The sequence below is a fragment of the Uranotaenia lowii genome, chromosome 3, assembly GCF_029784155.1.
Source record: "Uranotaenia lowii strain MFRU-FL chromosome 3, ASM2978415v1, whole genome shotgun sequence".
NCBI lineage: Eukaryota > Metazoa > Arthropoda > Insecta > Diptera > Culicidae > Uranotaenia > Uranotaenia lowii.
The window spans coordinates 233,062,479-233,134,567 of record NC_073693.1 but is presented as its reverse complement, the minus strand read 5'-3'; the positions used below and the strand labels follow the sequence as shown (position 1 = coordinate 233,134,567).

The 72,089-nt window shown below is 35.0% G+C and overlaps 1 protein-coding gene across 3 annotated transcripts; it reads right to left on the bottom strand.

The window, feature by feature from the left end:
* Positions 1-13,407: 13,407 nt before the first annotated feature.
* LOC129755147 (FMRFamide receptor-like) lies at positions 13,408-70,729 on the bottom strand. 3 transcript variants are annotated; one of them, XM_055751497.1, is made up of 4 exons: positions 29,273-29,423; positions 29,060-29,212; positions 28,788-28,996; positions 13,408-16,225 (listed from the first exon to the last, which is right to left on the bottom strand). In XM_055751497.1, exon 4 carries the CDS (start codon positions 15,542-15,544, stop codon positions 14,138-14,140), a length of 1,407 nt encoding a protein of 468 aa, XP_055607472.1. In that variant the 5' UTR covers positions 15,545-16,225; positions 28,788-28,996; positions 29,060-29,212; positions 29,273-29,423; the 3' UTR covers positions 13,408-14,137. The 3 variants fall into 3 exon arrangements, 2 of the variants coding, with proteins under 2 accessions (XP_055607472.1, XP_055607473.1); XR_008739197.1 differs by lacking the exon at positions 13,408-16,225 and adding an exon at positions 28,099-28,442; XM_055751498.1 differs by lacking the exons at positions 28,788-28,996; positions 29,060-29,212; positions 29,273-29,423 and adding an exon at positions 70,608-70,729.
* Between the last annotated feature and the right edge of the window lie 1,360 nt (positions 70,730-72,089).

Genomic DNA, 72,089 nt, shown 5'->3' with positions numbered 1-72,089 from the left:
TTCGAGGACATGCCGTAGAACTATTTTCGATACGTAAATTGATTGATCTACACCTCTTCAGGGTGTTCGGTTGATCTTCACCAGGAAAGTACGGGCGATTCCGACCCAGACCTTAAATAAGACAGATTTCTGTCGTATTGTGGCCTTTAATACGTTTGCATAGGTTCGTGATCTTTCTGGCAACCAAAATCTGTAGTTTTCTATTTTTCACGAACCGCTGAACGGCGATGAATTCATCGATAGAAAACACGATATTCTCCAAATTTTTCATGCGCGGACCTCGTAAGATGCGCCTTCGCCTTTTCTACCCGCTCTTGCTTCTGTTCAAACGAGAAGTCTTGAAATCTTAGGAATCTTGTAAGGCTGGGTCTAAAGGTCATCTTCCAAGATCCGACGGTGATTTTGATCCGGTGTATTAAAATCATTGCCAATTTAGTGTTACTAGGCCAAGAAATTCTCTCAGGGTGCATCTTTATGATCTTCACCATGGTAGGTATCGCCACTGTAGCTTGACGATCCCCAACATACTATACTTGGGTACTTCTGATCTCCAGGTATCTTCCAAGTGCGAGCCAAAATAAAAAAAAAATACATACACTCATTGGACAACTCACGAAATATGTCTTTCAACTGTTCACAGCCTGGAACTAGGCAATCAAAGCACTACGTTAAGGTTCGAGGACTATTTTTACAAAAAACACTCGATTACAAAATTAACAAAAATCTTCTCTGACATCTTAGACATAATGTTAACAAGGTGACAAGGTGTCATCTAACTCGGTTTTGTATACTTCGTAATAATCACTCCTTAAGTTTTGTAGCAGTTCAATTGCCGGACCCTGTATTTCAGGATCCGTGTTCGCCGTTCAAGCACTTTGAAACGGAAGACCAAATTCTTTCCGCTGATTTTTGACGTATTTCCAGAAAGATCTCGGGTTGGTCTTAAAATTGCGCTGTAGCCGGTGAAGATAGTTCTGGTAGCAACGTCTGCTGCTTTTTTTGTATACCGTGTTTAGCTTGCGGTATTCTTCTTTTTTGCTGAGGGACTTGTGATTGCTGTTGTAACAAAGAGCACGGTTTTGAGCCGTCTTCAGTTGTCGCAGTTGATTAATGACCCAGGGAGGTCGTGGGTTGAAAGGTAAAATGACGATCGATTATGTAGTTCAGTATATTTTAAAAAGTCGCGGCGGCAACATTGGGGTTAGAAAGCTCGAACTCGTTCTCCCATTCGATGGAACCTAGGACGAGGGAGATAGCTTCGTAATCGACGTTTTTGAAGTCCTGATAGAAGGAAGCAGTTTTCTCTATGGGAGCTGGGTGATGAGAAATAACTTTAACAAGAGGAGCAGGAGCTAAATCAATAGTCGGATTCCTGAAGCCTTCGTTTACGAAACAGAGGTTTAGAATACGGTCGTATTCGTTTTCAAAACTGTTGATCTGGCGAAGAGTCGCGGTGTTCAATGAGTCCTGGGAGATGTTGGAAGGAGCCAAGAAATAGGAGCGCATAAGATCTGGGAACAAATTGTGGATAATGTGCAACACGAGGCGCCATATTGGTCATATCACCTCTTATTCACAACTCCTATCTCAACCTCCCCGTGGTGCCGGTTGGGATGCGAGTATCCTAAGTGGAAATCGGGTATCCAGCTCCGGTGGATGCTTTAGTTGCATGCAGACTGAGAAGGTGACTGCACGCGTCTGTTCTCCAGATCAGGGGCGGCCCAAACAGCGTTTGTCTCGCAGCAAGCGGCTGAATCTATGCAATGTGGCTCCCGCAGGCTAAGTCCAAGATGGCAGCCCAATCGCGGGATAGGGACCTTAGGCTAACAACCTACTGCTCCCGACTAATACAATTGTTACAGAATCCGAAAGAAATGACCGACTTGGAACTTTGCATAAAAACAGCATAAAAACACGGATTCGAATTGGAACTTGGAGTGTTTTTACCCTTGCCCAACAAAGTAAGCTGTCTCAACATGCTAGAAAAGCTAGCTACCTGAAGCTAGAGATATTGGAACTGAGCGAAGTCCGTTGGCCTTACACTGGAGAACACAAGACACAGTCCGGGCAAGTCCTGCTTTACTCTGACATATGAGGAGAACATGATACTCGGGAACGAGGAGTTGGTTTCTTGTTTAGTCCGCAGGCCCATGCGGCCCTCATGAGATGGGAACCGATAAACGAAAGAATAGTTGTAGCCTGATTTAGATCACGGGTTAGAAACCTTACTTTGGTCCATTGTTATGCGCCAACTGACGTTGCCGATTTGTAGGAGAAAGAGCAGTTTTAGAGTCAACTGAACAGCGTGGTTGAGAAAATCCACTTAGGTGACTTCAACGCAAAGATTGGCTCCGACAATCAGCACCTTGAGCGCATCATGGGGCGCCATGGTCTAGGACAGATGAGTGAAAACGAAGAGCTGTTTGTAGAATTTTGTGGCAACAACAACATGGTGATCGGTGGATCGCTCTTCCCCCATCGACCAGCACATAAGGTCACTTGGGTATCCCGAGATGGCCGAACAGAAAATCAAATTGACCACATCTGCATCAGCCGAAAATGGAGAAGGAGCCTTCTTGATGTCCGCAACAAACAAAGAGCAGACATTGCATCTGACCATCACCTCGTCCTTGGCGCGATACGACTGAGAGTTGCGCGTGTCCAACGGTGCGAGGAGAAAGTCGGGTGTCGATACGACGTCAGCCGGTTGGAGAATCCAGAGGTGAAAAGGGCATACGTTGAACAGTTAGAATCCCGAGCCTCGGAACTGCCGACAGACGGAACAGTCGAAGAATAGTGGTGTGGAATCAAGAATGCCTTTATCACGACGAGCCATGGTACTCTCGGTAAAGTTCGTGTAAGAAGAAGAAGTGAATGGATGTCGGATGAAACTTGGAGGATGATCGATGATCGGAGAAAGGCGGAAGTCGGAATTGAGCAGGCATGTACCGGGTCAGCCAAAGCATCCGCCCTCTTACGATATGCGGAGATGGAAAAGGCAGTTAAACGAGCTTGTAGACGAGACAAGAGAGCCTGGACAAACTCCCTAGCCGAAGAGGGAGAAAGAGCCGCCGCCATTGGAGATATCCGATTATTATATGATATATCTCGCCACCATAGTGGTGCAAGAATGCCGCCGAAAGACCAAGCAGGTCAGTTATTGACCGATCGAACAGATCAGCTCAAACGATTGACTGAGCACTTCGAACAACTCTTCCGAGTCACGAATAGCGATGGCTAACAGAACCCGCAGCTCGATGCGCCAACAGTAAGTCGCATAAACGGCGTCAACTCGGAAGCGCCATCGCTGGCTGAAATAGAAGCAGCAATCAAAAACATGAAATCCAACAAAGCACCTGGGATCGATTGCATCCCTTCTGAAATGCTGAAAGCCGACCCTACCCTGCCGACGCTACACTCCGACGGCAACTAGCTGGATTCCGATCCGGACGATCATGTGTGGACCACATCACAACGCTACGAATAATACTGGAACAAATCAACGAATCGCTGTGGAATCCTTCAACAATGAAGCATCTGAACGACCTTGACCTGGCTGACGATATTGTTTTGCTCGCCCAAACACAACCGGATATGCAGGGCAAACTCGACGACCTCACCGAAAGTTCCAAGGCAGCAGGTCTCAAATTCAATGTCGGAAAGACCAAGTCGATGGAGATCAACACAGCAAATCCCTCTTGTTTCAAGGTATCTTGGTAGCCAGATAACGCCTGATGGTGGTACCAGGAAAGACATCGAAACCCGGATCAGAAAAGCCCGTTTTGCATTTGCGGGCTCCAAAACATCTGGCGAATCCGAATCTTCAACTCAAACGTCAAATCCGTATTGCTGGACGGGTGCGAAACTTGGTGGACATATGCGGTGACGACGCGAAAACTGCAAGTATTTGTGAACCGCTGCCTGCGGAATCAAATGGGGAACTACATCGCCGGTGTCATCCGAAAGCACTAGAAACACTAGAAATCGAGATTCGAGAACGCAAGTGGAGATGGATTGAGCACATGCTGCGAAGAGATGAGAACGAGATTTGCAGACGGGCGCTTGACTGGAATCCAGAAGGAAATTAAAGAAGATGCAGGTCCACAAACTCGTGGCGGCGTAGTCTAGCCGCTGAAATCTGCACAGTTGACGAAAACCATGGCTGGCAGCAAGTGAAGACGCTGGCTCCGGATCGCCAGCTGTGGAGCTCTTTTATCTCAACCCTTTGCGTCGAGCAATCGGCGCCGGACCCTTACATAGGTAGGTAGGTCTACAAATTGTGATATATCTTTTGAAATCCTCATCCCTTGAGATTGTTTTGATTTGAGAGATATTTTTTAAGTAGATAAGTAGTTTACTTGATTAATATTTAAGTAGTTTTATTGTTTTTCAGTGTTGCCAAAACGGCTTTGGCTGATTTATTACAACAGATAATATTACGATCTGCTTGAGATGCATCGAGTTCCAAGTCAATTTAAGGAGAATATGATTCCTGATTCCAACGTTACATTGAGGCTTGATCTTAACTGATTTTAAACAACTTTAAAAGAAATATGAAAAGATTGTGAATCATAACAAACTTCAACTTTTTTTCGAATCCATCAGTTTTCTAATCTTTACGATATTTCAGAATGTAAAAAGGTACATACATTTTTACCCACCTCATTTATCCCCTCTTACATAACTGTGATATTGCAATAGAAAAGCCGGGCAAACGTTTGATTGTGGACATATATTTTCATCTTTATTACATTTCCTTTCATTTTTGTGATTCGATTGTTACACCTTATTTTCTCTCTTCTGATAACTGCCTGCAACCTGTGTGCTGGAATTTAGCGTTTTATTTACAGCTGAATGTACAAAGTTTTCGATTTCGATAAATGTTTTTTAAATGTTTAACAACAGGATTCATTTCGCACTTATGTATGTAACTGTCACTAATAAACACACGCTTTCATTCCCTGTCTGCCTGAAAATGAAAATGAGATATGGTATCGCATCTGAACATGGAAGTGCTCCCAGCAATTGGTGTGAAATTAATATTAATCTGATTCGTGTATTATTGACTCAATAACCGTGCCTCGATTCGTGTCATTATGTCGTTTCGATAAATGTTTGGAGAGCAGCAGATTATGTATTAACGAATTAACTACTCCGATTGGTTTCTGTTTGTTTGCTTGTTTTTTTTCTTAAATAGGGAATTCAATGACTTGTCCTTTGCACCGGAAAACGGGTGGATTGAGTGAATTTAATTTTGAAATAAAATATTTTGTTTTGATTATTGTTTCAATTAAATTATTAAAAAAAAATGTTTATTGAGTTTAGATTCATTTTAAGTTACAGTTTTTAAGCTGTGTGTGCTTGCTCATCCAAAATTAAATTTCCATCTGCAAATTCCAAGCGCATCATTAAAAAAGTCCAATCAATTTCTGAACTGAGCTCTGTGTAAGCTTTCCCAGTGAATAATTTGATTGACCTATGTCTGTCGTTTTTGTAAAGGTCCAGTGGGCGACGAAGAGCAAAAGAAAAGATTCACATTGACAGCTTATCAATAGAATAAATAACACAAAGCTGTTTTGAATATGAATGGATCAGTGTGTTTCTGCCAATCGGGATGCCCATTGACAGCGTTGAGCTTTGGCGTTGTGCCCTAAATAGAAAAAATTGGAACGTTTTGAGAATATTATAGCAGTTTAAGTTTTAGCAAATCAAATCAACAGCTCAGCCATTTAATTCAATTAGGGACCTCTAATTTCAGTCTGATTTCACAGTCCTTGGTTCAAGAAATTCTCACAAAGTTAGTCCCTAGAATTAATTTTCTAAATCAAAGCCGATATTGTCCAGGCAATTTGTTTAAGTAACACTCAATGACTTCCTGTTTCGCGAAGCTCGCAAAAATCATTGTTTTTAATGTCCCAATCCATTCAGGCCGGAAGCCGGGAGCCATTTCCGTAATCCGCTTTATGACACCACTCTAGATGAAAGAGTCCAAGGTTGAGCTGGAAGTGGGTAAGTGAAAAAAAGAAAAAAAGACGAGCAACAACAAAATGGTGCGAAACTTCCGCCCCCGTCGAGTTGCGGTGCTGGCTCAAAATGCCATTTTAAACCGCAACTGTCAATTAGAAAAATCGGAAAAACGCCCACGCCACCCTTCAGAGAGTAGGTTACTAGTGGACGCAGGCAGCTGATGGTTGTTGACCGAAAGAGCTAAAGCTTTTGGCATCTTTACTTGCTAGGAATATTATGAAATTGGCACCCGTCCTTTCCTGCTCGTTGATAGGGAAAACTGGTGAAGATTTAATAATTAATCAAAATATTTACTTTCTTCTCGAGGTGGATTCTGATGGGGTTGGATGGTTTTCTTGCAGAAAATCCTAGAAACTTGGCCGTGAAAGTAGCTTTTGAGTAATGCGAGGGAGCTAGCTAGTAGTTTCCTAGAATGACTTTGATCGATGCTAGTTTGGTTTATATTGCGTTGAGGTATGATGCTTTGCTTAGTTTACAACCAGAAGTATCCAGTCAAGTTTTTGAAACTAAAATTTAAAGCAATATTGGGTTTTCCATTTTGTTCAACAGCTTTTAAAATGAGTTAAGATAAAAAAAATTGAGTCATTTAATTCAAATGGAAATTTGGCAAAATTAATGATGACGTGATTTCTGCTTTGTGCCAAGAAAAAGGGTCGTCCATATCATCTGATCTTGCGATTTTGTTTATTTGTTTGTTTAGATTTAAGTCGTTTCACCATCTTATCTTTACTCCATTCGCAACTTTATACCATAATTGCAGTCGGCGGAGAGTTATTGAAAAACTTATCCGGTACAACTGTGTTCGATGTCTACTATTGGGTTCGAACTCGCGGGCATCCGCTCAGGAGGCAACTGACTGGCCACCTGAACTATATCACTATCGCCTTTTGTGATTTTGTGGTTAATGTGGTTAATGATTTACTGTATCTTCCCACAAATACTTTACAGGATGGTTAACTGATCGTTGAAATTGAATTATAAGTTCTAGGGCACCAAAAAGAAGTCATCCATCGCATATTAGTCCGCTAACTTATGATTAATGAATTAATGTGCAGCTGCCGCCCGTGGTTTAGAGGATAGCGTTCAAGTCTTCTAAGCCAATGGTTATGAGATCGATTCCTTGTCACGGCATACATAGTACACATTCTATGGCTTGGTAGTTTTAGCGTTTGTAAGATTCTAGCCATCATATCCTCGACAGATGTACGTTTAGTCGGATATACTAGAACCGATATACACCACTTAACGAGAAATTGGGAGACGCGAATAGCGCTATCTGGCGACAGAAATGGAAGTATTACACTGTGAATTTTTTCGGAGCTTTGATCAGAGATGCCAGGTGTCCTGATTTTTCAATTGACAATCGTAAAAAGTGTAGCGTAGCATATAAAAAAGGCGGAAGTAAAATGAGTACTTTTTGAAAAAATATCCATTATAAACAGCGCATATTCTTACAATTCTTAAAACGTTATATAAACCCTTAAAGCATCGGCAGCGGTAAGTGCTATCCCAGGTGTTAACCCGGGACACATACTATAGGTGCTTTTTTAGCTTTAACAGCTCATTTGCGCACCGGTAAGTGCTAAACTGGTTTCCATTTTTGCCACTGGTGACGCTCCGATAGGTGTTGTTGTTGTAATTTTTTCCTAGACACTTTAGCGCCAGTCATATCAGGAGCTGGTCGGTATTCTAATATGGCTCCTGGCTTGCTTTTTCAATACCAAGGAGAAAGTGTCAAAATTGAGTGTTATTATAGGGCTTTTGCTACACACACATGCAAGAGGTCTGTTGGGCACACATCAATGGTTTTTATATGCGGAAAAAGAAAAATTCAGCAAAAAATTTGTTTTAAACTTAAATGAATGCGCCTTTTCTCTAAAAAAGTGCCAATAAGTATATTTCGAATCATTGGCTAACAAGTGGAACAATTTGGTGAACATTTGATTGAGTAGCAGTGCAGAAACTAGCAGAACAAAATGGAAAAATATGACTATTATGTTTGAAAGGTACATTCAACGGTTCCCCCAAATCTTTTGTTGAAGTATTTGGGCATATCTTTTAGAATTTTGAACCTGGAGGATGACATTAATTGTTTTCTTTGCGAAATTTATAAAGATCGTTAGCAATATTCCCTGTGCATCCTCAGGAAACGGTCGTATCCTGTACAAAATCTTATTTTTTTCAAAGAACCTCACTCGGAATCAGAAAAAAATTCGCAAACAAATAAACCAATGCACTGGCTTCTCAAAAATGTGCTGTTTATTGAGAAACTTGCGATAGTTTTCAAAAATAAATTCGAAAACTAATTTTCTTTCTTCGAATCGTATTCAATTTGCATTAAGCTGTCACTTTTGTTTGCCCAACGGCTTACTAATACTAATGCACTGTGCAAAAGCCCTATAGCTTTGACACCTGACCGCTGCTGATACTCTTAAACATCGTGATTGTATTATTACTATCGATTTAACGCAAAGTTTAAAAAATGGAAAAATGAAAAGGGAATGTTATTAGACTCAAAAACTTTGAGGTCAAGCATTCGTAATAAATGACTAATTTATTATGACTTCATAAATAACTTAAAATATATTGATTTACGACATTCGCGATAAAATCTGCCAGCATAGATTGTAGATTTATGCATTGCAAATTTCCGCCAGCACTTTACGAGTAAACAAACAAACTACGTATTCTTAATCAAACATTTGCGCTTTTTAGTTTCTTTAAATCGGATTCCAAAAAAAATATTTCATCTTTGTCTTCATTTCGAGTTTTTAACAACGATCCGTTACCTAGAATATGTTATACAAAACGGCAAATCAAAATAAGTGGAAGCTTAATACAATTTTTAAAAGCTTAGCTAAGAGACGGAAATTAAATATAGGTAAAGAAATAAAAAATGAAATTCAAAAATTCAAATTATAATTATTTTTTTCTAGTTATATTTAAAAAGTTTTTTTTGTGTTTTGGATTATCCATTGCTTTGTAATAGTATCCACACATTTGTCTCAATTAATACAAAAAAAAAAAATCAATTTGTGCCCTTTCAAAATGTTAATCTGGAGCTGTCAAGCTGATCAGGGAGGCCGTCCGAACATATTTTCATCACTTTTTTGTTTAGTTTAGGAACACATTAAAAAAAATTCCGCTCAAATAAGAAATGAATTCAATATTCGCACCAGGAGATTATTGGCATGTTATTGCTTGATAAAAGCTCGGTATACCCTTTGACCTAAGATCTAAATTTGATAAATTATCTAACAAACTTTATAGTTTGATAATGATAAACCAATTTGTTTGAAAATGTTCAAATATTAACAAAAAACATCTAGCACGAGACAATAACAATTCCATCTTTTAATAAAAATCGTTTACACATCCATTTTTGCCAAATTGAAAAACGACACCCGACATCTAGTAAAGAGAAAATAACGATATTTCTACGTAAATATTTTTTTCCTCAACTATTAGTTAGCACAATTTTTATAAACAGTTCAGCAGTTTTTTCTATTCTGACCGATTGAATTTAAAATCTGTTTCTTAAAAAACGCTTTTTGCGCATCCAAATCTATGTATCATTTGAAACAATCAAATAAGGAAGGTAATTGAAAGTAATTACTCCGCTCCATATTTTGTTCAGAAATATTTACAAGTATGAAATGAAGATATTTTCTTAGACCCCTTTTTGTTTGTTTGTTGATTCAATAAATTTTTATGGTGCAAGAATAGAAACAAACAATTCCATTTATTATAACTGGCATCCCTGATCAAGTAGAGTCGGAATACACGCTATTCACAAATTAGACGAATTTCTCGAATTAGTGCTTCCATTTTGTCCATTTTGATGGTGTCGCCTTCTCATTATATGAAGAAAATAAGTGTGGTGAATATTGGTTTCAATTATATTTGTTCTTACACAATCATCCAACTAATCAGCTGTTTGCTAGACCTACTAGCACTGCTACTAAGTTGGCTGATAATTCTGCTGATGCCCAACAAAAACTTCCATAAGTGGCGATGCAAAAATCGGCCATTAGTAAGAACTAGAATTTAATGAAAAGTAGAGTATATTTCTTATCGGGCAATGAGATATTAGCTGTTCGTTTGAACCCCGTAAATAATGATGTGATACCTGAAGTCAAAGTCTGTCTATTAGGCTCCGGCTTACTAGATCTGAAAAATATAAATCAAGTTTTTAAATCTTAATTTGATATTTTGAAGGAAAAAATAAGCATCAAGAACTCAGAATGTGTGATTATGGCCCCCTCTTACTAACCCAAAGTTAGGAAAAATTCTCCCGACACTTAAAAACTTTATAAGTAAAATGCTTTAAAACCATTTTTAAATAAAATAACTCAGAATAAGTTTATTCCAATTTTAAAATTAGATCTTCGTTCTTCAGAAAATACAGTGATGAACTCGTGGTTAAATACAGATTGCCCCATTATGTCTAGAAACGATTTAAAATGAACAGTATAAACGCAATAAAGGAGTAGAAAATTAATTCTTTTTACAGTGATTCAATACAAAATTACATTCCAGTCAATCGTAGACCAATGATCGAAACTTCGATCGAAGACTGCTCATTAGCTTCAGCACAGACTGATTAGCGATGATTTTGGCCATTTTTTCCAGTCTTTTGCGAAGTTTTCGATAGAATCTGCAGGCTTCACATGTTTTCTCAGATAAGATTCAATCGGTTACCCAAGAGCCCAAAAAGTTTCAATCGGTCTCGCTTGAGGACAATTTTGCAGATTTTTCTCCTTTGGTACGATTGGATTTCTACCAAGCCATCGTGTTTTGACTAGTTTTGAGTAGTGAATTGATGCCAAAACAGTGCTGGGTGATTATTTGACCCAATTTTCCCGGGCTTCACGTTGAAAATTTTTAAACCAAATGCCCGGATTTTGCCAGGTTTTCAGACTAAATTGCCTAGATTTGCTTGGTATGATGGACGGTGCTACGAGGGGATCCCGTTTTTTGGCCACATCCCGAACTGCGGCAACCTTCTAACTGGCGTAAGCACGAATGACTTTTCGGTCCAAAGTTTTGTCCACCGTACCCGGTTTCCGGCCAGATTTATTCTGTCCTCTAAGTTGACTTGCTCTCCATACTTTTGAATCGTATTTCAGACCGTACCAATGTTTACTGCTTCCATTTTCGTCAACAGACTCAGGGAAATGTTGGGGATAGTATACCATTTGTGCACGATATTTTAGTGCTTTTCCGGGGAAATGCTTCCCATTTTTATGAAAATTATGAAAACTGGACCACACGATACACAGAGTTTTAAGCTGAACTGTGAGCAACAACACACAGCGTAAATGAAGTGTGTAAATGTCAATCAGAATGAGCAAGGTTATATCAAAATGGTGCTTAGAAATAATGGGACACCCTACTGTACGTAATAGTTTACCGGCTATTTAGGACCTCTAAGCTTGAGATAAGCAATTTTAAAGAAAACCCATAAGCATTGAAGAAATAAAGATCATTGGATTTAGATATACCTAAGGCAATTCAGTTGAACTGTAAAATTAGAAATCCACATCAGAGCAATGAATGTACAATGAATTTATAATCCAGATTTTTAAATAAAAGCCTCTGAATTTGGAATTAAATATTTTCTTTTAAAACGTTTATGCAAAATTCATTATTTAATTATTTTAAAATTAGATGTGAGAAACTTTATTAAATATATCAAATCAAAAACGAAATTGAGGATTCAATATTTAGGGCAAAGAACATAAGAGTTTTGAAAACCTAAGATCTTCAATCAAGCTATCTACTTGTTCCTCGTTTTAAGTTTGAATCAAACAAGATTAAAATTTTAAATTCTTGACATCTGCTTTCGGATTTGTTAATTTGAATTCAGTACTGAAATATTTGTTTAGGATTTTGGGAAGTTATATATCGAATAGGACTGAAGGTTCAAGAAATGGATTCAGAATTTTATCATGGTTGAGTTAAAAGTGCACCTTTTTCTATTTTCTTCATTAGGTTTTTCAATTATTTATTCAAATTAAATTAAAAAAAAAATTTATTTCGTGTTTGTTATTTAGAAACCATAATACGAACATAATTGTTGAAGTTTAGAAAAAAACCTCTTTACGAAATATTTATTCTGATAGTTCCGTATTTTCAAATAAAGATACAATGCAAAGGTAGAATTCAAGACACAATATTTACCATCTAAAACAATTTTAATCAATGTCATTTGTTTAGTTGGATGAAGCGATCAGACTTATAGAAACACAATCAAGAATTTAGAAACATTTTATGCATAATTTTGATCCTTTTTTCTTTGTTTGACTTGAACAGTAGATTTTTTCACAGCTTTTCAAATAACAGTTTGTGTGTTAATACAACTGAACTCAAATTTTTTTTAAATTTTTTTTAAGTCTGAAGAATAATGAAATTTCAATTTGCTTAGTAAGTTTTTAAATTTCCAGAACAAAAAAGGAAGGCCTTCGCGTTATTGTTTGGGATAGGATAAAACACATTGTGTTCAGAATATTTGGATTGTAAAATTAGGATATTTTGAAGTATTTGGCTCGAAATAAAGTAAGTAAAAATAAATAACTGTCTTTGGTTTCATGCCGCTTTTAGTAAACCCCGTCTTGAGGTGGGGTAGTACACTAGAGGGATAATAGTTAGTCTGGTTAGTCAATCAAATTTTTCAACGAGTTGCATTTGAAATATTAGTCGTATTTGAAACATATCTACCCATAACAATCCATTGATCAACCAACAAGTAGTATATTTCAAAAATTGACCGCATGTGGAAGACCATGCTTATGTCAGAAAACTTCTGATCTTGAAGGTCGTGGACAGTGCATTTCCAAATAAACAAAAACAGTGTCGAAAAGTAGCACTTTTTGATACTGTTTTCAGTGTTGTTATTTGACTTTTCAGCCCTGCATTGTACGTAACTATTCAACTCGGCAAGTCTTGTAGGATACATTTACGAGTCATTTTGACAAAAATATTCTTTTTTGTTCTCACCCTTAATTTTTTTTGCATAAATGACTATTTTAATTATACCAGCTTTGATGTATAGAAAGTTTAGAATAGATGAATCATAAATAATAAAAAATCGCAAAAGCTGAGCATGAGTAAAGGAGATACAACGTTTCTTTTTATTATTTTCTATATATTTTCAAACTGTGCAGACCTTATTTAAAAAAAGTTTTGGAACGCAAGGATTGAAAGGGACAGTTAAGAAAAATATTTAAAAATAAATAATGAAGCAAAGACAAAAAATAATTGGAGTTTTGTCAACCAAATGCATGTCGAATGACAATTTTTTTTATGATTGCCAGAACTAATTTTTAGTTTTATTGAATGTCTATTCAAACTTGCTAGCTTTTATCAGCACTTGCACATCTTCCCTACTATGACATCTGTCATTTCGTACCAGTTCAATTTTTTTTACCAAATTCTATAACAAACAGGTAAGTACTGAATAATACACTCCCGTTGAACGTTTGAGAGTTATCAACGAGTCCTAACGAAAAATTGACAATTTAACTAAAACGAGTCATATAATTCTTCTCCTCGTTATATTCCTTTCGATACATTTTAAAACTTGAATGATACGGGTACGTAATGACAACAAGTCAAAGTTAGAATGTAGGTAGGAATTTTAGTGATTTTATGCTTTATTTTACGTTACTGCACATGTCATATGAACAAAGTTTGCTCAATCTACCCATTGTCGAATCAGTGGTTTCTTGATTTCAAAGTTTGCGCCAAGTTTTCCTTTCATTTCTCTAGTTTGAGCTAATATTTTTGAATTTTAATTAGATTTTTTTTGTAGAAAAAACAACTGGTAAATATAGAATCTTTCCTATGCATCTCGCGCTTAAATCGTACCTATACATTAGGAATTCCCTAGCATTTTCTGCTCAGAGCAAGTAGCATCTAGGGCTCAACCGTTTATCCTCCTCGATTGGCGAAGCGAGGACCTAGAACGGAATTATCAGGTATCGTTATCTTTAGCTTACTTAACCACAACTTAACCGTGAGTACTGAAATTTACACTACTTATGCGCTAGAATGGCTAGAATTTGGCCTCCTCCTCCTGGTAGGTTTCCGGGGAGCCCTTGAGCAATGGCTAGAAGCCGGAAGTGGCCATCATGATACCGTTGCCGTTCTCCCGATCCCAGCACGGTTGGAACATGGAGGTGCTCCGGGCGATGCCAGCGGCCGGCGCTCGAGGAAGCGTTTCCCGGGCTGGGTAGTACACTATTGGGCCTGGGGAGGGAGCCCGGGTGCTCCGGATCGTGGTCCGAGTCGTGCGTATACTACCGAGGGTGCTGTTGCTGATCTTGGTGGTGCTGCTGCGGGTCGTTCCGACTCGCTGGAATCGGCCTGAATTGCGATTGCTACCGTCGCCATTGGAAAAGGAACTATCCTCATGGAGGAAACCGTCGGGAGATTCGCGCCCTAGACGCGACTTACAAAATAACAGAAGAAAAATCCGTTTGAACTTTTCCCCGAAGATGACGTAGATGATGAAATTGACGGACGAGTTGATGGTCACTAGGAGGTTGGACGTTTTGACTAGATAATCGTTGATGTCATCGTAGACGGCTTCCATGATGTTGGTCACCATGGCCGGAAGGTTGCACATTAGGAACACGATCACCACGCAGATCAGCATGGTTGCGAGACCGATTTCACGCTTTTCGGAGCGAGAGAGTCGTTGCCGTTCGCGGTTGGCTTTCCGTACTTGGCGGTAGATCATGATGTTGAAGAAAGAAATGGCGCTGAAGGGCAGCAGATATATGAATACGGTGTACATCCAGTGGACGTAGACCTTGATGTACAGCGAGTGAGTGCGGAGTGAAGATGCGCTCACACAGTACGCGCCGGCATAGTCCGGATGATCTATGGGTGATACCGTAACTTCCCAGAACCGGGGCATGTTGTATAGGAGAGAGAATATGAGTATCACTATCACATATATCCGAGCTCGGCCATAGGTGCAGAGAGCTCGTGCTCGCAGCGGATGACAAACGGCTACGTACCGTTCGAGAGTTACCGTTAGCGTTAGATAGACACTAGCAGTTTGAGCTGTCATGGCCAGTGGAAAGACGACCGGCGATATCACCGGATGAATGACGTAGTAGTAGTAGAACAGATATCCCGTGTAAGGGTAGATAGCTGGTAGGCCGAAAAGCAGCATCGAGGTCAAGATCACGATGGTATCACAACGAGCTAGTCCTATCAGCAAATAGTTGATGCTTGAACGCATCTGAGGCCTTGATAGGATGACCATCGACAGAATGTTTCCGAGTATCCCTAGCAAGGCTATGATGTTCATCACGACCCCGCCGATCCAAAACTCGAACACCGTCGTATCGTAATCCCACTCCAGCGCATAGTAGCAGATCTGCACGCTCTCATTGTAAATTGTGTCATTGCTAAAGTTTCCCGCCGAATACTGCGACTCGTAGGGCTGCTTCTCGATGACTATACCAAACTCGTAATCACTATTTGTCGCATTCATTGTATACATACTCTAGCTATCCTAAGTTATTCAGTTTCCTAGCACTCTCTCGAAACTGTTATTTCTCGCATCGGAGCCAAACAGAAAAAAAACGCAACTCTCATTCAAACACCCTATTCCTATGCACCCTAGTGACCTAGCGAAGCTCTTCCTAAAATCGATACTCTTAAAGCGAACAAGCGTCTTTTAGTTTCCTGTGCTGGTTTATATTTGCGTGTAGATATATGTTTCTGTACTCGAGCAAAGCGACGAGTAAATAGTACACCAGAACTCTTTATAATCTCTTGGGTAAATCTTGCAATGCAAAGTCATCTATCTTGCACCGGGCTCTCGGATGCTTATTTGCTTCCCACCCACGTACTCTCTCTGGAGGCAACGGCAGCTTAGCGACCCAAGTTCAAGCAGCAGCAGCCGCTTCGAGGGCAACAGGCAAAAAAATGGCGGAAGTTGGACACGTTGCTAACGCCACGCTCCGGCGGATCATTGCTGGTGCCGGTCCAGTTTATCGGTATCATCATCATCACCAGCATCAGCATCAACATTGGCATTGGCGGCGGCAGAGGCGTTGACGTGAAGGATGCTGCTGCAGGAAGTTCCGGAAATGGCATCTTGGTGCACGACGGACCAGCACAGCGCGGCACATTCGATGATGGCGATGGCTATGGCGATGTTTGTGCACATTCACACAGTCTGTGGGAGAACAGAACAGAAAGAAGGAAAAAAGAATTATTAGCAATGTGCCAGCTTTCTTCCCAAGCGACCAGCGACGGGACGTGATCTTATTTAATTAGCGAATTTAACCACCCCGCTAAAATATTTGCTAAAGTATTTATCAGTCTTTTAACTGACCATTCACTCCCACTGTCAGGAAAGAACTCTTGTTTCATGGGATACCAGTAGTTTTGTTAATAAACTAAGGATGGGGTTCACAAGGATGAAAATACATTAAAGATTAGAGATTATGTTTTTTGAGATAACTACCTCATTCTACCATCTATAGATAAGAGTTTTAAAACTTTATCAACTAAGATAATTCTGCCTAGCTCATCAGCCAAAAAGTGTCTTGAACAATTTTCTTAAGCTAATTTAAATATATACACAATAGAATAAACCCATCACGGTGGAATTCTCTGGAAGAAAAATAACCAATTTTGCGAAACTTTCAACCCGCTACCCACCTAATGTTAAACGGCAAACTTTGGTTCGTTTGTTTAGTTGCATCAACTAGCGCAGCGAAACCAAGCGTGTAATTAAAACGGCTCGAAGGGGGGGACCGGTAATAACGTCGTTGTGAAATTTGTAAAATTTAAAACTTGTTTGTCGTTTTTGTCATGATTTTTAAGAAAAATTGAAAAAATAAGGGCGCCCTAGCTTAAAAGGATTTTGGATGAAGATGCTTTTGAACTGTATTAACTTAGTAATAGCAATCATTTTAATAACGACCTGAAAAATGCCCCAAACATACTATTTTTGAAATTCTAATTTCTTACAGAAATGTGGAGTAGCTCTACTTGGTAGCAGTAAAGGGACCCAGCAGTAACCCCAATCCACTCTTGAGTGTCAAAATGACGCTATTGGAAGTTTGGCGGCTTGTAACTTTCTTCGGGTGCATCCTAATAAAAAAATTTCCCCGAGGACCCTCAATGAATTCTGGAAATCTATTATTTTGCATCATAACTTTTTTTATGGACGCACCCTGAAAGCCCAAGAAAAGACTCTCTTATCAGACCTTAACCCTTTAATGCATGACTTTTTTTAAATGAGGGTAGCAGTTATTTATTTAGTGAAAAAATAACATTTTAACTCGAATAACAAAACTGAACAGGTTTGAAGTCGTTATTTTGAGTATAATAAAAGTTATAGCCCTATAAAATTGAAAAATAATTTTTGAAATTCTTAATAAATTACAAAACATTTTTGCAAATTTCTTCCAAACCAAAATGGAGAATAGAGTGTATAAACCAGGAAGAAATTCAATATCTTTCCTCTTATACAAAAAAAAATCTATGAAAAATACTTTCCTTTAGTAAATATCTCCGGAAATTCGATTGGACGTTGTTTCAGATGCCGCACGAGCTTACCAAGGGAGTTATAGTGCCTTCTTAACCCCTTATTCCCCTATATTTTGTTAACAATCCAGAAAAAACACTAATTTAGACTTAGGAGGCTGTTTGAGCCACCGCACGCTTCGGAAAATGGAGTTATGGCTGTTTTTACCCTCAATTCCCCTATATTTTTCAGTTATTTCAGATAAAAAGCATGTTCTGACTTAAAAATTTGGAACCAAATTGAACGTGTCTTGAGTGATTTTTTCCAAGGAATCGAATGGAGGCTGTTTGAGCCACCACATGCTTCGGAAAATGGAGTTATGGCTGTTTCATCCTCAATTCCCTTACATTTTTCAAATAGTTTAGAAAATGCTTGTTCGGACTTGAAAATTTTGAACCAAATGGAACGTACCCATTGTTTTTTTTAGGAATCCATAAAAGCCTATTTGAGCTATGGCTGTTTTACTCTCAATTCCCCAACATTTTTCAATTACTTAAAAAAAGCTTGTTCGGACTTGAAAATATTGTACCAAATGGTACATATCTTGTGTGTTTTTTTTCAAGGAATTCAACGAAGCCTACTCGAGTCACCGCACGCATTGTAAACAGGAGTTATGGCTGTTTTACCCACAATTCCCTTACATTTTTGAAATAGTTTAAAAAAATCATGTTCGGACATGTAAATTTTAAACTAATTTTCTTCCGAGAATTCGAATGAAGGCTTTTGGAGCTACCGCAGGCTATTGAATAAATTTTCAAGTCCGAACAAAATATCTGAAATAATGTTGGGGAATTGAGGGCAAAATAAATTGGTTTATTTCCTGAATTGTTTACAAAAATAGGGGAATTAGGGGTTTAAAAGGCACTTTAACTTCGTTCGTAAGCTTGTGCGGCGTCTGCAACTACGTCCAATCGATTTTCCGAAGATATTCAATACAAGAAAGTTTTTTTTCATGGGTTTGTTTCGTGTAGGAGGGAAGATATTGAATTTCTTCGTTGTTTATACACTTTTTCCCCATTGTGCAATCCTTGTTAATTGGGTGCAGGAAGGTGTTTGTGATTGTGTGAGATTAAAAAACTTGTTAGAATATGCAAATCTGAAGAAATCACCGCGATCATTTCTTTCTAAGCTATTGGAAGTTTAAAATCACTTGCCCTTCTCGTATTGTAACTGTTAATATCGTTTCCAAACTGTAGATCACGAGCAAAATATGAAGGTAAAAATCCAAATTTCATTTTATGGACAAACATTAGGCTATTATAAGCAATTCGTTGTTTCACAGACAACCATTTAAGCATGTCAAGTATAAGAGCACTAGGCATGTACTAGTTGCAACGTGTCACAACTTTCATAATTTTATTTTGGATTTTCTGCAATCGCTTTATTTCTGGTGAAGATAAAATTATTGCGGAAATCTTGCGTTAATATATTAAAAATCTAGTGCAAAGTTGAGTTTAAGTCTAAGAAAATCTGAGAAATTGCAAATTGACAAAAAGTTCGAAAAACAGCAATCTTTGAAAGTTCTTCAAAAATGCTGTGTTTCATATTTTGACAATCTAAAAGTGCAAAACCGTGTCAAAATACATCAACTTTCCAAAACTCTTCTAAAAATATATGTTGACTGGTTTTAACAACTCTGACGGTTCTTTACATTTTTTGTGGTAATGATCTTAGAAAATTTCAAAAAATTAAAATACTTATATGCTACGTAGCTCCACCTTTTTTAACACAAAACAAAATTATTTTTGAGCATTCCGTAGCTAATCTTTAGCCTTTTTCCGAACCGTTTTATTATGGAATTTCATAATATCGGAAAACTGAAGTGTTGTGGCTGAATATTGTTTGAGAAACATATTTTAGTTACATCACGAGGTTTCCAAAACTATAAATTTTGTATAAATCAGTTGAAGAGCAAGAGATATATTTTGGTTCTGTCAGGATTGTCAAATTGACACTCCAGGGACTGTGACGAGTAAAAATTTCTGGGACGGATTAGGGTTGATCTGTACCACTTCACTGATGTTATCAGACACTCAACGGGTTCATGTTTTTTTTGGCTGAAAATTTACATAGAAACTTTGAAAAATTATTATATCAAAAGGAGCAAACTCTGAAGCATAAAGAACATTCTCAACAATATAAACTTATGAGTTGTTTAGAAGCTTAAGAAAAGTTCACCTAAATACACAGTGCACGCACATACACACATAATTCAAGAATCTATTCACACATACAAATTTACTCAAACAAAATTTTTCCTGGTGCTTGTGGTTACACCGCAATGAACGTGCAAAATTGGCTCTAGGATGCGACTAGTATAAGGGTATATACGGGCGATAGTATTGGCTAAAGTTGGCCTCAGCCATAACCTCAAACTTTTAAGAGCTGACGGCCTCACCAGTGATGCTAGGTGCGTTACTAAAATCAGTATTTGTTTGTTTTAAACTAATTATAATATTTCTGAAAGGATTGAATTTTTCAACTATAAACAGATAACGTTTGAATTCATAATAACGTCTCTTAATGGATGAAGATAAGCCATCTTTTGCTAATGAATTTTGAAGGTGAAGTTAAAACATCTGAAACATATTTTCATGAACTGCTCCACTGCTCGGTTAATTGAAAAGAGTTGTTTCTAACTTCTAAACGAATGCAAAATCAATCAATGTTACAAAAAAAGTAAATTAATGAAAGCCACGTCTATGTTGACTATGCAAATAAAAGCCTGCAGGCTGTGATAATTTTAAATACCGTAAACTGGAGGAACTTCGATCAGCGGGGTAACTTTGATCAACATGAATTTTTTTCATATAATCATCATTAACTATGTATAAAGTTAAAATATCTGAAAACTTTTTACTACGTTTGAAAGCCTGTAAATTGAGTTACCATTAACCTAAATTTGGTTTTTATTAGGCGATTTTTTATATTACTTAAAATATCATTTTAAAATCTTGAAAAATCTGGTTTTTTGAAGGCTTACAAACAAACATCTCTCCTGATCAAATTTAAGCATTTAGGAACAAATGGGTTGTTTTATGTGAAAGTTCAACTTTTTTCTTGGTTTAGGTTTAGTTTAAGTGGTATTTTTATGGTCATTTGATGATAATTTTTGGATAATGAAAACGAACGGTCATTTTCCATGAGAAAGCCCGAATAGAAAAATGGCTAAAACCCCTATCAAATGGTTCATTTTGAAGAAACAAAGAACATGAGAATAGTACGAGGACTTGGGGAATTGCATGAAGGTAAAATTTCATTTGTTTTTGAAGCCAAAAAATATTAGGAAAGGTTTATAATTTTTGCCCTTAAATGTATGCAGCAACATTGTCCATCTTTCGAGTATATTTGTATTTGAAAGAAAACGTTGAAAAATTCAATTGAGTCCAAACAAAAAAATACAGTTATCGATGTTTTGAGCCTTGTGTGCTTAATGGCATCAAAACAATAAATTTGATGATGTTGAGATACGTAAAAACCAGAGTGATCAAAATCACCCCGAAACTCGAAATCTGGTTTTGTAACAAACGTTTAATTATAATCACCAATGTCATTTCAATTTACTGCAATCAATGATCATGTTTAATACTCCTCACCTCAGTAAGGGTTTTAAAGCTTTGAGGTATTACGATAGAGCAACCCCTTCCAAAATATTCGAAAATGAATGAAAAAGTGATCAAAGTTCCCCCAGTTTACGGTATATCCACAAAATTCGCTCCATCGTTTAAGTGTGCGATACAGACAGTTGTTATTCAGTTCAGATAAATTTCATATTCTAATAGAAATCTAACGGAAAGTTGTAAATTCTCAGTACTAATGAAAACGTTTTTCAATAAAAATGCAATTAAAAAAATATAATCATTTTCCAAATATCAATGCACCTGGCAGCCCTGAACACCCAAAAAATCAAAACACGAGCATCTGGATGTCGATATAAGTAACGAAAAATCGTGTTTATCATGCGCCCTTCTCAAAAACTGATTCTGTTCTCCCATGGTTTGAGGTTAGGGCTGAGGCCTCCTGCTAAGGTGGTGTTCGTGTAAAACTGTCAATATATCCTAATAGCGACTGCTGGATCTTCTATCGATATATGTACTATATCTATGTATATGTACTTTATCTATCGATAAATGTATATCTAGCATTTATTTTTTGCCTACTAGTCCACAGCCAGAATGGACGCAAATGTATGTATGTATGTTGATAATCCACCATGGGTGCACGGATTCACCGCAGTTTGACCAAAGTATGGATTCATTTGTTTTATTTAAATAACTCCTAACTCCATACCCGGCACCATGGCTTCGTGTGAACTGTTATGAAGTGAATGTGTATCGTGTAAATGTTAGTATACATTTGGAAGAACAATTCAAACAGATACACAACCAGTTCAAATAGAATAACATTTTATATGCTTTACATTTTCTACAGGTATTCCGGCATCCGTGTATATACCTGGCCAGTTGGCACCTGATTGAACGTTCAAATAATCGTTAAACAACAATATGAAATAAAATAAAGCATAAACAGGAACAATCTCACCAAAGTGGGCATCATCTCCTTCTTCTTCTGAACTAGTAATGCGATAATCAATCCGAAACAGGTATCCGCAATGTCAAGAAGCCAGCAGTCCTATCACTTCCCCTCCTCAGCTCAATTTTCACTAATCCCAAAACGATTTTACACCTTGTTCGACCCTCATTTTCTGTTTGGCCAACTTCACTGGCACAACGTACTAAACAAACGCCTTTTATCTCTTTTTAGGCACATCCAACTCTCCTCGCATTTTTTTCCTTATAATTCCTTCGCCGAATCGGCTTTAACCATCATATGCTGGTTGTTTTCGAAGCAACTTATTCGAAACCGCATCACTCTCGATGGCATCAAGTTTGGTTGTTGTATTTAAAATCACTTTTAAAATTCTCAAAAATTCATTTCAGTGCATTTCTCCTATTTCCCACACTATTACGTGCTCACGTAATTTCCTTCAAAACACAACTTCGATCCTTTTTCAAAACAAGATAGGGGAAAGTGTTCCTAAATGCGCATGTTGGGTAATATGCGCATACAGCCGATTGACGATATGGCTGGAGATTCAACGTATCTAATCAGTGCAGTTTGAGGGTAATACGCTATTAAAACATGGCATGAAGAAATTTGATTGTTATATAAAGCCAAAAAAATTTAAAAATTCAAACAAGATTTTTGTCAGTTTTGTTATAATATATTGAACTTTAATTATCGTGCGTACAGATTCTGTGAACAAAAATTTTAATGGTTTTTCTTTCTTATTCATCTGGAAATCGGAAATTCAACAAATTGAAGCTTTTAACAAGGTTGTAAATGAATAAAAGACAGGTTCTGAATGCCCATATCAATGCAGGTTAAATGCCTATATCAAGAAAAATAGATTAGTCTTATAATTTTTTTACTTTTTATCATTTAAACATTAAATCTACGCTCATATCACGATCATACAGCGAAAAAAGAAGAACTTCATACTGATCCGATAAAAATACGATATGAACAAAATATTACCATGAAATATGGCCATATGGCATACTTAACTATGTTTCAAGCAAAAGAACTAGTGATGTAAAAAATTTCACCAAAATTCCAGCCTTGACGTATGCTTAACATCCGTTTCTACCATTTTCAATTAAATAGTATCAAAACATTGCGAGTGTTAACGAAATATAGCTCAAAACATAAATATGCGCATTTAGCCCGCCAGTTTCGGAAATCGGCTATTTTGACTTCTTTTATTATAAAATTATTTTCACAAAAACTGTAAGAGATTTTAACAGAAAAATTGCTCTAACGTATATAAAACAGATGTCCGCTTATATGTATATAGTTTTCAGACTCCTATCTATTGTAATATGGGAGAAAATCAATGCTTTCCTTAATATGCGCATTAGACCGCTGCAAGCTTTGTATGAAAATTTCAAATCCTTAAATTTTAACACCTCCCATAACTTTTTTTGGTTGTTTTTGCTGCCAGAAATAGCAATAAAATTTTTGTAAGCGATCCATCCAGTCCTGAATTAGCGCAACGATTTATAATTTTGTATGGAAATTTGTATAGGAAAACAAAATTTTTCATTCAAAAATCGCCAGAGATGTTCTGAAAGTTCCAAAAAATAAAACTTTGGATGAAAAATGTTCCTTGATTCTTGCAGTACATTTCATGTGAACAAAGCACAAACCTAAATTGTACCCCAGGAAAGATATTCAATATTTTATAAAATTTTTGTTTTCAAAATTCATTTTTTTTAATTATATCGTTTTTCACTGCTTGTTTGAAAGCTGTATAACAGTATGACGGAAATAAAAAATCTCAAAAAACTGCTTTGCATTGCCAGAGAATTTATTGACATATAAGCCTTTTGCAAAAACATTTCATGCAATTATTAACAGCTCTAGCAAGCAAAGTCTGCCATTTTTTAATACTTTTCAATGGATTCAGATTTTTAATTTTGAAATGGTTATAACTCTTTTCATGAAATTCTTAGCTGCTTGTCATGTAAGCAAAAAATGAAGCTTAAGAATAGTCAAAACTAAAAATTAAAGACCGACTTCATTTCAAGCTTTTTTGAATTTTCTGGATGATTTAATGTGCAAAAATTTCTTCTTCCATACAAATTTCCATACAAAATTGAATCGCGTTGCGCTAACTCAACCATCAACCAAATCATCTAAAATTTTACACTGATGCTTGGTGACCCAAAAGGCATCGAAAAAACATATGGGAGCAAAAAGTCATTTTTTGCAGCGGTCTAATGCGCATATAGCCCGCCTCTCCCCTACGCAGATTTTCATCGGAATTTATTTAATTATTCGGCGTCTTCGTTTTAACCGAGACTTTTCACTAGCGCGTGTGATTTCAATTAATCACAGCTAGCGGCGCATGAAAAAAAGGATTATTTGCACAACACTCTATCATTTGAAAAAAAAAAAACTTCCCCCACGCATACTCCCCAAGTTCAACATAAGAATCACTAAATTTTTCATCATCATCTTTCGCGCTCCAAGTGCGACTAGCCTGCAATTCCCGACAGCTTGTTTAACACGTTCGGACATGTTCGAAAACCGGGGACGCTCTGCCTCCAGTTTTATTAAAAATAGGATTCCCGTCATAATCCAACCGGACCAAAGCTACATCATTTCGAACAAAACACTCAAATTCGTCACCAACTCTTCCACGTATTTCCACTGTTACATGCCATTAAACTGTACCCACAATCGCGGAACCAATCAATCACAGCCAGAATGGAAACAAATAGCTTAAAAATGCACACTCTGTGCGTTTGTTCCCAAGCTCTATTTCAGTTTTGCCTGATAATATTCTCAGAACTAGAACTGATTTGAACTTATTTAGAGCGAGTTATCTTGATCGTCATTGGAAACGGATGAGAAAATCAGTAGTCTTCGCGTTCTCATATTTATAGCTAAGTGTTAAACAAGTGATAAACTAGTTATCATTATCGGTTCTGCTGGATTTGCTTCCCTGCAGCAAACACAATCGGCTGCAGGAATGCCAGATAGTTTTATAAAAAACCAGGACTCCACGAAGAAAAAAACTGAATTTTTCAGGACACCACTAATTCAGCTTGTATTGCACAAATAGAGGTGAAATGTAGGTATTGCAGACGCCTTTTCTATGCTACTGAGGCGAACAGAATCTTGGCTGGCCTGCAGTTTATTGGAAAACACAATTTTAATATCATCTGAACCGAAGATTATCAACGTTTAAACTGTTTTTTTTACAGATTTGTTCAATATTCAGATTTCCATCTTGTAAAGAAAAAACAGCATTGTATTTTCAATCTTGAATTAGTTGTATTTAAGGTACCCCCCCCCCCCCAGATTTCACAAACTTTGAACTTTCAGGTTTACGGATTTCGATTACTATTTTAAGCAAATACCTTAATTCTTTCTCCTCGGGGTCTCTTTGAAACAAAAGGGGGGGGGGTCAGGTCATGTGCCTACCATTGCCCCCCCCTTCTTGAATCTGAGCTTGAAAATCAACATCTTAAATTTAATTGTTCTAGTCATCGAGAATGTGGTTCTCAACTACACAATCCATTTACGTAACTTTTTTTTCTACATTTTTTCATATTATTGAAATTTAAATATATGTGTATTGAAAAAACTTTTAGAAACTAATGAGAAAAAGAAAAGTCTTTTTGAACAAAAATAAAAATTCATTTCTAAGAATTTTCCTAAGTTCTTTTAAGGAATTCCAACACTTTTTTAAAATGTATATGAACATACCTGTATGGAATCAAAAAATATATAAGGCTATGATCGTTTAGTATCCGGGCACTTTTTTCAGACGATAACTACTTTCCTAGGATTTGGATTTGTAAAATTTTGGCAGCGTCGTGTTAGTCTTGAAAAGGGCTATCTTTTCTATTTTTTTCAGATTTTTGAATTTACGTGGTTTTGAGATATTTGTGATGCAAAAGGACATGGTCAAAATAATAAAGCACAAATACCTCGGAAATCTATCATTATCGACTTGAAAACTCATAAACAGTAGATTTTTTTCAAACTTCTACATCTGGGTAATAAAAGATTATAAGGAGACTCCCTAAAATACTCGCAAAATAAGAACCAAGCATCCGAGTGGAAATTTATGATTATAACTATTGCTAAATGCCTATTGTTTTGGTGAATGACTGCATGCAGACCGCCTAACTATACAGCAAATCTGTCTCCGGGTGGTAAAAAGTGTTTTTTTTACTAGAAGACCAGCAAACGACAAATTGTGGGCAGTTCCACGGATCGCAAACTGTTTTTAACCAGATTATGACGCAAAGGATAGATGTGTTTTGATGGATGCAGAAAAGCCATGAACAACCAAATTTCAGATATCAATTTTTTCGAGTTTCCTGCTCGTGGCTACATTTCTATCACATTCGAATAGGTTTTGCTAAATTTGTGTGAATATCATGATTTTTAAAGAATTCTGCTTCTGTGGTAAAAATAATAGCTCAGTACAAGATTCAGTCTTGCAAAGATAAATGAAAGTGTTCAAAATTGAGTTTCAATATTTTTTATGGCAATCGATAAATAATTTTTGTAATATTTTTCAATGAAATTTCATAGTATCACCTTCTTTTCCTTCACATAAAGTTTTCCGATTAAACGAATGGTTTTTAAAATACACGCGTTTGTAACTGCCCGGATTCAGTTTATATGATCATAGGCTTAATAATGCCAATCATAAAACCTTCAAATAGTCCTTAGAGAGAAATGGTTTTGTAAAGATTTCGTAGTTTTATAAAAGTTTTTGTGAAAAAATAGGTTCTGCCGAACAAGTTGGAAAAAATTGTTGTTGCCAGGTTCTTAACAGGTCATTTTATGGTTTTAAGATGTATTATATTGATTATTATTGTCAGTTTCGCTAATAAGATGATTGGTATGCAATTGGGGTCTTTCAAAAGTCTCATTTCCAAAATATAATCAGCAGTGTTCTCTAAGAACGTTTGTTCCAAAATCTATTATTGCTTAAGAACAAGAAAGTATCGTTAGGATTTTCAAAATAGCTGGAATTCAACTGATTAACTATAGTTCATGTCGTGATATTTTCAAAAGAGACCTGGGTCTCGAGGATCCAACGAGGAGGCCAAATTTTAACGAAAGCTATTACATACACGCATAGAAAACTAGTATATTGAACAAAAAAAAGTAATAATAAAATAAAATACATTTTTGAGCAAAGGTTCTAGCGTTCTTTGAATTTTAATTTTATTTATTTGATTCAAAAAAAATTATTTCAAATTCATGCAAAAAATCGAATTACTGTACGGTAAATCAAAAGAAAATTATCTGTGCCAAAATCAATGAAAAAAAAATCTTTAATCTTGATTTAATTTTCTTTGAAAAAATTAATGATGGATAACATTGTGCTGGAGAAATTTTTAATAAGTTTGTTTTAAATTTATCTGAACTGAATTTATTTGTTTATTTATTTGAAGTCTTTGACTGAAGCCACACAGACCGAATATTAGAACTAGATTACAAAATAATTAAAACTACACACTTAGAAAAATCCTCGTATTTTTACATGCAAGTGCATGGGTAGAAGGGAATCGGGTAATAACACGTGAAAATACAGTTCATTTCATGTAATTCTACTTGACATTACTTGACATGTAAAACGAAATCACATGTAAATCTTTTCAACAACCATGGTGTTTTGTTTACAGTAAATTTACATTTGAATTCATCTTCATTCAATTCTTATTGGAATCAACCCAACCCGTACATGGACTCAATGGTTTCAAAATACAAATCAAAACATATTCTGAATATTCAACCATTTATTGCACAATTCTTGATTATTAAATTAAAACTTGATTGTTATGACTAGGATACGATTGAAGTATTTTTAAGTGTTTTCAATCAGCCAAACGGAGATAGTTATCTCAAGCAAGTCGCATTTCAGGGCGCGTTCGACGAAGCTGCTTGTGAGTCTTCTCGCACCAACTTTATTTTGGTGATCAGACGGAGAAAAGAAGTCCACACAGGAAATATAAGCAAACCGATCAAACTAATCCAGATTTTATCCGGCTTCGTCGCATCCCAAGAGCAGTACTGCTTGACCGAAATTTTAGTTTCCTCGGACTTGAGATCGCAGTTTCTTCCAGTCGTACACCTAATTATCGACTTGCCAGAGTGAAAGCCAGTTGATGGAATTTCCTGCAGCAGACGGAAGTATAGGTGCCTTGTAATAGCCATTTCTGTGTGCCTTAATCAAATGTCTAAATAGGCCTGCAGTTCCGATAGAAAAGCTTCCAATTCTGAGAACATAATTTCAGATCCAGCAACAGAATTTGAAAAGCACAACCTACAAAAAAGGAGAAAAAAAAACTTTTAAAAAACAAACAAATAACCAGAGAGTTCTCAACTTTACAGCGGGAGTTGATCAATGGAATATGAGATTTCCGGAAATCTGTGAGTTTATCTTGACGAAATTCACCTCAAATCTTAGAACGGGTCGAATGTGACGCTCTCGCTATTGCACACGGTACACTTGAGGGTGCTTCGCAGCATTCCAATGACCAGGACTTTGATTTCTCGACTCTTGGAGTACCATTCCAACATCATATCCGATTCCAATTACAAAAGACACTGAAACGATTGGTAAGTTTAATTGCCCGTCTTTAGATCTCACAAGATTGTAATAACTTACTCAATTTCGTAATCATCCATTTCTTTCGACATTGGATTCCGCTTGACCGAAAAATTGAGGGCACCGTGCAGCAAACAAATGAGGCACCGCAGGAACCCCTGGGCCGACCCGGAGTACATCCGGTGCTTGCTCGAGAAAGCACACTTAATCTCGGACGGGTTGACGTTCCGCGTCATTCCGCTCCACATATCTAATTAGTTTGATGTATTCTATTGGGAGAAAGGCAATGATAATCTTTGTGGATAACTTAAAACAAAAAGAGACAAACATACCAGATAGAATCTTCAGGTCTCTGATAGTTCCTCGGTCCGTGGATGGTTGATTGCGAAGTAGCTGGTGGACTTCAGGGTATGGCTTAGGCACCGAATTACTTAGTTCATGAAGCAGGTATTAATACGACTAGTATTCCAGAGTCCTTAAGAGACCTAGAAAGTAGAATGATAAATTAAAAACAGGATCATAAAGCCTCAACGATGGAAACTTACCCTCCTTCCTGCTGTCTCCGGACCTCCGGCAAAACGAGTGTTTGTACTATACTACTACTCTATGCGACCCACATGAATACTCCGGTTATGAAGAAGGACAAATTATTCATTCGAAACTGTTTATAGCCACGATTATATGCATATCAGAAAAAAACTATAAGAAACAAAACAATACTAAAAAAAACAGTACATATTTTCCAAAGGGCTTAAGCAAAAGGCAAAACATGGAATTATGTTTCGCTGTTTCGAATTTATGAGTTTCGCTAAGCTAATAACAATGATTCTAACAAAATGATTTGAAAACGAAACATTGAACTATACTATCGAATACTATTTTAAATAAACACCTGATAAATATTTTAGTCACTTTCTCAATGTTATTACAAATGACCAAAAAAAAATTTAAATTAAAAAAAATACCTAAAAAAAATATCCAAAACGTCTCTCGACTGTTTGAAAACCGAGTGCCAAGTTTTGACATCCTCAAGGGCAAGATATATGTACATACCAATGCGCAGGTATAACATACCGCTGATCCTTCATTGTGTTGGTTGAATAAGGTTTATGCTTGTTGGAAAAGTGAAGAAGTATTCTATTTCCATATATAGATATTTGTTTGAATAATATACTCTGTCAGGCGACCTCAGGAATATACAGTACTGTTCGTAATTCTATGTGAATCATATCTTTACTTCAAACTTTCTATTAGAGTCAGATTAACGATCTTACTATGATCTGACGAAATTAGATGTTTTATTATATTATATACAAATATTTAAGATTTGCTTAGCTTCAGTTTTGCGTGAATTTGAATTTTAGGGTTCTTTCATTTAAACTTAAATATTTTACGTATCACCCAACGCAATTTTTTCAATTCAAATGACAGATTATTTAAAACTAAATCTTTAAACCTCGATAAAAAAAATCTGTATCCAATGAGGCTCCGCCGCAATGTTCACATGTTTCCTTGGTAACTTTTGTACTGAAAGATTTATGTACTATTCAAGAATCTCTCAGTAAAATTTACAAACTCGTTGAGTCGTTTTGAAGATATTTCAATTTCAACGATTCAAGTTAAACATTTTTTGAATTGTTGTATTTCAAAACCCAAATTTTATATTAACGTGAAATTTCGTCAGATAATAGTGGGATAGTTGATCTCCCTATAAATATAAAGTTTGGAGAAAAAATATCATCAGAGAAAATGATATGGATGTGCAAATTTAAAATCCTGTGTGCACGCACACAAATTTCTATAGAGTCATGACCGGTGCTGTATGTAGCTTAATTCTGAGTAATGCTCTACCTAGTTAATACTCTATTGCCTTTGGTTGAATTTTTTTCACGATTACAATCCTGCTTACGGTAAAAACAGAAATTTTCGATCGTTGATTATTTTGGTCATTTCTTCACAACCGCCGGAACAAGTGCCCAGTTCAACAAACTGGACAGTTACGGATTTCATGGTGAGCGGGGAGACTACGTGCATCGTGAAATGGCATTTGCATTTTGAAGCTGTTTTGATCGTTGTACTGGAAACACCGGAACCGATACCCGTCAGCAGGAACTTTAGGTGCCCCAGGAAGTCTTCGTTTCCAAAGATCCGTATATCGAGCAGCTCTTTAGACCGGTGTTTATCCACACGTTTCATGAGCAGCTCCGAATGGGACTCTGGTAAAGAGCGGGACAAATATTTTTCTCAAATTTTCCCATTTGAAATTAAACGCATATTTCCCGGCCAAACAAGCACTGCTACTCACTGGTTCACCTCGAAATTGGTTCTTATCGTCACCCGGGATAAACTTGTTCAGCAGTTTTTCGTCATTCTCGACACGGACTGAGCCTCCTTCACCATGTTGTGCCGGAAGGGTCCCCGATAACTGACCAATTCCGCCATCGAATCGCTGAGGCACGAGATGCTTTCGATTGGGGGTTGAAACGTTTCCTGCCGTTTTTGGGGCACTTCCTGCTCAGTGTTGATATGCATCAAGGAGAACACCTTTACGGCTGACTGGAAAATCTTACGGCTGACTTTGTCCGAAAAATCATTCGTTATCCATGGATTTTTCTTTAAACTGACTGGAACTGAGAAAGAATTTAATAGATTTATGGAGGTAGGTGCTATATTTTTTCGCTTACCTGAGTCCATAAAACATTGCAAATTCACTGCCTTGATTTGGAAATTTTTTCCAGCTTATATTTTTTTTCACAGCTCACAAAGCACCATGACACTTTCCGCGATTCAAACATTAAGGAAACTGCAATTACTAAATGCCCTTTGTAGTAAATGTTTCTTCACCTTGCGTATACCGTTACAAAGCTTTTACGTTTAAACAAGAAGTGATTTACATATTTCATTCTATAACACTTATTTCATTTGGATTTCACCGAAAAAATCTTCCGTTACTTTTCCAATTACAAATGGATGACTTTCTCCTCTAAAATATATCTGTAGATTTACAATTAATGTGAACGGAGGTTTACATGAAACAAGCTTTATTATTACATGAAAACACCCGATTCCTTTCTACCCATGTTCTTCCATGTAAGGTTACATGGATTTTCTAAACTGTAAATATTTGTTCGTGTTTTTTTACATGTCTTTTCAAGCAATTTTTTTTTTCGAGTTTGAAAATGAAAAATTCCGTGCAATGTAACATTACATTTTTTTTCTGTGTAGGTTACGTCATGGATTGTACAATTGAGCACAGACTTTGAAACATTAAAGTCGAACAAGTGCAATACCTCGTTGAAAACTTGACAGCATCGATTCAGCAGGTGATTTGTCAAAAAATTTAAAATTTTAAATTTGTTTTAGGTCAACTATTCAGCTGACGAAATTCCAAAACGATCCGATACAAAAACCCAACCGACACCCCCCCCCCCCCAAACCTAACGGTTTAATTTATGTCTTTAATCTGCTTCTTGGCTAGAAAAGCGTCTGCAGATCAACTTAAGCATGATTAGAAGTGAGTATTTTTTATTGTTCTAAAACGATCTTAAAGTTGCTGGTGCATAATAACCCTCCCGACATTTCATTAATTGTTTTTGGGAAAGTATATCTGTCATTCAGTTGTGTCTTGACTACTTAAAGGTTTTCTAGTTTACTCTCTACTTTACACGTAGATTTCCTAAAATCTGGATCAGGAAGAATACACAGTGGCAAAACCTTTTGTTGTAAGATGAATAAAGATGAGAACAATTAATTGGTGATACTAGATTTTTATAGATCAAAGAATAAATGGGTTCAAATTAAAATCAAAATAACTTGGAAATAAAGAAAAATGTTATAGCATCAATCAAAAATTCTATAGATTTATGGGATATGAGATTTTGAATCATTATATTTCAGGGTTTGAATCAAAAAACATTTTATGATTCCAAGGAAAACATTTCTTTGAAGCAAAGGAAAATCTAATTGAATCTAAGTAATTGTTATATGTCCCAAAATCAAAGGAAAAAAATCCTTTGTTTTGCGGCACTTTCCTTTCAAAATAATTTAGGGCATATAGTCTTAGCCACTGGCCCTTACAACCCGAACTGCGATGCAGTTCAAGTAGAGAAAGAAGAAGAAGAAGAAAATAATTTCTACAGAAGAGTGTCAATATGACACTACTAGAAGTTTAGCGGCTTGTAACTTTTTTAGGCGCATTTAAATGAAAAAATTCTTCTGGGATTCCCAATAAGTTCATAAAAATCCAAAATTTAGCTTTATTACATTTTTTTTTATGAACGAACCCTGATTTCCTGACAAAAAAAACTCACTTATGACTTCAAGTGTATTAATTTGGCACTTCTCGCTTAAATTTTCTTTCCAGAAATCAAAATTTCGAGAACATTTAGAAATCTATGGAAACATCCCAAGCAACCAAAAGTCACATATTTACTTGAATGAAGGCATTGAAAGTTACATATTGGCTGACAAAGAGAATCAACTGCCCAATTCCTTTTAGTGAACTTTATGTACTCATTAATGAACTTGAAAGTTGCAAAAGTGATTAAAATGTACGTTGTATGTGACTTGTTTTGCCCAATTCCCATTAGTGAACTATATGTGCTCATTAACGAACTTGAAAGCTGCAAAAGTGATCTATACGTACGTTATACGGGACTTAAGTCACATAAAGGGCACAAAAGTGCTCAATACGGGATTTGGTAAGTCACATAAAGGGCACAAAAGTGCTCAAACGGGATTTGATAAGTCACAAAAATTGCATTGATGTGCTTTCAAAATCAAATCACTTCTTCGAGTTTTAGTTTCAGTTAGAACAACATATAGGCGTGGTCTCGTGGTAGCGTGTTCGATTCTCACCACGAAGGTCGGGGTTCGATCCCCAAGCCGGGCAAGTTTTTTTTCAATAAGTAATCTTGTACTTTAGTGACCATTCTGATGCGATGTATGTAGGAAATGTAGGAAAGAAGCAATTAAGCAATTTGTCGAGTTTGAAATCCGGCGCGTAGCATCATGACGGCACCGGTACAGAACACAGTAAATAATCAAGAAAAGGTGATATGAACCGAAGCCAACGGTTCAGTTGAGAAAGAGAGAATTTTTTTTTGCTCATTTTGCGATTTTTTGGAAGCTGAATTAAAAGGCCGTTGGAAGCTGAATAGAAGATCATTAAGACTTGTTTTGGAACTTGAAAGTATCAATAAGAACTTAAATTTTGAGCTGCATAGAACGTACTTCATATCAATGATGGGGCTGAGTAAGCGTTTTTGTACCTGTTTTATGGAACTTTTGGTTGCTTGGGATTGCTCGTATCAAAAAACCCTCCCAAGCCAAATTTGGATCCATTTGATTGTGATCAGTTCTCGAGTTATGCAAACATTTTTATGTTTGGTAGATCCTCTCTTCGTTCCAGTTGGGAAAGGGGGGGGGGTTCCCTGGGGGGGGGTTCCCTGGTATTTAACTTTGTTTAATTCTTTAAAAAAAATATCAGCGGATGGATTAATTTATGTTTTTTTGAAGCCCAAAAGACGTTAACATAAATATATTTAAGAAGCAATAGATATCTACTTTTTGTTTAATATTTTTCGGCTTTTTCAAATTGAATCAAATAAAGAATACAAAAATAGAACGAATAAATCTCTTTGCAATCAATAAGATTATGAAACGATTTTTTTTTAAAGTTTTTTAAAACATATCCTTTTGAAAACTCAAATTTGACAAAGTTACAGCTTTTTCGTTTATTTTCATACTTTTTAGTAATAGTATTTTCATTTATTACAGTCCACTTTTGAATCTGATAATTTGGAGGTTAAATGAAAATACGATTGTGCATATTCAAAGGATTAAAAGTGTATAAAAAGGTTTATATGAAATCATTTAAAATTTCCACACAACGTATCATTTGGACTAATCCTGAACAAGAACTTTATACCAGGAAGAGAAGAAATGTTAACAAAGTAAACTTTCCATAGGCAAGCATAAGGGCTTTTCCGTGGTATTCGATGGCATGTATGGGTGCAGTTTATGGATGCTTGATATATGAACTACTGGAAAGTTTTAAAACCCTTTGTTTGTCGAAAATTGAGAATTTTTTTTTAGAAAAGAATAAAACTTGATCTTAGCTGCAGTTCAAATATAAACCTGGGGGCTCTATCATCCGTTAATGCATAAATTCGCTGCACAAACTTTGGCTTTCAATTAAGGGCAAAAGCAATTAAATTACAGCGAGCGAGCCAAACTAAAATATTTAAATAGCATTCTTTCCCCATGACCGGGTAAACGTGTTGTAAGCTTTTAATTGCTGCATGTAAACTGCTCCCAACATTCGCGACTAAGTTAATAAATCATCATTTTACAACTGCTTGCGGGCAGCAGGAGGATTGCTTTCCAGTATATTAGTTACAGCTCACCATTGTCGAGTTTTTCAGGTGGGTCAAATGTACATTCGACTGAAACCGGTAAATGTATGTATAGGAAATGTCATAGGCCGGCAAGGGTCAGGTAACTTAATATTGTAATGGCCTCACGAGTTTGAATCGGGCGTGAGCAAATAACAAAAAATGGTGAAGAAAAAAAATTGAAAAAGTTAACCCGAAGACGAAAATGAAAAATTAATGACAGTAAATAATTACATTAATAGAAAATAATTACTGAAAGAATTTTGTTATAAATATTTTTTTTAATGATTGCAACTCATTTAGAAACGAAAAACCAACCTTTAAAGTAGATTGAAATTGGACCAGAAAAGTGGCTCCAGAGAGTGAAACCAAAAAAAATAGCCATATCAACAGCTTGAGCCAATTTGGCAGAAGCACATAAAACTAGACGATAATTACAAATGGCGCTACTACTTTGCTGCAGTCTCACCACTTCCGGTTCAAAGCAGCACACAATAGTCTAGAGATAAGAGATCTTACTCGTAGAAACTGCCATCGGTGCTTAGTATAAATTCTTGCTGGCTCCCTATTGCTGACGACGCGGTCTGGAAGTTCCTGTTCTGTAACCAACCAAGTCATTTTGAGGGAACATAACAGTTTTGCGGAAAATCGGTCGATGAAAGCAAAAAAAAATGTCGAAGCTGTAGGTAAACTTACAGAGAATGGCAGAGATTGGATTTCGATATGGCGTTTTGATAAGTGATGCCGTTGAAAGGGTTAATCTACCTCCTAAGTGAAAGTTGATGTTTTGATATGACAAAAATGTGTGTCGTTTATTATTTTTGTGACTAAAGACTAAAGACTAAAGACTAAAGACTAAAGACTAAAGACTAAAGACTAAAGCCTAAAGACTAAAGACTAAAGACTAAAGACTAAAGACTAAAGACTAAAGACTAAAGACTAAAGACTAAAGCCTAAAGACTAAAGACTAAAGACTAAAGACTAAAGACTAAAGACTAAAGACTAAAGACTAAAGACTAAAGACTAAAGACTAAAGACTAAAGACTAAAGACTAAAGACTAAAGACTAAAGACTAAAGACTAAAGACTAAAGACTAAAGACTAAAGACTAAAGACTAAAGACTAAAGACTAAAGACTAAAGACTAAAGACTAAAGACTAAAGACTAAAGACTAAAGACTAAAGACTAAAGACTAAAGACTAAAGACTAAAGACTAAAGACTAAAGACTAAAGACTAAAGACTAAAGACTAAAGACTAAAGACTAAAGACTAAAGACTAAAGACTAAAGACTAAAGACTAAAGACTAAAGACTAAAGACTAAAGACTAAAGACTAAAGACTAAAGACTAAAGACTAAAGACTAAAGACTAAAGACTAAAGACTAAAGACTAAAGACTAAAGACTAAAGACTAAAGACTAAAGACTAAAGACTAAAGACTAAAGACTAAAGACTAAAGACTAAAGACTAAAGACTAAAGACTAAAGACTAAAGACTAAAGACTAAAGACTAAAGACTAAAGACTAAAGACTAAAGACTAAAGACTAAAGACTAAAGACTAAAGACTAAAGACTAAAGACTAAAGACTAAAGACTAAAGACTAAAGACTAAAGACTAAAGACTAAAGACTAAAGACTAAAGACTAAAGACTAAAGACTAAAGACTAAAGACTAAAGACTAAAGACTAAAGACTAAAGACTAAAGACTAAAGACTAAAGACTAAAGACTAAAGACTAAAGACTAAAGACTAAAGACTAAAGACTAAAGACTAAAGACTAAAGACTAAAGACTAAAGACTAAAGACTAAAGACTAAAGACTAAAGACTAAAGACTAAAGACTAAAGACTAAAGACTAAAGACTAAAGACTAAAGACTAAAGACTAAAGACTAAAGACTAAAGACTAAAGACTAAAGACTAAAGACTAAAGACTAAAGACTAAAGACTAAAGACTAAAGACTAAAGACTAAAGACTAAAGACTAAAGACTAAAGACTAAAGACTAAAGACTAAAGACTAAAGACTAAAGACTAAAGACTAAAGACTAAAGACTAAAGACTAAAGACTAAAGACTAAAGACTAAAGACTAAAGACTAAAGACTAAAGACTAAAGGCTAAAGACTAAAGACTAAAGACTAAAGACTAAAGACTAAAGACTAAAGACTAAAGACTAAAGACTAAAGACTAAAGACTAAAGACTAAAGACTAAAGACTAAAGACTAAAGACTAAAGACTAAAGACTAAAGACTAAAGACTAAAGACTAAAGACTAAAGACTAAAGACTAAAGACTAAAGACTAAAGACTAAAGACTAAAGACTAAAGACTAAAGACTAAAGACTAAAGACTAAAGACTAAAGACTAAAGACTAAAGACTAAAGACTAAAGACTAAAGACTAAAGACTAAAGACTAAAGACTAAAGACTAAAGACTAAAGACTAAAGACTAAAGACTAAAGACTAAAGACTAAAGACTAAAGACTAAAGACTAAAGACTAAAGACTAAAGACTAAAGACTAAAGACTTAAAAATGACAAAAGTGACACAAAAATGATACCAAAATCATAACAAAATGACACAAAACTGACACAAAACTGACAAAAAACTGACACAAAAATGACAAAAATGACACAAAAGTGACATACAAATGACACAAAACTGATACAAAAATGACATAAAAATGACACAAAAATGACACAAAAATGACACAAAAATGACACAAAAATGACACAAAAATGACACAAAAATGACACAAAAATGACACAAAAATGACACAAAAAATGACAAAAAAATGACATAAAAAAGCCATAAAAATGACATAAAGATGACACAAAAATGACAAAATAGACAAAAACTACAAAAATGACACAAAAATGACAAAAATAACAAAAATGACACAAAAATGACACAAAAATGACACAAAAATTACACAATAATGACACAAAAATGACACAAAAATGACACAAAAATGACCCAAAAATGATACAAAAATGACACAAAAATGACACAAAAATGACAAAACTGACAAAAATAAAAAAAAATAAAAAACAAAAAATGATACCAAAATAATACCAAAATGATGACACAAAAGTGACACAAAAGTGACACAAAAATGACACAAAAATGACACAAAATGACACAAAAATGAAACAAAAGTAACACAAAAATTACTAAAATTACACAAAAATGACACAAAAATGACAAAAATGACAAAAATGACAAAAATGACAAAAATGACAAAAATGACAAAAATGTCAAAAAAGACAACAATGACAAAAATGACAAAAATGACAAAAATGACAAATATGACAAAAATGACAAAAATGACAAAAATGACAAAAATGACAAAAATGACAAAAATGACAAAAATGACAAAAATGACAAAAATGACAAAAATGACAAAAATGACAAAAATGACAAAAATGACAAAAATGACAAAAATGACAAAAATGACAAAAATGACAAAAATGACAAAAATGACAAAAATGACAAAAATGACAAAAATGACAAAAATGACAAAAATGACAAAAATGGCAAAAATGACAAAAATGACAAAAATGACAAAAATGACAAAAATGACAAAAATGACAAAAATGACAAAAATGACAAAAATGACAAAAATGACAAAAATGACAAAAATGACAAAAATGACAAAAATGACAAAAATGACAAAAATGACAAAAATGACAAAAATGACAAAAATGACAAAAATGACAAAAATGACAAAAATGACAAAAATGACAAAAATGACAAAAATGACAAAAATGACAAAAATGACAAAAATGACAAAAATGACAAAAATGACAAAAATGACAAAAATGACAAAAATGACAAAAATGACAAAAATGACAAAAATGACAAAAATGACAAAAATGACAAAAATGACAAAAATGAAAAAAATGACAAAAATGACAAAAATGACAAAAATGACAAAAATGACAAAAATGACAAAAATGACAAAAATGACAAAAATGACAAAAATGACAAAAATGACAAAAATGACAAAAATGACAAAAATGACAAAAATGACAAAAATGACAAAAATGACAAAAATGACAAAAATGACAAAAATGACAAAAATGACAAAAATGACAAAAATGACAAAAATGACAAAAATGACAAAAATGACAAAAATGACAAAAATGACAAAAATGACAAAAATGACAAAAATGACAAAAATGACAAAAATGACAAAAATGACAAAAATGACAAAAATGACAAAAATGACAAAAATGACAAAAATGACAAAAATGACAAAAATGACAAAAATGACAAAAATGACAAAAATGACAAATATGACAAACATGACAAAAATAACAAAAATGACAAAAATGACAAAAATGACAAAAATGACAAAAATGACAAAAATGACAAAAATGACAAAAATGACAAAAATGACAAAAATGACAAAAATGACAAAAATGACAAAAATGACAAAAATGACAAAAATGACAAAAATGACAAAAATGACCAAAATGACAAAAATGAAAAATGACAAAAATGACAAAAATGACAAAAATGACAAAAATGACAAAAATGACAAAAATGACAAAAATGACAAAAATGACAAAAATGACAAAAATGACAAAAATGACAAAAATGACAAAAATGACAAAAATGACAAAAATGACAAAAATGACAAAAATGACAAAAATGACAAAAATGACAAAAATGACAAAAATGACAAAAATGACAAAAATGACAAAAATGACAAAAATGACAAAAAATGACAAATATGACAAAAATGACAAAAATGATAAAAATAACACACAAAAAAACTAAAGACTTAAGACTAAAGACAAAAGACTAAAAACTAAAGACTAAAAACTAAAGACTAAAAACTAAAGACTAAAGACTTAAGACTAAAGACTTAAGATTAAAGTTTCAAAATAAATGAAATTATTAGAATAAATATTTTGATGATGCGTATTTCAAACTCTTAAAAAGAAACAAACAATTTTCCCATCCGAAACAAATGATAAACTTTTCACCCTGTGTTACAGCTTGTTTTCAATGAACTTTCGGGAACAGCACTTGAATTGGGGCCAGCGCCAGCATGTTTTGCAAATTTTTCTATTCCGTATAAAAATTAAAACGAGAAAAACAAACTGATAGAAAAAAAATACACGAGAAAAAGAAACTCAGACTGTGGGCCGACCTCAAATCGAAATTGATGGCACCTGGCTGGCACCGGCAAATGTGTCAATTTTCTAGCCAATTAAACTTTTTACATATTCTTCAATTCGACGCGAAGTTAAACGCTATTTGATGGTGTTCCCGGAGCAGGATCACCCAGGTTTCTGGTGACGAAAACGACGACGACGACGACCGGTAATCACTGTAAATCAAAATTTATTTCGGTTATTATGGTGCACTTTGTGGTTCATGTCATGGATGGGCGGAACAGCTATCTAAGTAGAAAGGGAGGGCCACCGTCATTTATGTTTTAAATTAATATCGTGAGGGGACGGAAAAGTTTTCCATGTTGTTTTTCGCTGGCTTTGGAGAATATTTATCATCTGCTAATTTTTTGACTGTAGCATTAATATTGTAATCTTTGAATCGGAAGGCAGAGATAAATCACATTTTGCACCAAAGATTGTGCAAACATTTTGCAAGAAAGCTTTTTAAAAAAATATTAAAATAACGGTTGAACAAGTAATACAATTTATACAATAAGTTATAAGTTATACAATATTGAATCCGAATCTGTTTTTGATTAGGTTACTGAACTCTATGGAGCCACCACAGCCCGCAGCATTAAGAAACAGTGGACTGTGACGATTTATTTAATAGAAGCAATTCACATTCCTAAGGATAACACAATTCCTGTCCTGTCCTTTCTGTCTTTGATAAGAGTGCTAGAATTTCTAACTATCGACTGGATAGTTTTTTTTTGCGGAAGTTTAAATCGTACGAAGAAAATAACAACTGAAACCTCTAACAATTATATCTTGAAACGCATCCAATAAATCGACATGGTAAGGTACGACAGGTATTTTTATTTAATTTTACGAAAATCCAATACTAAAGTATAACTATTATGGATTCAGCCACAAGTAGTTTGAAAGGAAAAACAGGTATCATTAAACAGTAGTCGCTTGGAAAGAGGCTCAAAAACTTCAGTAAACATCATATTACATATTGCGTGATTGTTATTTATTCAGCAAACAGAATTGTACCTGATTTGCTGTGATTGAAATCCCCATTTCAGTGTCATCATCTTGATTGCAGAAAAACAGCAACATTTAAAAACTATTTCCAATACCACCGGCTTGCATCACACTCAGTTGTGGTGCGTTCAACCTAAATTAAACTCACAACTTGTGCAGAACATTGGAGCGTGACCCAGGAAAAAAATTGAACCGCGTGGCCGGAGGCGCCACAAAAATGACGTTTTCACATTAATAGCTGAAGTGGGGCAAAGCCCAAACATTTAACAAATTATCTAATTGTTAAACACGCTCCTACAATTGCACGGGTTCAAGGAAATTGTAAATAAATTTTTTGTAAACAAAAATAAATTACTATTATTGTTTTATCCAAAGTTCCCGTGTTTCTCCTATATCAAAATAAAAGGGTAATAAAACTAAACCAATTTGATTAGAAATGGTTTCGTATTTATTTTTTTTCGCATTTGTTTGATTCGGATGCCTTTTTTTTGCTGCAGCTGAGCTACATGACATGTTGGAATTTTGCTACCGGCACAACCATTTTTACGACTAGACAAGCCTAGTAAAGTTAAGCGTGAGGCATCATTCAAAATGAATGACAACAATGAATTGCAATAGGACTTTAGCGAAATGGTTTGATATCAATGACTCTCCCCTCAAACCACTCTTTCAAGGGAATGTCTCTTTGATTGGCTAATGGACAATAATGGAGGTGTTTTTTTTTAAATGTTAATCTTATCGGAAAAAATACTAACGTTGAGGTATCGACTAAAAATAGGAAAATTATTACTTCTCACATTAAAGTCTGTAACATTACCTGCTGCCGGAACTAAATTAGCTGCAGATTGCATACACGAAATAATCGTGTATCATATAAGATCTACCGCTAAAATCTACCCCGACATGCACATTTGCCATGGAATGAACTGTCAAAATCACTTCCGCTACAAAATAAGATCGTCTCAGCCTGTGAAAATTAACCATTAAAGCCGATTCTTCGTTAGTGGCCTAAACGCTTAGATCAAGCCTGTTTTCAGTATCGGGAGACACAAATCGACATCAACAGAGACACCACTGAATTCCGGAACACTAGACAGAAAGCCTGTCTTGACAGCATCTCATTTCATGACCACAAACAAGTCGGGCGAACGCACAAATCACACAAGAATCAGTCCAGGTTCCGTAATCCAAAGCTTCATCGCAGTAACCATTCGCCTGCATACGGTCTCGGATAGGCCAAAAACATAGACAGGCTGGAGAAAGATTACCACATATCGTACACAGTCGAATACCATCATACAGTGAAACATTCCACTGAAACAACACTTTCGAGGCATCTGGAGAAGGCGATCGGAAAAGTCATTCGTTTCCCAGCAAGGAACCTATCGACTCAAGCCAGTTTCGCTGAATCTAGAAGCAAGAAAAGAAAGGTCCTCATCAGAGGGCCTTTCAAAATACATGCTGGCCGCATCAGGAAACGCCTGGAAGTCGGCAACAAATTGTTGATCCCCGAACTGAAGGAGAATATCAGTAAATACGCGGAAAGTGGAGAAGACGACAATAACATAGGAGCATGATCGTTGTATTGTTGTGAATAGAAGCAAGTCCAAAACAGTTAGGGGAAAAGTTCATATAACGCCCCATGTGGCTAATACGCGCCACCCTTGTTTTGAAGAATCTGAAACATTATTACCTGCAAAATATTACCAATTTGTTTTAAATGCTGTGATTGGTCATGGCAAGTATGAATTTTTCCTTAAAATGCCCCTGTGTCGTGATTATTTTACAATTAAGGTTTTTCTTCATTTCGATCTAAATTTCAAAACACTTTGAATAAGGTGTCAAAAAGCAGAGAAAAACGAATAAGACAATATTTTCTGACACATCGATAGAGGAGAATCTAAATTATGATTTTATGCTAAAAAATCATACTGAACTCGCTAAGGCATGCTTTTCATGGGTATGTTCTATCACGGCCCATGTGCTCGTTAAAACGCGCCAATCGTAGTAGGCTGAATATAGCATTAATTTTTCAAAAAGGCCAATTTTCATTGAAAATGAACAAAAAGTCTAAAACCATATTTTGAGCGTTAATTCAGCCCAAAAAATCTATTTTTAATTTTTTGTCAAATTTCTATTAGTCCTTTTTGATTTTCTTTTCAGTCAAAGTGTCTGTAAGTATTGGTGTGTTTTCGGTCTCCGGCTGCTCTCGGGTGTGTTCGGCTGCTAGGCGCGTATTGAATACACAGCGGCGCATATTTGCAACACAGTTTTGTTCTGTGGCTTTGAATATGGTTTTTAAAAATCGAGTTTTTGAAGAATCTAAAGCAATTTGAGTAAAGAAAAATCATAGGCATTTGTAGAAAACACTTTTCTTCAACGATTACAACCATTATTAACACAATTTGTACGTGGAATACATAGAAAATCAGCGATTCGCTTAGGTGGCGCATAATAGGGCATGTTCCCCTACTCATACGACAGCGTTTTCAAATAGGATTTAAACAGATCCTTGCAACGTTACACGATTTGTCTATGTATCGTGTGACCAACATCTTTTAAATATGTGCTCGTGAATCTCGTTTTTAAGCTTTTTTTTCCTCAGGTTTAAGCTTTTTTTGCCTTAAGAGCATAGGAGATGAAAGCTCAAATCTGAAGAAAAAAGCTTAAATCTGTCAAAAAAGGGGAAATCTGAGGGGAAATCTGAGAGATGTGCTCCATACGGTTTGAATAGCATTGCCGGGAAGTGGATTTAAAACGCTCCAAGGAAGTCTTGCATGTTTCGAGAGGAGATTCAATTAGTGTGAGTGTAATTGCTTGGAGGCAAACTGTGACGACGCCGTCGCTGAGGTTGTTTTGAAAACAAGACCAGCAAGGATTGTGGAAATCACTCAATACAATATTGGTGCTGATTCGAGGCAGAGAGTGCATGTGACTTCAAGCGCAGCAGTATACTGAATTGCATGGAAGCAGACTGCATGCATGTGTGGAACGAATGAAGAAGTCCGAGGCCCCGCCGAGCATCAGCTGTTTGGCGGATTTGTTTACAGCGCTACTCAATAGATAGGTGCGACTATACATGTAAGTGAACGTTAGCTTATCGTAGCCATAGAGTTTTAATCAGATCAATTCTTATCCAATATTTAACATAGTGTTGAGCACATAATATAAAGGGCTAAATGGTGGCTTAAAAAATTATATTATTCGAGTTTAATTGAATTATTGCCATTATTTTGATCAATAATCATTGATCGAGGATCTTGGGGACTGACTGGCGGTCAATTGGTTGCGTTGATGACTAAAAATAAAGGGGTAAAATAGATTTGGTAACAAGTCTTGGCTTGAAATGTATGACATTGAATTGAGGCGGATGTAATATTGTAACATATAACAACATGACGTCACATTTCATTTCATTTCATTACATACAGTACATTCCAGATCCGTTCATTAAAAAAAAATCCATTTAATTCCATTTCATTCCATTTTATTTCATTACATTATGTTACATTACATTACATTACATTACATTACATTACATTACATTACATTACATTACATTACATTACATTACATTACATTACATTACATTACATTACATTACATTACATTACATTACATTACATTACATTACATTACATTACATTACATTACATTACATTACATTACATTACATTACATTACATTACATTACATTACATTACATTACATTACATTACATTACATTACATTACATTACATTACATTACATTACATTACATTACATTACATTACATTACATTACATTACATTACATTACATTACATTACATTACATTACATTATATTACATTACATTACATTACATTACATTACATTACATTACATTACATTACATTACATTACATTACATTACATTATATTACATTACATTACATTACATTACATTACATTACATTACATTACATTACATTACATTACATTACATTACATTACATTACATTACATTACATTACATTACATTACATTACATTACATTACATTACATTACATTACATTACATTACATTACATTACATTACATTACATTACATTACATTACATTACATTACATTACATTACATTACATTACATTACATTACATTACATTACATTACATTACATTACATTACATTACATTACATTACATTACATTACATTACATTACATTACATTACATTACATTACATTACATTACATTACATTACATTACATTACATTACATTACATTACATTACATTACATTACATTACATTACATTACATTACATTACATTACATTACATTACATTACATTACATTACATTACATTACATTACATTACATTACATTACATTACATTACATTACATTACATTACATTACATTACATTACATTACATTACATTACATTACATTACATTACATTACATTACATTACATTACATTACATTACATTACATTACATTACATTACATTACATTACATTACATTACATTACATTACATTACATTACATTACATTACATTACATTACATTACATTACATTACATTACATTACATTACATTACATTACATTGGTTCGTTTAGCTGACTTCTAAATAGGTTTGCCTTCTTTTCTACAAAGTAGAAAAGCTGCCCACTGGTAAAATAAACAAAATACGGTGGTAAAATCGTGCGCAAAATATTTGGATTGCTTGTGGAGAGATATTTTGAAAAATTTCCTAATGGACACCAAAACAAACTTTTTAAAGAAGAAAATGTAACTTATTAGTTTTTGTAAACAGTGCTCGTTCGATCTGAGCTTATTATTGAAACTCTTTGGTCGATTTGTTGTGCGTGTGTTTTTTTGATATTCAGGAATTATTGATTAAAATCGTCTTGTCAGTTTCGCTATCTTAATTAAGGAAAATAATGGACTTTCTGTAAGAATTGAAACTTGCATTAAAAACTAAATCAAGAAATTTGAAAATGAATTTTTCGAAGTTATAATAAGGAATAAATAAACAATTTAAACCCTTTAATTTAAAATTTCTATTTTTTCTAATTAAATAATTTTCAACGGAAAATGATACACACATACGAAAAAAAAATTGAGAACAAAATTTGTCGCTTTTTCTATGTAAAACCTTGCTGTTGTGAATTTGTTACTTAATGAATGAAAATCAGGAATCGAATTTCAAAACAATTAAAAAATGGTTACAATGTTGAAAAGTAAGATAATAAAGTTGGACTGTAAGTGTCATATGTTTCAGAAGTGCCCACTGGAAAACTGATCCAGTGGAGAATTTAACTGCAGTTTAAATAACTTTCTACAAAGACAATTCAACACTTAAAGCCCATCGCCTTCTTTACTTCATAGAAGCACCAAGATATGTTAATCCATAAAATGGTAGAAATTTTTGAAATTTTTTGAAAATTGTAAATCATATGATGAAACAAAATATGAACAGTACATTAAAATTTCACGGGAATCTTTTTGATTGCTTCTCTGTAGAAGCGAATATGAAGTATATTGCAAGAAGGCAATAAATGTATGCCTTAACCAGGAAAAAAATATTTCAAGTATTTCATTCCAATAATCATATTAATTTCCCTATTTGACTGCTTCAGATTTATCATTCCGTTAAAACACAAAACAATAATTTAGGAGCCAAGAGATATACGCAAATACAAAATTCATAACCATCTGCTGGTGTATATTAAGGCATACGACGGCAAATTAGTGTCATTTTTTTTTAAAGTAGCCTTTACATTTCATTACGTAGCTCAAATGTTCAATAGATAACTTTTCAGCAAATTCGTCCAGAAATAGCAGTAAAAATTTTGGAAGCGATCCATTCAGTCCTGAATAAGCGCAACGAGTTTTAAATTTGAGAAAATTCGTATGGGAAAACAAAATTTTTAATTCAAAGATCGCCAGAGATGTACTGAAAGTTCCAAAAAATCAACTTTGGATGAAAAAAAATTACTTGATTTTTGCAGTATAATTCTTGTGAACAAAGCAACAATCTAAATAACTTGTACCCCAGAAAAGTTATTCGATGTTATTCAAAATTTTTATAACTATGGTTATAACTTTTTCATAAAATTCTTAGCTGCTTGTCATGTTAGCCAAAAATGATGCTTAAGAATAGTCAAAACCAAAAATCAAAGACCGACTTCATTTGAAGCTAACTTGAATTTTCTGGATAATTTAATGTCCCAAAATTACTTCTTCCATACAAAATTTTACACTGATGCTTGGTGACCCAGAAAGTCATTTTTGGCAGCGCACTAATGACCCAGAAACATGAAATCGTATCAAAAATGATAACTTAAGTTGTTTATAATGGTGTTGCGAATCGCAACTCCAACAAAGTTCGTATAAAATGTCATCTGAAGTCAGTTTAAATCGGTTATGATAGAAAGTCCGTCATGTTTGTAAGTTTTGAAACGATTTTGCTAACACGTTTGCTTCAAGTAAGAAAATCATTGTTATGTTCTCTCTACAACTATCCATTACCATACCATTTTAAATACAAAGAATCCTCTCTCTATTGCAAACCCTCGTTCTAGATGGCTAAAAATTAGATGGGAACTGAGTAATATTAATCAATGAGAGAACTGAAAATTATAGTCGCCGATTTGAAGGCTATGAGAGCAAAATCATGCGCTCTCTTGCATTCTTTCGCTAGGTACGATAACGCCCAATTGGTGTAGTTTTAGTCGCTTAAGAAGGAAATGAAATTTATGTATGTATATTGCCTCTACTTTGGTAGGTAACTGCTTTTTTTCAACTTTTATACGATCTTTCTATAATATTAATGAAACGTATATCAAAACAGCATAAGAATATAGCTACTAAAATGTTTGCTGGGGAGTTTGGCGGACCGGTTTTAAATTTTTAACCTTAAGCTTTTAAGTGATTAATAAACTCTTACATTTAACAAACAATCCCACGGAGTGGAAAATGTATATAATTCAAAAGTACACAGCAAAAAAACTGAATCCTTAACAACACTGAAATTGAAAACCTTAAAAATTACATGACGTCGAAGGCGAATACCTTATGTAAATTTATAGATTGTTAAAAGTTGAATCCTTACCAGCACTGAATTTCAAAGACATGAATATTACTTGACACGAAACGTGATAATTTGATGTGATTTTCCATCACATATGATGTAAATAAAAAGAAGCATGACATACGCCGGAATTTTCAGTGCAAATTAAATATTACACGACTTAAATATTTTAAAAGTCTTTCAAATTTCACACGTCTGTTGAAGTTTACAGATGTGTAATATTCAATTCGCTCTGAAAATTTCATCATATGTGATGCTTCTTTTTCGTTACATCAAATGTGATGGAATTTTACAATTTTTTTTGGTCAAATTTCGTAAAATTACACGAAATGGAATGTGATCACATTGACTTTTAATTTAATCAATATTAAATCACAATGAACGTGATAAATTATAAACTTTCAAGAACCGGACCAGAAAAATGTAAAAAAGTGTCAAGTCAGGTCGGGTATCAAAGTATTGTGTTTAAGCAGTTTTTTCGCGAGTAAAGTTCCCGGAGGTCTTCGTTGTTCAACTTTGGATCCGGGGTACTTCGGGGCAGAAAATAAATGTGGGAAAATGACTCTTAAAATAAAAAATCTTCGTCCCTAAATAAAATAAAATAAGTTAATTATAAATAGATAAATCTCTCAATAAAAATAAGAGATGAGGAAACTCCATTATTGAATCATATTAATAAAAAATAAAACGAAACAAATTCCAATTGGAAAGCTTTCCTTCCTTTATTCAGTGATTTAAAGTTTACATCATTTTATTTTACGCGCTACAAAACTTTACATTATTTTTATTTTACACGTTGAAAAATAATTGCGTCTAATTGAAATTGCGTCTAATATTCAAGTAGCACTGAAAATTCCGTCATGTATAATGCTTTTTTGCATTTACATTACATGTGATGTGATTTGATACTCGGATTAATTTAATAAACAAATAATCAATTTACACGCAATTTACTTTGACCACTTTTTGATCCGATCACTACATTATTTTACATTAAGTTTGATTCCATTACATTCCATTTCATAATACATATTAAGAATATTTATTCTACAAAAACAGTTATGTATCTTCTGGACTGGATTTTAGATTGAAACAGTCTGTTCTTTTTGTCAAAATCTATCACGATGGCATGAAATTGTTGAATGTCAACCAAAACGGAACTCCAAACTTCTTAATTTCTTCCAGGAAATTGATGCAAATAGCACTACATAAATTGCCGGAAGTCACTCATCATGGTACTGGTGCTATAGCCACGATTAAGTCTTATTCCAGGAAGATCCACCAGGGCAAACCAAAACCAATGTCTGAGCTTCTAGGTAATGATGACAGCATTGAACTATTCCAACTTTCAAAATCGCTTTGAAATTGAGATGGTTTCAAGTGAGTTCAACCTTAAGGGGGGGGTAGGGTCTAACGGCTATAAAAAAAACACCATTTTCACGATTTTTTTCTAGAGCTATCGTTCAAACAAATGTTTTCAAATTTTTTGCATTATACTAAGCATTGTTAAAAGAACATTTAGTAATTTTTTCGTAGAAAAATATTGAAAAATGAGCCGGTGACGGAGCACTTTCGAGGATGCCTTTTAGAAAACAGGATTTGCGGTGGACACTGTATCTCAGCACAGAATCATCTGAAGTCAAAAAATCAGAGCAAAATATTTTTAATAGATGTTTTTCTGGACCCCAACGTTTTTATTTAACTTAAAATTTTTTTAATGAAATTTTTGTGGCTGTTTGAAGTAAAAACTACGATTTTTCACGAAAAAATCCGTCATTTTTCACCTGTAAAATCTCCCCAAAGTAAAAAAAACAAAAAAGAAAAACGTTGGGGTCTGGTATTTTATATGTAGAAAATATGTTCCAAATTTGAAAAGAATCGGATAAGTAGTTTTCAAATGACGATGTCCACGGACTTTAAAAATGTGCTTTCGAGAAAAACGCGTTTGAAGTTTCTGCTCTTGCTTTCTTGCAGTATTAGATAGGAGGAGATAAAGGCCTATAATTTCTTCAGTTTTGCTTCAATTGACTTGAAAATTTGACACAACATTCTTGAAATGTTTTACAATAAGAAAATAAAAAAATAAAAAAATCGATTTTTTGAAAGTGTTAGACCCTACCCCCCCCTTAAATATCTAATATTTGCTTCCAAAGATTAACCTTGAACAGTTGAAAAGTTCTCAAATTTTCAGGGAATTTAAAAAAATGGTTTGTAAATTGGTAAAATCAAATCGGCCTTTTAAACCAACCTAACAATAGTTGAAGAGACAGTTGAAATGAGGTTAACAGTCCACGTCGCCTTTAACGATTTGCATTTATAAATAACTTGGCATTAAATGGCCTTTTTCGAAATGTCTACTTCTTAAGACTCAGCACAACTTTTGAAAAGTCATAATTCCTATTAAACTAAATGCAAAACTCTGAAGCAAATCCTACAATAAAGAACAAAACTTCAAGCCAAGACGTGGCTCTCGGTACGACGACGATTAAAGTTAAAGGGAAAAGTCAAGTTGGGTGGCTAATTACGTGGAAAATTTATTTACATTTGGTTAGGTTCTGATGTGTATGTACAAAACCAGCAACCGGCATTTCTTTTCGGTTTTAACTTCGCCCTCGTGATGCGACTGATTCTTCAACCAAAAGCGAGTGTAGAATTGAGTTCTCCCCCTGTATATTTAGCTGCTTGCCTTAACCTTGGCGAAACATCGACGCTGAAAGATGATAATCGGTCGAAAAACTTTCCCCCCGAGAGGAGGGAATCAATTATGATTTCAGTTCATTTGCATACATTTAATGATGCGGATTCTTTCCTGGAAAATTGGTGCTCCCTGCCGGGTTTCTTGCGGGTTTATTTATGGGGAAAAATTGCTTGAGGATCGCTTCCGGTTGATTGCAAATTTGTGTGGATCAACTTTTGGAGTAATTAATCTATTGCTTTTAATTTGCTTCCTTGAATTCATTAAACTTCGAGTAGCCGATATGAAAGGTGGGAGGCAGGTGCACAAATTGACAGAAAAATTCCATCCGCACATTTTATGCAAATTTTAAATGAATTTGTTATCGCTTTCTCTCCTCTTTAATAAATTCAAACAAAATTTGTTGAGAGCATATATCTACTAACTTAATATAATAATAAGGCAAATATTTTGATTCTACCCCTTTTTTATACATGGCGTTGAAAATTTTTAAACAATGTCCCTCGAGTTATAGTCTTTTGAGTGCTTGAAGCGAGAATGCTTCCATAAATTGTTTAGAAAGCCTCAGATCCGCCACCGCCTTTCCTAGCTATTACCGAGTGCATTAAGTCGCTGTCTTCGCTAAAAGGATTTTTATGCGCATATCCTTAGCTCCTGTCTGTTAAATTATGATTGCTCGCGTATGCTGTAAGTGACGCATATCGAAGTACGATATTCAGGAGACGTGTTCAATTTACTTTATCGTTGCTTTTGCTTTTGATGAAAAGGCATTTATTACCAGAGACCAAACGAGAGACGCGATTCTGCTAGAGAACGGGATGCGTACATTTGAGATATTCGACAGCACCACCAAATGCCACAATCTGTGTATGTTCGTCCACATTATCATAACCGGCATGTTAGACTACATACTTACTACCACACTAAATCTGTAGACTCCCAAAAATCATATGCGCCGCCTGTTTCGCACAATAAAACGTCGCTGTTTGAAGAAGTGGGCTGGCGTCGGGCCAAAAACGTCGACAGACCATCAGCCGCCATGCAGCTAAATATCCTCTCCTATACGATGCTCACTTGCCGGAGGTGGACTGGACTAAAGGGAGGTTATGTTATATTTTGGGATGATGACCTAGCGCGCTCGAAATACACACAAATTCTATGTTTTGTTTAACTACCGCGGGGCTGTGTTGATGCATTGGTTTATAATAAATTATGTAGAAGAGGTAGCCCAAAAAAGCCTGAAAAGTGAAAACATTTTTACAGTTTCAGACTTAATTTAATTTAAAGTTTGACTTGATGGCTATGCTTTCGATATTAAAGCGATTCTGGTTTTTCTATGGTTGTGTCTGTTGTTTCTTGTTTCCTGGTAGCTTGATTTCTTATAGCTTTCCGCTTCTTAATAATCTTTGTTGTATAAAGGGTGATACGGTCAAAATTTGGTCAAGGGAAAACGCGTGTAAATCGGTGAAATCGTTTATTTAAAAAAATCAAATTAAATTTCTTTTTCAAGTTTAATTAGTATAAAATTCAGGAAAAAATATTCAGCTAGGCTTCTGCTTTTCCAAATCCGAATTGCCGGGCCTTACGCTTAACCCCTGACATCAGATTTTGTACAGCCACCTTGTCCACCTTCTTCGCCGCAGAAAGCCAGTTTGCCTTGAACTGCTGCTCGTCCTTAGCAGTTTTTTGGTCTTCTTTAGGTTCTGCTTGACAATAGCCCAGTATTTCTCAATTGGGCGGAGCTCTGGCGTGTTGGGAGGTTTCTTGTCCTTGGGAACCACCTGCACGTTGTTGGCGGCGTACCACTCCATGGCTTTTTACCGTAATGGCAAGATGCCAAATCCGACCAAAACAGTACGGAACAACCGTGTTTCTTCAGGAAAGGCAGCAGACGTTTATTCAAACACTCTTTCACGTAAATTTCTTGGTTGACAGTCCCGGAAGCTATGAAAATGCTGCTTTTCAAGCCACAGGTACAGATGGCTTGCCAAACCAGATATTTCTTCGCGAAAATTGACAGTTTCATGTGTTTGAAAATATCTGCTACCTTTCCCCTTCCTTTTGCCGTATGAAACTCCTGTCCCGGAAGCTGCTTGTAGTCGGCTTTGACGTAGGTTTCGTCGTCCATTACCACGCAGTCAAACTTCGTCAGCATCGTCGTGTACAGCCTCCGGGATCGCGCTTTGGCCGTCGTATTTTGTTTATCATCGCGATTTGGAGTCAGTACCTTCTTGTAAGTCGATAGTCCGGCTCGTTTTTTTTTGGCTCGATGCACGGTTGTAGACGATACATCCAGCTTATTTGCGGCATCTCGGAGAGAGAGGTTAGGGTTTTGCGTAAAACAACCGGAAACTCTCTGTGTCGTCTCAGCGGTTTCCGGTTTTCGATTTCTCCCCCATCCAGACTTCTTGGCTGTCGAAAAACGTTCCCCAAACACTTTAATTACATTTGTAACGATTGATTTGGCAATTTTTAGCGATTTTGCCAGCTTTGCGTGCGAGTAGTTTGGATTATCGCGATGCGCGAGCAAAATTTCGATACGCTGCTCTTCTTCCTTGGACGTCATTGTGACAACAGAAGAGTGAGTTCCAAAATCAAAATAGGAGCAACATTCTACACACACACACACTCACTCACACACACACACACACACACGCACACACACACACACACACACACACACACACACACACACACACACACACACACACACACACACACACACACACACACACACACACACACACACACACACACACACACACACACACACACACACACACACACACACACACACACACACACACACACACACACACACACACACACACACACACACACACACACACACACACACACACACACACACACACACACACACACACACACACACACACACACACACACACACACACACACACACACACAGCTTCAAAATGAGGGGTGTTCAGGTTTTTAAATGCAAAATTGAAAGAAATACGTCAAATTGATATTCACCAAATTTTGACCGTATCACCCTTTATATTGTCGAATGCCAAGTCATCACTTCTATTAGGAAAATAAGAAAACATTGTATGCTATGCATTTTTTTTTAATTCATTACTCATCATTTTAGGAGCTAAAAAATTCTAAGCTTTATGAAAAAAAAAATCTGGACGCAGCAATTTTATCATCTTGAAATAATCAACGATCGTTGCAAATCTGCTAATTTCAAGATAACTCTTTCCATTAAATTTTAAATTCTTAATTTTTTCTCGACTCAGTCGCAGTAAGTTTACTGAATTGCATATTTTTAAAGTATGACAAAAACAAAATCCACTTCATAATCCGTTTGCTAAAAATGATTTAAACAAACTATTTTTAGTTAGAATAACCATCATTTGCCTTGATGATCTACTGATCATGTCTTGCATACTTTTGTGTAAGGATTCGGTGATATTTCAGGGGTTGAGCCAGATCCCAAAAAGGAAGGATAGCTCTTCCCTTTATTTCAAACAACAGTTTTCTACCCTTTCGCTAAAAAACGTCTACAAACTCTTAAAAGATTTAGTGTTGAAGTTAAATTAGGATACATAATTTTTTTTTACAAAACCGATAAACAGTACTGCAGCCTTCTAGGCCTCCTATCCAAGGTTGCCAAAAAAATCTGTGTTTTGTGAAAAAAATTCTGTCTTTTACCCAGAAGTTCTTTGACGGTTTTCTGTTACATTTTCCTTGAGTAAAGTTAATAAACAACAACAATCTTATCATGATTTTCCAATACAAAGTTTGAAATCCTAAATTAATGTTGACATAAAAGATTAAAATTTACGAAATTCGTACAAAAATCTAAAAATCTGTGAAATATGTGAATATTTTCTAAATATTGTGTTTAGTGACACAGATTATTTGATAAAATTTACTTAAAATTTTGTGGAATTATAGATTTTTTTTTGTGATTTCGGGAACCTTGCTCCTATCTTTTCTTGACCATAGACCATAGACACGATACAAATATTATACAATGTTAGTTGAATAAAGACCCCCTTTCAACCTCTAGTTTAGCTCTAAATACTATTTTAAAGAATAAAATATGTAATTGATTGATCCACAATTTTATTTTACACTGCCTGAGTAGTCTCAATTCAAAGTAAAATATATGTAAAATCCATGAACCACAGGCAAAACTCTAACGAGTATTTTAAAAAGTATAGAGGTTTCAGAAAATAGTTTAAGATTGACATCACTTTAAGCGATGGAAAATAAGCGCTTTTTCAGTGAAATAAATGGGACAAAAAAATTACCCTCTAAACGAAATTGTTTGCAAATTTGACAGAAATTACGAAATTAAAAAATTGAAAAAATTTAAAAAACTGACAACATTAAAAAATAAGCCAAATTGAAAAAATTGACAAAATTGACAAAATTGACAAAATTGACAAAATTGACAAAATTGACAAAATTGACAAAATTGACAAAATTGACAAAATTGACAAAATTGACAAAATTGACAAAATTGACAAAATTGACAAAATTGACAAAATTGACAAAATTGACAAAATTGACAAAATTGACAAAATTGACAAAATTGACAAAATTGACAAAATTGACAAAATTGACAAAATTGACAAAATTGACAAAATTGACAAAATTGACAAAATTGACAAAATTGACAAAATTGACAAAATTGACAAAATTGACAAAATTGACAAAATTGACACAATTCACTTAATTGACAAAATTGACAAAATTGACAAAATTGACAAAATTGAAAAAATTGACAAAATTGACAAAATTGACAAAATTGACAAAATTGACAAAATTGACAAAATTGACAAAATTGACAAAATTGACAAAATTGACAAAATTGACAAAATTGACAAAATTGACAAAATTGACAAAATTGACAAAATTGACAAAATTGATAAAATTGACAAAATTGACAAAATTGACAAAATTGCGAAAATTGGCAGAATGATAAAATTGACAAAATTTACAAAATTTACAAAATTTACAAAATTTACAAAATTTACAAAACTTACAAAATTGACGAAATTGACAAAATTTAAAAATGGGAAAATTGATAAAATTGACAAAATTTAAAAATGGCAAAATTGATAAAATTGACATTTCAAGTCAATTTTAAAATACTTTTATTCTCTAAAACATTTTGAATTTTAATTTCTCAAACTCATATTAAGATTTATCACGTTCGAAATTTTTCAAATATAATTAAGAATTTCTAAAACTATCATTTGTTTATTATTTTGTGTAATGTGTATCTATATATAATTTACAGGCTGTAAGAAAGGCTACAAATCTCTGTGAAATGTATCAAATCGGGTTTTAGAATTGAGTATGTTGTCGTTGAAATTCAAAGATTTTAGTATGAAATTAACTGATTTCAACAGTTTTTTTTATTTGAAACACAACTTTGTCAAAAATCTAGCTATACAAAAAAAATTATTGCAAAATTATTGTAGAGCCATTTTTAAGCATGATTTTAGATTAAGAATAATCACAGTAAGTTCACGCCCTAGAATCGGTGATAATGTATTTATTTTTACGAAAATTGATTTACTTTTTTTTCGGAAACGTTCATGACTTCATACTTCAATATTTATACAGTATTTCTTCAATACAAATTTTACATAACAATGCACTTGACTAAATGAATTCAATTATCAAGTTTTTAATGAAATAAGATAACATCGCATAAACGCGGTGATTTTAAAACTCATCTAAAAAAAAAATAAAACCGCGCATATTGAAAACTTGATTCAAGAAAAACAAACTATCACTAACATGGATTCCCAATCGATTTTAAAAAGAATATTTGTGAATCATTAAACAGGAAGTTATTTGTGATTTGAATAAAAATCTTGCAAAAAGATGAAGTTCTTCAACATTAGAATAAAAAAAAACACGCTAATAGTTTATTTTACTTGTCTTTACTTGTTAAACCCATGGAATAAATGCAATGAGATTCAAAAAATGTTTGAACACGGTAAATTTAGATAAACTTTTTCTTTCAAACAAACTCATAAGAATTGAAAGAAAAATAAATTTCGAGTAAAATTATTCTAAAATAACTGTACTGTACTTTATTGAAATTTCCACCTCAAAGAATATTACAAGAAAATCCATATCGAACCCCTTATTCACATAAAGTCCCACCAAAGATACTTTTAACTAAATTACAAAATTAATAAAATTAAATATGTTGTTACTAGCACAGGATCCTATGCAAAACTAAGGCCAGATTATACTACGGAAAGCGGTCGCGCAACAAACCTAATGTTTGTTTGGAATTACGTGGATTTTGTTCGGGATGAACATTAAAAACAGTTTCTCACCAATAATTTTGGACTTTATCAACTGATTAATTGAAAATTTTAGTGTTTCATTTATTGAATTTGATGCTTTAATTATGAAAATATTTCATTTTCAATAAGAGTTATCATAAAACAGTTATTAAGCGTCGTTTAACGATCATTTATGTATTTTTTATAATTGACCCTTCAGAAGCTAATTCTTTAAACTGAGTATCTTTTTTCACAATAACCCTTATCGAAAAGGGGCGTTGAGATAAAAAATTGTCATAATGAAGGCTATGTGATTGGTGCAAAACTTGGTTTTCATGTGCCCTCCAAACAAATTTCTCATAATTCCATACAAATTTTAGCCTTATTACGCCATCTATTTCCGTAATCCGATCCCCCAAATTTAGCATTGGACTTTGTGCTTAGGGCTTAGGATCTATTTCAGGTTGCAACTCATAAGATTTTCATAAGTCGGCTGATTAAAGCACTCTAAACATTGTCCATTAGCTAACTTTAAAGAAAAATCCCTAGTATTTAGTTTTTTTCTGAATAATATTCACAAAATTACACAAATAAATTCCAAATTAAATTGATGTGCGCAGTAATGCAGTAAAGATTCAATTCCCCTTATTTTTTGGGAATAAATTGATCGATTTCATCACCAAATCACATTATTTGTTGAGTTGAGTAAATTAAGCATTAATTTTAAGATTATACTTTGAAGACTTTGATTTATTTCATGTAGCTGACCATAGGTAATATTTCGTGACGTCACAACGCTTTGCAAAACCGTGAGCAAACACGATGATGAATCGATTATTTTCTGAAAATTTCATAAAATTTGATCGAATAGAAGAGCAAAAAAATACGATTTGATTTCAAATTGTAGCGATTCCAATTTTGAACTTAGAGGTATATTTTTTATGTGTGATATGAACTGTAAAATTTACAAACATTATACCAAAGAAATGTTTTGCAAAAGTTGTGACGTCACGCTGAAATGGGTCATAATTTTTTGGTTTTTTTTTAAGATAATAACCACAAAAAATGTAAAAGTTTTGTAAAAACCATACTTTTTATCAATGAACCCTCAAAGTGGTTTCAGTCACAGAACAATTCCAAAAGTGTATTGGAAAATTGACATAATTTGACAAATTTTCGAATCTTTAGATTTTTAAAATACGAAAATTGAATTTTTTAAGACTTTTCAAAGCTAGCTGTTTTTGAAATTCGTAAATGTAAATACAATTCATATGTGGGACAATTCGCTGTGAATAAGATTTTCGAGATATATTGCTAATGTTTGAAGCTTCTAATAGTCACATATTGAAATTCCATTTTCATAGTATAATCGATTTTCAAATTAAAGAGTTAAATTTAGGAATGAAATAACAAAAACTTAAAAAATATTTTCAATTTTCGTTTTTTAATTTTAGTTTCATAATCCAAAAATTAAAATCAACACCGGCTTATTTTTGCTGTAAGTGATTGTTGGCAGGTTCTCTCTTTGTACAGTGCGTAATGTTTTATTAGGAAAGGCGTTCGCAAACCAGGACAAATCATTTCATTTGCCCCTCGGATCTAGCTAGGGTATGAGATCATTTTACCATGTGAACTTCGACAAGTGTACTTTAAATGTTTCCTCCACTTCGTATGTATGGACGTTCAAATTTGAAAGAAACCTCACTTGCTCGGTTGTTTAGCCATAAACAAAAATGTTCGATCCAAATTGGGGCTCGTTACAGAGTGCAAATGGCCCCAAATTTTGGCGACCACGAACAACACCACAAATGTGTACCGAGGGAAGAATTTATGTCATCGATCATGTGTAGCATAAATAGATGATACCTACTGTTTGTAGGCGAACAACCTATTTACATTTTGTCAGCGGTCGTGTGGGCGGCCTGGGCGGAAAAACCCGAAAGCGGTAAAAGTCAATGTAAGCAATAAAAAGTTGACTTTCCCCCGGTTTCCGGTTGAAGGATCCATCAAGGTCGTTTCGAGTTTCAGCTTCGACGTTGGAGATGATGGTACATTTAATACATGCTTGAGTGAATGTAGAGTTACGTTTTCTTGAACGAGGGATTTAGTTTGGAATATAATCCGGCAATTTGTTTTAAAATTAAGTTATTTTATGACACCTAACCAAAGTTGTACATTTCACTGAAATCATTTTTTGGTACAGAGAAATTATACTTCATACCATTTCAGCTCTTATCTCATATCCCATATCTCATATCTCATATCTCATATCTCATATCTCATATCTCACATCTCATATCTCATATCTCATATCTCATATCTCATACCTCATATCTCATATCTCATATCTCATATCTCACATCTCATATCTCATATCTCATATCTCATATCTCAAATCTCATATCTCATATCTCATATCTCATATCTCATATCTCATATCTCATATCTCATATCTCATATCTCATATCTCATATCTCATATCTCATATCTCATATCTCATATCTCATATCTCATATCTCATATCTCATATCTCATATCTCATATCTCATATCTCATATCTCATATCTCATATCTCATATCTCATATCTCATATCTCATATCTCATATCTCATATCTCATATCTCATATCTCATATCTCATATCTCATATCTCATATCTCATATCTCATATCTCATATCTCATATCTCATATCTCATATCTCATATCTCATATCTCATATCTCATATCTCATATCTCATATCTTATATCTTATATCTCATATCTCATATCTCATATCTCATATCTCATATCTCATATCTCATATCTCATATCTCATATCTCATATCTCATAGCTCATATCTCATATCTCATATCTCATATCTCATATCTCATATCTCATATCTCATATCTCATATCTCATATCTCATATCTCATATCTCATATCTCATATCTCATATCTCATATCTCATATCTCATATCTCATATCTCATATCTCATATCTCATATCTCATATCTCATATCTCATATCTCATATCTCATATCTCATATCTCATATCTCATATCTCATATCTCATATCTCATATCTCATATCTCATATCTCATATCTCATATCTCATATCTCATATCTCATATCTCATATCTCATATCTCATATCTCATATCTAATATCTTATATCTCATATCTCTTATCTCATATCTTATATTTCACATCTCATATCTCAGATCTCATATCTCATATCTCATATCTCATATCTCATATCTCATATCTCATATCTCATATCTCATATCTCATATCTCATATCTCATATCTCATATCTCATATCTCATATCTCATATCTCATATCTCATATCTCATATCTCATATCTCATATCTCATATCTCATATCTCATATCTCATATCTCATATCTCATATCTCATATCTCATATCTCATATCTCATATCTCATATCTCATATCTCATATCTCATATCTCATATCTCATATCTCATATCTCATATCTCATATCTCATATCTCATATCTCATATCTAATATCTTATATCTCATATCTCTGATCTCATATCTTATATTTCACATCTCATATCTCATATCTTATACGTATCTTATATTAAAAATATGAATCTTATCATATGTTGCTTAATTCATATACAAATTTTTGGAGATTTTTTCCGAAAAATAAAAGTTTTTAAAGTTTAAAATCTTAAGACCTTTAATTTTATCACAAGATACATTTCTCCCACTAAATCAGATTGATTGTTGATATTTTCCACCTATCAATATCGATGTGATATAAAGTGGATCGTTATTCCGTAGGCGATTTCCTGTATGCAACTTGTAAATGGTTTTTTCACTCCATCTTTCGGGCTTGATTTCACAACATAAGCATAATATTTTGGTACCCCATTTTTCATAACAGCATGATGATCGGAAAAGTTTCCGTTTGATTAACGAACGGAAATTTGAAACACGTCGATGATACGGCACCACCCAAGCAACCAAAAGTCTCATATCTACTTAAACTCGTGCCTCCCAAGTTCGAATTTCGCTGAACAAAGGTTCTAAAGGGATTTGGTACCGAATTTTCTCAAATGTGAGCATGAAAGTTACAAAACGTTCCTCAAAAAGCCGTCTATGGACTTGAAGTTCCAAAAAGTTCCTCGAATAGCTTATTTTGTGACATGTTAATCGTACTCACACAGTATAAAAGTTACAAATTAGTTCTCAAATAGCCTTCTGTGGACTTCAAGTTTCAAGAAATTCCTCAAATATCCTTTTTTGTGACATGTCAATCGCATCCACACAGTTTAAAAGTTACAAATTAGGTCTCAAATAGCCTTCTGTGAACTTCAAGTTCAAAGAAGATCCTCTAAAAGCCATCTCTGAACTTCAAGTTCCAAGAAGTTCCTCAAATAGCCTTTTTTGTGACATGTCAATCGCATTATTCAAAATAAAAGTTGCAAATTGGTTCTCAAATAGCCTTCTATGGACTCGAAGTTCCAAAAAGTTCCTCAAATAGCCTATTTTGAGACATGTCCGCCATTTCATGAATATGAAATGTGAACGAACATCAGAAAAGGGCATATAATAAATAAATCATTTTTTGGAGCTTGGAAATTGTTGAAATGTATAATTTATTTTGAAACTTCAACTCAGAACAACTTAAAGCTAACTCGCAAATGATTGTTTTTGAAAAATGTAAATATTTAGACTTTATAAAATTTCGTCCAACTGCATTTACTTATCACGAATTTATCTCACATTGAAAGTCAGTTGAAGCAATTCATTAATTAAATTTCAAGATAATCTCAAGAATTTGTATAATTTTTAGCTTAACAGTTATAAACATGGATTTCCATTTTTTTTAAACCGATATTATTTTAACGGATGATTGATTTATACGCCGTTTCGTAATGTTTCTTTGTCATAATCAACATGCGTCTCTGCTGCTGGCTGCTGGCTGCCCTTGCGGGTATTCTAGGAAGCTTATAACCACTTCGAATTTTAGCTGCCGGTAAGGCAACATCTAGGCGTGGCGTCGTGGCAGCGTGTTTGGCTATCATCTCGCAGGATCGGGTTCAATTCTGGTACCAGGACTAATTTTTTCCATTAGGTTGACTAATTGCTTGAGTAAGCGAATCAAATAATTGTGCAGCAGAACTGACGGGCGTGCTGGCATGTATCGAACAAAGTTAAAAATAAAGCAATTAAGTAAGATCAATTGAGGGAGGTGATGGGAGGAATAAAGATGGATGCCGAGAAACCCTCAGCACCACATGGGCTGGGCTGGTGGTGATCAAAGTAAGAGAGGAGAGGAGATTTTTTTTTGTTTTCGCTGATTAAACGTTTACTTGTGGGCTGAATAGAAGGCCGTTCAAATCTGTAATGGAACTTTAAAGTTTCAATAAGAACTTAAATTTTGGGCTGAATAAAACGAACTTCAGCACTTTGATTATGCTGATTAAGCTGTGTTCGACCTTTTTAACGAGACTTTTGGTTGCTTGGGCAGTTCATGTCTAGAAAGTTTTATTCCACAAAAAAAATTTAACCTGATGCCTGATACCTTCTCTCAACTTACCTGACAGCTATATTTGTTTTTCTTTTTTTTTTTTTTTTTTGGAAAGAAGCACCAGTTATTTTAGCAGTTGAAAACTTTTGCAGGCAGATAATTTCTAGCATTTATTGGATTGAGTTTGCCTATAAATAATGTTACACATTATTGAAATATTTTTCATCATTCGTTTTCTATGATTAAAAAACACTTTTTCTATTTACATTTTTCATAGAAAAATAGGATTTACCACAGCCAATGTATAACATTTGCTCCAGTTATTCATAAAGATCAATGGTGATAAAAATCAATTTTCATATCGATGCTTTACGACTTTTTCAGATCAAACCTAAAGTGCATAGACCAAATAAACAAAATCATGAGTGGATCCAATGTACTCATTCTAAATCAGGACAATTTAATATATTTTAAACTTTTGATGGCAATCATGTGTGAAAAATGTCAATTTAATTGCATGCAGTATTTAGAGAGATTGCGTTCATTTCCACCCGATTAAATGACGGATCAAAGACTCCGACATTAGTGAAAAATCATTCAAATGTTGACCACAAAACTGGTTATTTCACAACCAAAGTTCGGTGTTGGTTATGAAAATCACTGAACCCGGAGCTGAAAGTTTTGCAATAAGCGAGTGGCCCCTGAATAAAACGCAACAGCTTCCACTCTCAATGAATTTCGGAGTCATTCAGGCGCATCAAGTGCTGCTGCTGCTGTTGGTCGGATTCGGGCAAGTACTACCTTACAAAGCTCTGAAAACTAAACCGATGAATCTGTTGCCAAACAGACTCTCCTTCTGTCCTTCAGCCATTTTTGTTGGGTTGGGTATGTGAATCATGGAAAACGAACTTTGTTGCGGTATGTCCTGACTCCCGACTACTAGAAATGAGTTATGATTGTTTGCGGAACTCTTTCCCGGCTCGCCAGTTTCGTTATTTAATATGACTCTTGCCTTTTTTTCGCCAGCAATTTACACACTCGCCAACGACGCGTATACAATTGGTGGTATATATCAACGCTAGATTGGCTGGAATTTTTCATTTTCGAGAACTTTGGTACCGATTGAAAGAGGAATTTTAAGCTTGTTTGGAACAGTTTACTTGCAATCCCTTCTAAACGTGATAGCAGTAACTTAAAAAAGTTGAGGAGGTTGTTTATAACACACGGCCGACTACAACTTGTGTACACTCGATATGGTTTAAAATTTAGTTTGATTTAAAAATTGTTGATTAAAAACCTAAGCAGTAGTATCCTGATAAATTTGGTCAAGAATTACTCAACAAAAATCATGAAAAAAAATTAAAAAAAAATCGAAATACCATCAAAACAAATCAGAAGATTTTTTTTAAATCGTATTTTTGACTTCAAAAAACCTTTCATGATATTTTTCATAAAACTTGCACAAAAAATTTCGTTTTGGACGAATAAATAATACAAATTTACAACACAATTTATTTTTGTTTGATAAGGCAAATAAAGTGAATAAATCCGAGCATTTTTATAATGAAATCTCGGCAACAGGCCGGACCTGACTTTTCCCAAATTTTGTTTTAAATATCCGGGCAAACCCGGCAAATTTGGCAACTTTTGTCAAGTCATACACCTTTTCGACTTATCACTTCAACTTGCTTCGATGCACCAGAAATCCTTTTTTTAAATTTGAAAATTATCAGAATCAGGTTCTAGATCCTTATCTAGATATGATCATGAATCTTCAACATATTCGATAACGACGATATGAGAAACTCCCGATTCAGCTATTTTGATTTGACTACTATGGAGTTCGTGGAGTTTGTTTACTAACAAAGCCCTCAGCTCGAACAAATTTTCCGATGTTTACAAACAAACTCACTGAACCTAACCGCGCTCTCCTCGCCTACTTACTGACAAAGTCAGAGAACCTTGTGATCTAGTAACCTTGGTTTTTATCATCATCACCTGTCATCCGCAATCATTGATGGTCAATCGCTATTATTCTCGATAGACGAATTGACCAAAACAATGTATTGGTTCTCTCGGAACAGCAGATGTCCTCTGCTGGAGTCGAGGAATGTTCCGGACCTATTCGAAACCGTAAGCATCAACAACATGATTTAGGATCCAGCACCCTAATTTTAGTTCTGGATCCAGGATTTCAATAATGATTCCGGATCATGATTCAGAGACACTATCCTGTACACTGACAGTGCATCCTCATGAATAACCTGGCTGTAGGTCCCGGCTTCTGATCCTGATCTACAACTCTAGACTGTGATCTCAGATCTCAGCTGCTTAATTTAGGCCTTGGCCTTGAACCCAGTTGGGTTCTGATCTAAATCCTGGATGTTTTTTCTTTTTTTTTTCTAAGCTAAAAATCGAAGCTTTGAATTGCTTTCTGTTATTCCACCTCACTTCCCTCAATTCTCTTTTAAAAACATAAGTACAAACTAGGATCGGCCACCCTCAAATTGTATGAAATCGCTTTCGTTACCAACCATAATGCTGCCTTAAGTTTTTTACAGTTATTTGGAATATTTTTTTGTAAGATATTTTCAATGTCATTGATTTTTAATTTTAAACGATTTTTTATTATACTTTCGCACCATTTCCAAACTGCATTAGCATTTTTACATGATTTTAAACGATGCAAATTATCATCTATGGAGCCACATTTTTCACAAATCACTGATTTCAAATTACCAACATTGAACATTTCTAATTTTCTTTTATTTGGTATCAAGTCATTTACAAAAGAATAAACCAATGAGCGAACATGGAAAGAAATGAGTTTATAATTCAAATTTGCCCACACATTTTTCCATTCAACTGACAATTTATTTTCTATATCGGGTTTTATTTGCATTTTATCTAAAAAATAATTATATACAGCTTTAGTTGTCGGTAAGTCAAAATTTGTCGTTACATCTACACCTTCGTCTATCCACTCTCTTGCATTCCGCGATAGAAATGATTTAGATCTTGATTCAATGAGATAGTTTTCCAAAGCACAACCACCGTCCACATCCTGATTGTAAAATATGTTTTTCAAAAATAATGCTTTAGCTTTAGTCTCTGGATCTGTTAGTTTCAATCCTCCTTTATCAAAATCTAAGTAAAGTTGATTTCTGTTTAGTTTAAAAATGTAACCGTTCCAAATAAACTTTCCTGAAGCGGATTTTAATTCCGCTAAATGACTGTTCAGAGGAGGAAAGATTTGCGAAACATACCATAGCTTTGACAAAATGTAAACGTTTAAAACAAAACATCTCTCGTAGAGATTTAGAGCCCGAATATTGTGCTTTATCAAAGTGCCTTTTATTGAACTTATGAGTTTATTATAATTACTTGTGATCGAAGAATTCCACGTTTTTTCGAATATTGCACCCAGAATTTCACTCTATTAACCTCTCGAATTTTTTGAGGACCAAAAAACGCTTTATTCAATCTAATAAATTCGGATTTGTCTTTGTTTAGCTGAATGTGCGCGTAAAGGCCATATGAATCTATGATTTCAAATAAAATATCAAAATAGCGTATGCAATTACATTAATAAACTTATCGTAAACAAGAACACCATTGATTATAACGAGAGGCCCGACACGCTTCCGTTTCGTCAGTGAATGGCTTAAGCGCCACTTCCTTACGGAAGACCACCCACCTAGTCTTGTTTTGCCCAGCTGAATGAGACTCGGTCGCAAGTTCCTTTCGATCCCCTATTTTGGGGAAGAAGCGGAAGGGACTCTAAAAAGGGATCCATACTTCGGCTTCGATTTCGAATCCACCCCGAAGACGAGAACAGCCCGCAAATTCACGGAAAGGGGAGCTATCCGTTGTTCGATGAAAAGTTAAACTAAAGCAGTCTGAAAATTAACGAACGAATTCCCACCCTCTTACCTTGCTAAGGAATGGAAAAAGATCGTGATTGGTTTCGCAGCCAATCTCCGCCGTAAATCTGAACCAAAGAAACAAACGAATAACCTGTGACCCCTTTCCCAAATACCTCAATCATGTCATCATTTTAGTATTATGTTCCCGCTAGATTAGCATTTGCAGTACGAAATTGCTTACGATATTTACATGATGTTTATTGCGATCTCCTCTACTGTTTGGTGTACCATTTCATTTCAGTTTATAATTCTAACTGCTGAAACATTCATTCGGTGGAGAAGCTTGGTTGTTGGTCCATTATCCGGTGTGATCGATCCTCTTCAGTTCTCATATTAAATGATTTGAAATTTCCGTGCGGGGGTGGAAATTGGCTACTTTTCCGGCTCGCCAGTCCAAGATAAACTTATTTCACGTCCCAAAAATGTTACGGGACGAAATTTGCAAATCGCAACATAAGCGGCTAAAGTTGCGTGCCGTTCAAAATGTCATGTACATGAACAATCGCTAGCGAATATAGTAGGCTATGGGTGAGTACTCACGTTTGCTGCTATTGGAGACGGGGGTTATGAGGAAACTTATACCCCCATTTTTGATTGAACCGTTGTTGGGATTCCTTAGCCACGTGCGGGTTGGCAGTCGACGGAGGCTTTACCTTAACATGCTGGTGGTGCTGGTGCTGGACCGAACGGTGATGCAGTCGATTCTGCCTCCGGGTCTAACCCGCAGGTTTACAGGACACCAAATCGCTGTGTCGGTTTTGCTGCGGATTGCGATGATTCTGAGCAACGAGGACTAGTTGTATGGTGATGGCGGGGCCCACCCGCCAGTTGACTTCTGACTGGAAACGTGGACTCTTCGAAGTTAATGTTCCGCCTGCGGCGGGTCTCGTTCCGTCTCGGCGACGCTGGGAGGCACTCTGGGAAGATTCACGTGGGTGTTTCAAACCTGTCACAAAAAAGACAGCGTGACGTTTCACGTGATGTTCACGACTACACAATGTTCTCACATCTTACCTCGGCGTAAGCACAAGCTGTTACGCATTCACACTTCCACCTTCTTCACTTTTATTAGCCTTATCGTAAGCTTGAAGGGAATACAAAAAATGATTAACAACCAAAGCACTGGTTCGAGGATCACAGGCAAAGAGTTAGATTAGGGAATTATCACGCTACTAACCGATCTTATCCCAACTGAACTTCAAGAGTAAGTGAATTGAGTAATCGCATCAACTATCAGATCCCTTGAGACTAGTTCAACTTCTTACCGGAACTACCCGATACGAAAGTCTAATCGAGCAGTTAAACGAATGTTTCCCTTTCCCATGTATTTACGATGACGCCTTGTCTTCCCCTTCCGAATCCGAATTTGAAGGTCCATCCTTTTCTCTACCAAACCTAAGTGTACAAAAGACCCCCGAAAGAGGTCATTCACCTACCACACAACAAGTTTGCAGTTGGTAGTCTTCTGGAAGACAACTCTTGAGTCATGATTCCTACTCAGGAGACGTGTCGGTCGGTTGGCCGAATGCATTCAAATGTTTGCAAGAATCATTAGAATCATCAAAATTACTGATGGATACTGAGTTAGGGTGGCATTTCGTAGAAGGAGTTATTATGCTTTGCTCTATTTTATAGTTTAAGATCTAAATGAATTTAAGCATTTTATTCCATTTATCTAGCTCTTTTTTTATTAAATAGAAATTAAATCTATTTTATTTTCATGTCGGTTCTGCTGTTAACATTTACGTTTAACTAATGTCTATGTACTCGTTACATGATTTCATTCGCGAGATGCCTAATAAGAGGTTCAATATACAGAATGAACAGAATCATACTCATCGGACACCCTTGTCGAACTGAAGAGTTAATTTTGATTTCTCTTGTAAGAAAACCATTTACGAGTACTTTGGAACAAGCGTTAACGTATAAATTTTTCAAGCAGTTAATAAAAGAAGGCGGGAACCTAAATTTTTCCAAAATTTTCGATAGATAGTCATGATTTACACGGTCAAAAGCTTTATGCAGATCTAAACTGACTAATGCTCCTTTGAATTTAGCACTTTCTACTGATTTTGTGAGAATTCTTCTAACATCTTTTAAGTTTTCAACGCAAGAATTTGGATTAACAAAAGCTGCTTGTCCGGGTCCTATTATTTTGGAAAGTATATTCGTTAAACGTTCAGCTAAAATTTTCATAAACAACTTGTAGTCGCAGTTTAATAAACTTATTGGTCGAAAATCATTTAAGGAACTTGACTTATTACCTTTCTTAGGAATTAATGTGATAATACCATCTGTGAATGATTTTGGCGGGCGAATAGATCCAGATAAATAACCGTTAAAAATAAAAAGTAAATCATCTTTGAAGTGATCATAATGATTAATATATACCTCATAGGTCAAACCATCCGGACCGGGACTTTTTTTCTTGGAGCAACGTTTCAATACGGATTAAAGTTCATCATCTGTTATTTCTTTCATTAAAGATGATCGATCTTCGTCGTTCAAATTTTTACTTAAGTTGTTAATCGGATCGTTCTCTTCATTTTGTACAGAATTAACTTTGCATGAAAAAAAATCTGTGTAAAAATCAAAAACTTTGTTCAGTAACACATTACTTTCAGTGATTAAAATACCATCATCAATAAGTTTGAAATTTGCAGAAGTTTCAATACGTTTAACATGAGCCGCAACTTGAAATATATTTGTTAACTCATTTTGTAGAACGCTATTTTCATTTAAGTTATTCGAAAAGTGTTTAATCCTATTTGTTTCAATTTCGAGTAGCCTTGATTTTATTACACCTATGTCCAAAAGTGTTGGAATATTTAGGCTCTTTTTCTGCATCCACTCCGTTAATTGCGCATAAAAATAACTTTTTTCACTAGCTATGGAATTATTCAACGTCCAACTTTCGCGTTTATAAAATTGTTTTAATTTATTTTTCGCAACCTCGTGCCACCACCTATTTCTATCATTAAAATATAATTGACGCAACTTCCATGTTTGATAGTTTTCAACAAAGCGTTCATGTGCCGAGCAATTTTTAAGAATCGAACTATTAACTTTCCAATATCCTCTGCCTTTATTGATAATTGAGTCTTGATTTACTTTAAGTTTCATTAAAATTGCGCAATGGTGAGAAAAAGGAACAGCAACAGTAGAAAAATCCAGCACATTATTCGACAAGTTTTTTGAAATATAGAATCTGTCCAGTCTTGAAGAGGTATCTCCTCGGAAAAATGTGTGGGTGTTTTTTTTAATTCTAATGCAATATCTTTCAGTTTAAGTAAATTAACAACATTCTTTAATGCTGACGATACGTTATTAGAGCTCCCGCTTGAATCTATGGGATTCAAAACACAGTTGAAATCGCCGCCGATAACAGTTTGGAAACAGTTTGGTTTAGCTGTGTGCAAAGAAAGGTCGTTAATAAATAAATTTTCTCGTTCTTTTTTTTTAATTGGTTCCCGAGTGTGCATAAAAATTTACGTTATTAGTTTTATAAACAATAATTGGAGATATTCGGCCACTTTTTTCAAATAAAGGTTCAGAAAACTCAAGCGATGATCTCAACAAAATGGCGGTGACCGATCCTGAATCATTTAAATTTATTAATGAAAGGTGTGATGGAATAAAAGAAAAATTAGAGTAACATACTTCCTGTAGAAACAGTATGTCAACATCATTATTGTACACAAAATCTCGTAGAAGGAATTTGTTGACCAAGCTATTAGAACTATTCAAATTAACACATGCTATTCTCAAAATATAATTCATGACTGAACAAAAATTATGTAAAAAGAAAATTACAAAGTAAATAATAATTCAATTACTGGTAAAAAGCAGAAAGGAAAAAAACTGGTCATCATACCTTGAGATGCGCTGATCGATGTTTGATGAAGATCCATTTCCTCAGAAGCTAGACTTTCGGAGTCCGAGCTGGCTTCTGAGCCCGAACGCGGCACCGTCTCATTGGTCCCCTTCGGCCGTCCTCGCTTCCGGTTGTCATCTACGCAATCCATACCCATCTCGGTAACATCTTTCGGGTGGCTTTCGTCGGTTGACGTCGTTGGAATCACATCATTCGCATCACCGATTGCTGGCGACGCCTCTTCGGTAGCTTCCATCGTCGAATCCAAATTTCGCTGGGTTGGAGAGGAAGAAGATTGTGCGCTGCGTCTCGGTTTCGCTGCAGCCGGGAATAAAGCGTTCAAACTCGTGAGTCCGTTTTGGGCAACGTCGGATGAAGACGAACTCGGAAGCATCGCTGGCGATCGAACTTTCAACGGTTTCGACCACGTGTTGCTGGCAATTGTGCTGTATGATGGTTTCTGTGTTTGAATGTTTTCCACTCCCTGCTCTTCCGGCTTGCCTTCCGCTCGACGGTTTTGGTCCATCCGCTCATTTACCGAGATCTTGGGACAATTGATCTTCAAATGCTCGGTGCTGCCACATTTGAAGCATTTGTTGATCAATCCTTCGTAAAAGACACGAGCGCGTATATTTCGTACATGCACACTGCTGGGGATTTCTACTCCTTCGTCCAACTCCATGTAGACTCCACGAACCGAAGTCCAGATAGGAAATCCGGTGTCGGCACCATATTTTTCCCGAACAGCTCGCTGAACTTTGCCAAATTTTGACATCGCTGTCCAAATTTCCCGGTCATCGATCTCCGGGGGAAGGTTGAATAATCTCACATAACGGACGACAGCTGATGCTGGAGACAGTTGAACCGCACTTTTCCCACTTGTACCGTGATGGAAATCCATCGTTCCTGGGTGATTCTGCAACGTTGCCTGCAGATCACTATCAGTTTTAAATTTAACGATAACTGATAACTCTGGGCGATCTTTGTACATGGCCAAAAGATTGTCGGGTTTGAGGCCAAGTTTCCCTCAAATATTTGAGCTTCTGTTGGTTCCGTGCTTCCACGCTGGAATCGTATACGAATTCGCTTTTAACTCCAGTTCCGCCATATTCCTTTTTTTACTTAGGAATTGGATTCAAGCTATTGTTACCGCTCAGCTTTAAAGCCGACGGTTCGTGGTTAGAAAAAAAACTATTGGAGCTTGAAGAATTTGCGTCTAACTCGCACGATCACCAAACACGAACTGATGTTGAAATCTGATTCTGATCTCTGATCCCCGATCCTGAGACTGATCTTGAGTCCTGAACCTAGTTCTTGATCTTGGACCATGATCCAAGATTTTTATTTTTAATTAAATCTAAATCTTGGAATCAAATGTTTGATTCGTATAGTTAATTAAGATCTTGAATCCTGAAGTTGAGCTCTGATCCCGGATTCTGTTTCTAGACTCTGAGCCCGGATCCTAATGCTGATATTCAATTC

Coding starts and splice junctions, on each gene's coding strand:
- LOC129755147 (XM_055751498.1), bottom strand. CDS start 15,544: ATGTATACAATGAATGCGACAAATAGTGATTACGAGTTTGGTATAGTC.